Source organism: Haliotis rufescens, unplaced genomic scaffold, assembly GCF_023055435.1.
Source record: "Haliotis rufescens isolate VD_foot unplaced genomic scaffold, xgHalRufe1.0.p SCAF_15, whole genome shotgun sequence".
NCBI classification, from domain to species: Eukaryota; Metazoa; Mollusca; class Gastropoda; order Lepetellida; family Haliotidae; genus Haliotis; species Haliotis rufescens.
In genome coordinates, this window is record NW_025963835.1 from 20,117,877 (window position 1) to 20,189,965 (window position 72,089).

At 41.3% G+C, this 72,089-nt stretch overlaps 3 protein-coding genes across 3 annotated transcripts in view; 1 reads left to right on the plus strand and 2 right to left on the minus strand.

Annotated features, from left to right (window-relative positions):
• Positions 1–5,340, minus strand: part of LOC124135163 (sulfotransferase 1B1-like) — an 8,696-nt gene extending 3,356 nt beyond the window's left edge. The window contains exons 1-5 of the mRNA XM_046500384.2: positions 5,122–5,340; positions 2,478–2,638; positions 1,273–1,602; positions 221–327; positions 1–113 (exon numbers count right to left, since the gene is read on the minus strand). The exon at positions 1–113 is cut by the window's left edge and continues 50 nt beyond it. Of these exons, the coding sequence (XP_046356340.2) occupies positions 1–113; positions 221–327; positions 1,273–1,602; positions 2,478–2,638; positions 5,122–5,174 (764 nt within the window). The 5' untranslated portion in view covers positions 5,175–5,340. The remainder of the gene's footprint in view (positions 114–220; positions 328–1,272; positions 1,603–2,477; positions 2,639–5,121) is intronic.
• Positions 5,341–19,414: 14,074 nt separating this feature from the next.
• LOC124135255 (sulfotransferase 1C4-like) lies at positions 19,415–27,408 on the minus strand. Its single transcript, XM_046500523.2, has 6 exons — positions 27,374–27,408; positions 25,683–25,855; positions 24,497–24,826; positions 22,696–22,802; positions 21,317–21,464; positions 19,415–20,509 (listed from the first exon to the last, which is right to left on the minus strand). The coding sequence occupies exons 2-6, from the start codon at positions 25,840–25,842 to the stop codon at positions 20,388–20,390; spliced, it is 867 nt and encodes a 288-aa protein (XP_046356479.2). The 5' UTR covers positions 25,843–25,855; positions 27,374–27,408; the 3' UTR covers positions 19,415–20,387.
• Positions 27,409–27,561: 153 nt separating this feature from the next.
• LOC124135238 (uncharacterized protein 5-like) lies at positions 27,562–60,744 on the plus strand. Its single transcript, XM_048395845.1, has 3 exons — positions 27,562–27,595; positions 49,972–50,160; positions 60,284–60,744. The coding sequence occupies exons 1-3, from the start codon at positions 27,562–27,564 to the stop codon at positions 60,742–60,744; spliced, it is 684 nt and encodes a 227-aa protein (XP_048251802.1).
• The last annotated feature ends 11,345 nt before the right edge of the window (positions 60,745–72,089 follow it).

The window sequence follows — 72,089 nt, forward strand, 5'->3', positions numbered from 1 at the left end:
TTGTCCTCCTTCATATTCTCAAAAGAACATTTGTCCGCCACGGCGTTGTACAGTGAGTCATCTCCAGATACTCCCAGAAACCCTGCCAACTTCCGTATCTCTTCCACGGGGTTCTGGAGACAATATCAAGTCCATGCATAAGTTATTCATCAAATTGTTCATATCCCTCCCCATCCCACCCCATTTCTATTTCAGTAAACGTTACCTGCAAAGCACTGACCTGCTTCATGTCTTCATAGTACATTATGTGTATTGGATGTCTATCTCGCTGGGCCTCGATGTCCTTCTCCCACTGGAGGATAGAATCGAACCAGGATCCGTAGTCCGCTGCAAGAGGATGACATACTCCTATATATGACTTGAAATCTTTTATACATCAAAAAGCAGTTGCTGGCTTAAAATATTTTGTCATCCGAATTTCAAATGGTCGAGCCTTTAGCTGGGATCCTTAGTCCGCTACAACATCTCGTTTCCATTTGTATATATTGTTGATTTATAATACACCTTGAACACGGAAATGGCAGATAAAATATGACAATCGTCACTAGCTTGAGTCGCCATCCCAATTTGAATCAATCACATTACAAGCTGATCTTTTCCTCCGATGCGATGCCTCTCTCCATCAAGATAGGAGGGGGCGGTCGGGTAGCCTGGTGGTTAAAGTCATGGGTACAATGTGTGAAGCCTATGCTTGTCACCAGACTCGGTGGGTTGATCACAGGTTACCGATTGCGTGACATATTTCCTGACCTATTGCATGGATATATGCAAATGATGTAATTCACTGGATATTTGGTTCAGATCAGATTACTTACAGGGATATTGCTGACAGCGTCGTTAAACAGCAAACGATTATTTTATGGGGGTTAATTTGTTGAAGCCAAGTTTTCCAAATCCATAGGTTCAATCTCGTTTTGAAAACTGACTTAAGATTATCTCGGGAACCCATTCATAATCTATTTACATTTGGTGGTGACAGTCTACACTAGGTTCACCTGACGTGAGAGAGGGTTTATCAGAGAAATAGGTAGATGTCCAATCAGAGAAACTGATCTGACTTCAAGGAGATTGCAATATCAAGTGTGAATGATATGATCAGGCTCGGTGACATGGTTGATGGCGACAGTGGGATGCTTGGTTACAATAACAATCATTGGATTGTCTGGTCCAAACTCGATTATTTACAGGCCGTCCTCACATAGCTGCATATTATTGGAGTGCGGCGTTAAATAACAAAGAAAGAAAGAAAGAAAAAAATGACAAATGTCTTACTTTTCCCAGACAGAAAGAAAGGGAGATAATCGTTTAACGATCCATTGTAATTCTTGTACAGATTCTCGAAAGATTTATGATGGTTATAGAAGGACACGGCAACATCCTTAGGATTTCTAAGGACATAGATCATCCGACACTTCTTCTCCCTGGCTTGTAACGGAAGTTGGTTGTACCGGACATGCGTGTTGAGGACACGAGGGGATGCTGGGAAGGCATCTATGACTTCCTGTGGCTGCAGCTCCACCATGACTTTGCTCTTCCAATGAGGGATGGTCTCCGCCTTACCCTGGAGCAGCATGGACGTGATCTCCCAGGTCCAATGTGTACCTGGGGACATCAGGCATCTAATTCGAGTATTGTACTGGTATTTGGTAGTACCGTATAACATGGCAATAACTCGCTCAGTGGGACAATATTCCCTTGACGGATGTAGACTGGTGTTATCAATCAAAGCTAAATCGTCATCAAGTATGAAATCCCATCTGCACCCCACCCCCCATAAAAAAGACGCCATGAGACCAACATATAGAATATTTTTTGGGTAGAAAGACCTCTAGCAGCTGGTCAAGTATGTAGTTTCATTAAAAGTCTACAATTGATATTATTTCTGCCATGACATTGAAGGATGATGTATTTTGGGCAGAGAGATGGAGTGGCGAACTGGATTACAGAACAACAAATCTAAAGTAGGTAGCCTGTGTTAGACGATTCCTTTGAGACGATTATGATAGCGATGAAAATGGCTTGAATGGTAGTATTTGAAAGCTCACATGGACGGGTAACCCTTTAGTGTATAACCTGTACGTTGTTGCAGTGGGTCAAAGGAGGCATTAAAGGGGTCTTCAGGGGGTTCCAACAACTGCAAGACACGCTGATGTTGACATGATCCCTTGGTTATCATGTACTTCAACAGCATGAGGAGGAGGTCATATGCACCCTGGCCGCTAGATACGTTCATGTAAGGCTTGCCTGGGTCGTTGACTAAAGGTGTAGCCACAGGGGATGGACGTCACAAGGTCTTGTTTTAGAAAATACATCACTTATCAAATGGAGGTGTAGAAGTGCGTTGTAAATCCAACAGCGCACATTGTCAGACGTTTCTAACGGGACAAATTCTAGCCCCCAGTAGCGTTATGTAGATAAACTTTTATCAGACGATGAACGGATGAGGGGCTATGCTACGCAGATGCCAGTGAAGCTACCTGATTTTGGATACGCCAGTAGTAAGATATCGTCATCCTTGGCCTTCAGCTGCGACATGCCCTTGACTATTTCTGAGTCAACGATAGGATACCGAAAACCATCGACCTCCAGGAAGCTGATGGCGTTACCTCCCATGTCGTAGTCCTCGACAATAGACATGCTGCGCAAAAGAGAATGAAATTTATATAATGTCGTTCTATTATTAGGCTCTATTACACCTTAAATACAGAGGGAGACGGCAGAGCGAGAGCGACAACTTTGTGGCAGACAGAGAGAATTAATTTATTATGCGTTAAATACGGTAAGAGTTTGCCTGCCGCAGCCAGGAACATTGCACGTGAATGTGGTGTCATAAAGTCGCGTGAGGAAGGTGACGTGTAGTGTTCACTGACTGTGTTGAACCATTCGAGGTCTTCGCATTACACAGGCGAGCAGATTTTACATCTTGCAAAATATTGGCTCAAGAATTTGAGGTTACAAAGTATTGGAGTGTTTAGCCGTTGGGCAAAGTTGAGCGGTTGGGCAAAGTTGAGCCGTTGGGCAAAATTTAGCCGTAGGGCAGATCCTTGTATTTGAGTGATACGATGTGTTTGGTGTGATGTGGGAACATTTCTGAATAACAACTGCAAAACTTGTTACAACATGTTTGCTTTGGTCACAATTTTAGTTGGGAATTGTATATTTCAGGTAGCTGAAAACGGAGGCGGTGTTGACAGATTCGTGGATTCGACTTGAAAGACGATGAAAGTTTGATGAGTGTATTTATTTGTGATTGTTAATAAACCTGCTCGCTTGTCAGCTGCGGTAGGCATAACCCTTGAGATGCGTATGTTGTACATGGTAAATATTTTACAATTACAATTACAAAGAACATACCTATTATATACAGTAAAACTAAATTGCGACTAATCGCCGCGCGATTTATGAGAGATGGTAAAAACACTGCTCTGAGATATTGAAACAGATTTTGGCTACAGAAGAAATCGTGCCATCATTTGATAAAAGTAGGGCAAGTTGTTAAAACACATTAAAACCGGGCCATATTTCCGTCAAAAATCTTAACCTTGAAACAGCAAATCAAGGACAGCTTAACAACAAATGAGCCTCATCTTCTACACAATTAACACAATTAAAACACTTTATGTGATCTGCTGGAATATTCTCATAGCGTCCAGTCTATTCTTATTGGGGCTACACAACATCTAAATTTAGCAAGCACGCTCCACTGCTTGCGTTACAAATGGACTTTGACATATTTTTCGCATTCGACGTTGAACCCGTGAAGATCCGGGGTAGAATAGGTTTTCCGTACCCCATATAGATGACCCGTAGTCCAAAATTGAATAGATCATTGTGTCAAATAGTTTGCAAAATACATACCTCCAAGAGATGTAAATTTGGAAAGAACGACTAGAGGGGTGGAATAGTTTATTTCAAGGGGAAAGGTAACCGACCAATGGTAAATAAGAATGAGAGCGGGCCTCAAGTTTGTGAGTCTAGTGCGCGCCCGCTCTCGTCTTGTTGTTACTACCTTTCGAACCAGAAGCTGATCTCGCAAACCGTTCTAATTACCGTTAATTAACATCTTAAAGTACCTTAGGCACATGGACTGAACGAATGCATTATGTGTCCTGACTGTGACTACCAAATGTATTAATTGTACATACATAATTGTATCGAGGTTACATATTTTTTGCAGCCACAGCTACCAAACCAGATATTTTTTATTTTTTAATGAATTTAAAATAAGAAACTCACATTGCAATAATGTAATGTTTATGGCAAGCGTTTTCCCTTTAAAGCTTACATAATGTTCAGTTTTATTTTCCGATAAAACCCCATGAACATTTCACCTTGAACATGACAACACAGCAAGTAATAGTCGGGTCGCGATGACACAAAACAAACCAAGCGCTGAGTCACCAGTGTTTAGTCGGAGGTCACGATGACATACAGCAAGTTTTGCTACGTTGTGAACTCCGTGTGGATCAGCTCTAATAGGTTTGAATAGGTTAGACTATGGTGGCAACAGGCGACACATGGATCGGCTGGCAGGTTTAGTGACTTGGTTGAAAGCGTCACACATGCGTTTTGCGCAGTAAATCCCACATGTATGCAAGTTCTTTCAACTTCTAAATGCCTCTATACGACTACATATAGAATAACTGAAGCTGGCTTGTGTGAGGTGTGGCCATGCGTGACTGAGCATCACAGGTCAAGTATTATACACACACTTGCACGCTCAAACATCCACGCTCAAACATCCACACTGACACCACGCAAATAAACGCATTTGTACGTCAATACGATGTGTCTATCAAACTGAATATTTATTCAATATCAGATGAGAAAGACTGATACATTATTAAAGTAATTGTTGGCCCTGTTTTAGGGGTAGACAGTTCAGCAAGTTAACAAAAGTTCTGTTAACACATTTAAAGCAGTAAACTGATGACAGCTCTCTGGCTATCCTCAATTCTAATTTGCAGAGGTTTCGTGGTTTTGGCAATATAAAAAGTACATTCAAAGGTCACTCTGACACCATCGTGTCAAAAGTAGTAACTAGAAGCTCGCCCTACACCCACCCGAACATTTGATCCTGGAAATTGGTTTGTGTTGTAGTTATTTGCCCAGCTTCCTTACCTCGATGGGAATGTAGAGTGCGCTGTTACTTGATTGAAGACTTGATTAACCATCCGCACTCAGCAATATTCAAACTCTTTGACGACTACTGCAAATATTCGAATCTAGGTCAGACAATATCCACATACACAAGTTACAAAGGCCGACTTGCATGTTGACTTGCTTCAAGTCGTGCTGGCGTGATCATGGAATGTCACTTGTTGCGATCCGCAGAAAATAGTTCCCCTGTGGAATACTAAGAATGGACATTGTCGCGTTGTCGCATACTCGCCCTTCCCAAAAACGCAAAAAGTGTCGAAATTAACCAATTGTCGGGCATTTTAACGCCTTTTTTACACATATTTGATGGGGTGACAACGCGACATACATGTAATTTGACCTTGAAAAATTGAAAGAGTGAATGTTCAGGTCTGATTTGTTTATGTGTGGCGGGGGGGGGGAGGGGGAAGGGGTTGGTGTGTCGGGAAAGATGCGTGTTATTTAGGCCTTTTACTGGAAGTAGAGACTGATGTGGGAGGAAAGCTCAGATATTTACCACTTCGGTGAAACCCACGAGCATTGGTATGGTGCTAACAAACCTAGATACAGGATCGGGGCGAACCGGAACCATGGGTTTCTGCACAGCGAATCGCGGCGGCTTAGACGACTGGGTCAACGGGGATCTGACCATGTGCTTGTTTTGGTGTGGCAACACGGATGTTCACACCATTACTTGTTTTGGTGTGGCAACACGGATGTTCACACCATTACTTGTTTTGGTGTGGCAACTCGGATGTTCACACCATTACTTGTTTTGGTGTGGCAACACGGATGTTCACACCAGTACGTGTTTTGGTGTGGCAACTCGGATGTTCACACCATTACTTGTTTTGGTGTGGCAACACGGATGTTCACACCAGTACGTGTTTTGGTGTGGTAACTCGGATGTTCACACCATTACTTGTTTTGGTGTGGCAACTCAGATGTTCACACCATTACTTGTTTTGGTGTGGCAACTCGGATGTTCACACCAGTGCTTGTTTTGGTGTGGCAACTCGGATGTTCACACCATTACTTGTTTTGGTGTGGCAACTCGGATGTTCACACCATTACTTGTTTTGGTGTGGCAACTCGGATGTTCACACCAGTGCTTGTTTTGGTGTGGCAACTCGGATGTTCACACCAGTACGTGTTTTGGTGTGGCAACTCGGATGTTCACACCATTACTTGTTTTGGTGTGGCAACTCGGATGTTCACACCAGTACGTGTTTTGGTGTGGCAACTCGGATGTTCACACCATTACTTGTTTTGGTGTGGCAACTCGGATGTTCACACCATTACTTGTTTTGGTGTGGCAACTCGGATGTTCACACCAGTGCTTGTTTTGGTGTGGCAACTCGGATGTTCACACCATTACTTGTTTTGGTGTGGCAACTCGGATGTTCACACCATTACTTGTTTTGGTGTGGCAACTCGGATGTTCACACCAGTGCTTGTTTTGGTGTGGCAACTCGGATGTTCACACCAGTACGTGTTTTGGTGTGGCAACTCGGATGTTCACACCATTACTTGTTTTGGTGTGGCAACTCGGATGTTCACACCATTACTTGTTTTGGTGTGGCAACTCGGATGTTCACACCAGTACGTGTTTTGGTGTGGCAACACGGATGTTCACACCAGTACGTGTTTTGGTGTGGTAACTCGGATGTTCACACCATTACTTGTTTTGGTGTGGCAACTCGGATGTTCACACCATTACTTGTTTTGGTGTGGCAACTCGGATGTTCACACCAGTGCTTGTTTTGGTGTGGCAACTCGGATGTTCGCACCATTACTTGTTTTGGTGTGGCAACTCGGATGTTCACACCATTACTTGTTTTGGTGTGGCAACTCGGATGTTCACACCAGTGCTTGTTTTGGTGTGGCAACTCGGATGTTCACACCAGTACGTGTTTTGGTGTGGCAACTCGGATGTTCACACCATTACTTGTTTTGGTGTGGCAACTCGGATGTTCACACCAGTGCTTGTTTTGGTGTGGCAACTCGGATGTTCACACCATTACTTGTTTTGGTGTGGCAACTCGGATGTTCACACCATTACTTGTTTTGGTGTGGCAACTCGGATCTTCACACCATTACTTGTTTTGGTGTGGCAACTCGGATGTTCACACCATTACTTGTTTTGGTGTGGCAACTCGGATGTTCACACCAGTGCTTGTTTTGGTGTGGCAACTCGGATGTTCACACCATTACTTGTTTTGGTGTGGCAACTCGGATCTTCACACCATTACTTGTTTTGGTGTGGCAACTCGGATCTTCACACCAGTGCTTGTTTTGGTGTGGCAACTCGGATGTTCACACCAGTACGTGTTTTGGTGTGGCAACTCGGATGTTCACACCATTACTTGTTTTGGTGTGGCAACTCGGATGTTCACACCATTACTTGTTTTGGTGTGGCAACTCGGATGTTCACACCAGTACGTGTTTTGGTGTGGCAACACGGATGTTCACACCAGTACGTGTTTTGGTGTGGTAACTCGGATGTTCACACCATTACTTGTTTTGGTGTGGCAACTCGGATGTTCACACCATTACTTGTTTTGGTGTGGCAACTCGGATGTTCACACCAGTGCTTGTTTTGGTGTGGCAACTCGGATGTTCACACCATTACTTGTTTTGGTGTGGCAACTCGGATGTTCACACCATTACTTGTTTTGGTGTGGCAACTCGGATGTTCACACCAGTGCTTGTTTTGGTGTGGCAACTCGGATGTTCACACCAGTACGTGTTTTGGTGTGGCAACTCGGATGTTCACACCATTACTTGTTTTGGTGTGGCAACTCGGATGTTCACACCAGTGCTTGTTTTGGTGTGGCAACTTGGATGTTCACACCAGTGCTTTGTTTGGTGTGGCAACTCGGATGTTCACACCAGTGCTTGTTTTGGTGTGGCAACTCGGATGTTCACACCAGTACGTGTTTTGGTGTGGCAACTCGGATTTTCACGCCATTACTTGTTTTGGTGTGGCAACTCGGATGTTCACACCAGTACGTGTTTTGGTGTGGCAACTCGGATGTTCACACCATTTACTTGTTTTGGTGTGGCAACTGGGATGTTCACACCAGTGCTTGTTTTGGTGTGGCAACTGGGATGTTCACACCAGTGCTTGGTTTGGTGTGGCAACTGGGATGTTCACACCAGTGCTTGTTTTGGTGTGGCAACTCGGATGTTCACACCAGTGCTTGTTTTGGTGTGGCAACACGGATGTTCACACCAGTGCTTGTTTTGGTGTTGCAAAACGGATCTTCACACCAGTGCTTGGTTTGATGTGGCAACTCGGATGTTCACACCAGTGCTTGTTTTGGTGTGGCAACTCGGATGTTCACACCAGTGCTTGTTTTGGTGTGGCAACTCGGATGTTCACACCAGTGCTTGTTTTGATGTGGCAACTCGGATGTTCACACCAGTGCTTGTTTTGGTGTGGCAACTCGGATGTTCACACCATTACTTGATTTGGTGTGGCAACTCGGATGTTCACAACAGAGCTTGTTTTGGTGTGGCAACTCGGATGTTCACACCAGTGCTTGTTTTGATGTGGCAACTCGGATGTGCACACCAGTACTAGTTTTGGTGTGGCAACTCGGATGTTCACACCAGTGCGTGTTTGGTGTGGCAACACGGATGTTCACACCAGTGCTTAGTTTGATGAGGCAACTCGGATGTTTACACAAGTGCTTGTTTTGGTGTGGCAACTCGGATGTTCACACCATTACTTGTTTTGGTGTGGCAACTCGGATGTTCACACCATTACTTGTTTTGGTGTGGCAACTCGGATGTTCACACCATTACTTGTTTTGGTGTGGCAACTCGGATGTTCACACCATTACTTGTTTTGGTGTGGCAACTCGGATGTTCACACCATTACTTGTTTTGGTGTGGCAACTCGGATGTTCACACCATTACTTGTTTTGGTGTGGCAACTCGGATGTTCACACCATTACTTGTTTTGGTGTGGCAACTCGGATGTTCACACCAGTGCTTGTTTTGGTGTGGCAACTCGGATGTTCACACCATTACTTGTTTTGGTGTGGCAACTCGGATGTTCACACCATTACTTGTTTTGGTGTGGCAACTCGGATGTTCACACCAGTACGTGTTTTGGTGTGGCAACTCGGATGTTCACACCATTACTTGTTTTGGTGTGGCAACTCGGATGTTCACACCAGTGCTTGTTTTGGTGTGGCAACTCGGATGTTCACACCATTACTTGTTTTGGTGTGGCAACTCGGATCTTCACACCATTACTTGTTTTGGTGTGGCAACTCGGATGTTCACACCAGTGCTTGTTTTGGTGTGGCAACTCGGATGTTCACACCAGTACGTGTTTTGGTGTGGCAACTCGGATGTTCACACCATTACTTGTTTTGGTGTGGCAACTCGGATCTTCACACCATTACTTGTTTTGGTGTGGCAACTCGGATGTTCACACCAGTACGTGTTTTGGTGTGGCAACACGGATGTTCACACCAGTACGTGTTTTGGTGTGGTAACTCGGATGTTCACACCATTACTTGTTTTGGTGTGGCAACTCGGATGTTCTCACCATTACTTGTTTTGGTGTGGCAACTCGGATGTTCACACCAGTGCTTGTTTTGGTGTGGCAACTCGGATGTTCACACCATTACTTGTTTTGGTGTGGCAACTCGGATGTTCACACCATTACTTGTTTTGGTGTGGCAACTCGGATGTTCACACCAGTGCTTGTTTTGGTGTGGCAACTCGGATGTTCACACCAGTACGTGTTTTGGTGTGGCAACTCGGATGTTCACACCATTACTTGTTTTGGTGTGGCAACTCGGATGTTCACACCATTACTTGTTTTGGTGTGGCAACTCGGATGTTCACACCATTACTTGTTTTGGTGTGGCAAATCGGATGTTCACACCATTACTTGTTTTGCTGTGGCAACTCGGATCTTCACACCATTACTTGTTTTGGTGTGGCAACTCGGATGTTCACACCATTACTTGTTTTGGTGTGGCAACTCGGATGTTCACACCAGTGCTTGTTTTGGTGTGGCAACTCGGATGTTTACACCATTACTTGTTTTGGTGTGGCTACTCGGATGTTCACACCATTACTTGTTTTGGTGTGGCAACTTGGATGTTCACACAAGTGCTTGTTTTGGTGTGGCAACTCGGATGTTCACACCAGTACGTGTTTTGGTGTGGCAACTCGGATGTTCACACCATTACTTGTTTTGGTGTGGCAACTCGGATGTTCACACCATTACTTGTTTTGGTGTGGCAACTCGGATGTTCACACCAGTACTTGTTTTGGTGTGGCAACACGGATGTTCACACCAGTACGTGTTTTGGTGTGGCAACTCGGATGTTCACACCATTACTTGTTTTGGTGTGGCAACTCGGATGTTCACACCATTACTTGTTTTGGTGTGGCAACTCGGATGTTCACACCAGTGCTTGTTTTGGTGTGGCAACTCGGATGTTCACACCATTACTTGTTTTGGTGTGGCAACTCGGATGTTCACACCAGTGCTTGTTTTGGTGTGGCAACTCGGATGTTCACACCAGTACTTGTTTTGGTGTGGCAACTCGGATGTTCACACCATTACTTGTTTTGGTGTGGCAACTCGGATGTTCACACCAGTGCTTGTTTTGGTGTGGCAACTTGGATGTTCACACCAGTGCTTGGTTTGGTGTGGCAACTCGGATGTTCACACCAGTGCTTGTTTTGGTGTGGCAACTCGGATGTTCACACCAGTGCTTGTTTTGGTGTGGCAACTCGGATGTTCACACCAGTACGTGTTTTGGTGTGGCAACTCGGATTTTCACGCCATTACTTGTTTTGGTGTGGCAACTCGGATGTTCACACCAGTGCTTGTTTTGGTGTGGCAACTCGGATGTTCACACCAGTACGTGTTTTGGTGTGGCAACTCGGATGTTCACACCATTTACTTGTTTTGGTGTGGCAACTGGGATGTTCACACCAGCCTGTTTTGGTGTGGCAACTGGGATGTTCACACCAGTGCTTGTTTTGGTGTGGCAACTGGGATGTTCACACCAGTGCTTGTTTTGGTGTGGCAACTCGGATGTTCACACCAGTGCTTGTTTTGGTGTGGCAACACGGATGTTCACACCAGTGCTTGTTTTGGTGTTGCAAAACGGATCTTCACACCAGTGCTTGGTTTGATGTGGCAACTCGGATGTTCACACCAGTGCTTGTTTTGGTGTGGCAACTCGGATGTTCACACCAGTGCTTGTTTTGGTGTGGCAACTCGGATGTTCACACCAGTGCTTGTTTTGATGTGGCAACTCGGATGTTCACACCAGTGCTTGTTTTGGTGTGGCAACTCGGATGTTCACACCATTACTTGATTTGGTGTGGCAACTCGGATGTTCACAACAGAGCTTGTTTTGGTGTGGCAACTCGGATGTTCACACCAGTGCTTGTTTTGATGTGGCAACTCGGATGTGCACACCAGTACTAGTTTTGGTGTGGCAACTCGGATGTTCACACCAGTGCGTGTTTGGTGTGGCAACACGGATGTTCACACCAGTGCTTAGTTTGATGAGGCAACTCGGATGTTTACACAAGTGCTTGTTTTGGTGTGGCAACTCGGATGTTCACACCAGTGCTTGTTTTGGTGTGGCAACTCGGATGTTCACACCAGTGCGTGTTTGGTGTGGCAACACGGATGTTCACACCAGTGCTTGGTTTGATGAGGCAACTCGGATGTTCACACCAGTGCTTGTTTGGTGTGGCAACTCGGATGTTCACACCAGTGCTTGGTTTGGTGTGGCAACTCGGATGTTCACACCAGTGCTTGTTTTGGTGTGGCAACTCGGATGTTCACACCATTACTTGTTTTGGTGTGGCAACTCGGATGTTCACACCAGTGCTTGTTTTGGTGTGGCAACTCGGATGTTCACACCAGTACGTGTTTTGGTGTGGCAACACGGATGTTCACACCAGTACGTGTTTTGGTGTGGTAACTCGGATGTTCACACCATTACTTGTTTTGGTGTGGCAACTCGGATGTTCACACCATTACTTGTTTTGGTGTGGCAACTCGGATGTTCACACCAGTGCTCGTTTTGGTGTGGCAACTCGGATGTTCACACCATTACTTGTTTTGGTGTGGCAACTCGGATGTTCACACCATTACTTGTTTTGGTGTGGCAACTCGGATGTTCACACCAGTGCTTGTTTTGGTGTGGCAACTCGGATGTTCACACCAGTACGTGTTTTGGTGTGGTAACTCGGATGTTCACACCATTACTTCTTTTGGTGTGGCAACTCGGATGTTCACACCATTACTTGTTTTGGTGTGGCAACTCGGATGTTCACACCAGTGCTTGTTTTGGTGTGGCAACTCGGATGTTCGCACCATTACTTGTTTTGGTGTGGCAACTCGGATGTTCACACCATTACTTGTTTTGGTGTGGCAACTCGGATGTTCACACCAGTGCTTGTTTTGGTGTGGCAACTCGGATGTTCACACCAGTACGTGTTTTGGTGTGGCAACACGGATGTTCACACCAGTACGTGTTTTGGTGTGGTAACTCGGATGTTCACACCATTACTTGTTTTGGTGTGGCAACTCGGATGTTCACACCATTACTTGTTTTGGTGTGGCAACTCGGATGTTCACACCAGTGCTTGTTTTGGTGTGGCAACTCGGATGTTCACACCATTACTTGTTTTGGTGTGGCAACTCGGATGTTCACACCATTACTTGTTTTGGTGTGGCAACTCGGATGTTCACACCAGTGCTTGTTTTGGTGTGGCAACTCGGATGTGCACACCAGTACTAGTTTTGGTGTGGCAACTCGGATGTTCACACCAGTGCGTGTTTGGTGTGGCAACACGGATGTTCACACCAGTGCTTAGTTTGATGAGGCAACTCGGATGTTTACACAAGTGCTTGTTTTGGTGTGGCAACTCGGATGTTCACACCAGTGCTTGTTTTGGTGTGGCAACTCGGATGTTCACACCAGTGCGTGTTTGGTGTGGCAACACGGATGTTCACACCAGTGCTTGGTTTGATGAGGCAACTCGGATGTTCACACCAGTGCTTGTTTGGTGTGGCAACTCGGATGTTCACACCAGTGCTTGGTTTGGTGTGGCAACTCGGATGTTCACACCAGTGCTTGTTTTGGTGTGGCAACTCGGATGTTCACACCATTACTTGTTTTGGTGTGGCAACTCTGATGTTCACACCAGTGCTTGTTTTGGTGTGGCAACTCGGATGTTCACACCAGTACGTGTTTTGGTGTGGCAACACGGATGTTCACACCAGTACGTGTTTTGGTGTGGTAACTCGGATGTTCACACCATTACTTGTTTTGGTGTGGCAACTCGGATGTTCACACCATTACTTGTTTTGGTGTGGCAACTCGGATGTTCACACCAGTGCTTGTTTTGGTGTGGCAACTCGGATGTTCACACCATTACTTGTTTTGGTGTGGCAACTCGGATGTTCACACCATTACTTGTTTTGGTGTGGCAACTCGGATGTTCACACCAGTGCTTGTTTTGGTGTGGCAACTCGGATGTTCACACCAGTACGTGTTTTGGTGTGGCAACTCGGATGTTCACACCATTACTTGGTTTGGTGTGGCAACTCGGATGTTCACACCAGTGCTTGTTTTGGTGTGGCAACTTGGATGTTCACACCAGTGCTTGGTTTGGTGTGGCAACTCGGATGTTCACACCAGTGCTTGTTTTGGTGTGGCAACTCGGATCTTCACACCAGTGCTTGTTTTGGTGTGGCAACTCGGATGTTCACACCAGTACGTGTTTTGGTGTTGCAACTCGGATGTTCACACCAGTGCTTGTTTTGGTGTGGCAACTCGGATGTTCACACCAGTACGTGTTTTGGTGTGGCAACTCGGATGTTCACACCATTACTTGTTTTGGTGTGGCAACTCGGATGTTCACACCAGTGCTTGTTTTGGTGTGGCAACTCGGATGTTTACACAAGTGCTTGTTTTGGTGTGGCAACTCGGATGTTCACACCAGTGCGTGTTTGGTGTGGCAACACGGATGTTCACACCAGTGCTTGGTTTGATGAGGCAACTCGGATGTTCACACCAGTGCTTGTTTGGTGTGGCAACTCGGATGTTCACACCAGTGCTTGGTTTGGTGTGGCAACTCGGATGTTCACACCAGTGCTTGTTTTGGTGTGGCAACTCGGATGTTCACACCAGTACGTGTTTTGGTGTGGCAACTCGGATGTTCACACCATTACTTGTTTTGGTGTGGCAACTCGGATGTTCACACCATTACTTGTTTTGGTGTGGCAACTCGGATGTTCACACCAGTACGTGTTTTGGTGTGGCAACACGGATGTTCACACCAGTACGTGTTTTGGTGTGGTAACTCGGATCTTCACACCATTACTTGTTTTGGTGTGGCAACTCGGATGTTCACACCATTACTTGTTTTGGTGTGGCAACTCGGATGTTCACACCAGTGCTTGTTTTGGTGTGGCAACTCGGATGTTCACACCAGTGCGTGTTTGGTGTGGCAACACGGATGTTCACACCAGTGCTTAGTTTGATGAGGCAACTCGGATGTTTACACAAGTGCTTGTTTTGGTGTGGCAACTCGGATGTTCACACCAGTGCTTGTTTTGGTGTGGCAACTCGGATGTTCACACCAGTGCGTGTTTGGTGTGGCAACACGGATGTTCACACCAGTGCTTGGTTTGATGAGGCAACTCGGATGTTCACACCAGTGCTTGTTTGGTGTGGCAACTCGGATGTTCACACCAGTGCTTGGTTTGGTGTGGCAACTCGGATGTTCACACCAGTGCTTGTTTTGGTGTGGCAACTCGGATGTTCACACCATTACTTGTTTTGGTGTGGCAACTCGGATGTTCAAACCAGTGCTTGTTTTGGTGTGGCAACTCGGATGTTCACACCAGTACGTGTTTTGGTGTGGCAACACGGATGTTCACACCAGTACGTGTTTTGGTGTGGTAACTCGGATGTTCACACCATTACTTGTTTTGGTGTGGCAACTCGGATGTTCACACCATTACTTGTTTTGGTGTGGCAACTCGGATGTTCACACCAGTGCTTGTTTTGGTGTGGCAACTCGGATGTTCACACCATTACTTGTTTTGGTGTGGCAACTCGGATGTTCACACCATTACTTGTTTTGGTGTGGCAACTCGGATGTTCACACCAGTGCTTGTTTTGGTGTGGCAACTCGGATGTTCACACCAGTACGTGTTTTGGTGTGGCAACTCGGATGTTCACACCATTACTTGGTTTGGTGTGGCAACTCGGATGTTCACACCAGTGCTTGTTTTGGTGTGGCAACTTGGATGTTCACACCAGTGCTTGGTTTGGTGTGGCAACTCGGATGTTCACACCAGTGCTTGTTTTGGTGTGGCAACTCGGATGTTCACACCAGTGCTTGTTTTGGTGTGGCAACTCGGATGTTCACACCAGTACGTGTTTTGGTGTTGCAACTCGGATGTTCACACCAGTGCTTGTTTTGGTGTGGCAACTCGGATGTTCACACCAGTACGTGTTTTGGTGTGGCAACTCGGATGTTCACACCATTACTTGTTTTGGTGTGGCAACTCGGATGTTCACACCAGTGCTTGTTTTGGTGTGGCAACTCGGATGTTTACACAAGTGCTTGTTTTGGTGTGGCAACTCGGATGTTCACACCAGTGCGTGTTTGGTGTGGCAACACGGATGTTCACACCAGTGCTTGGTTTGATGAGGCAACTCGGATGTTCACACCAGTGCTTGTTTGGTGTGGCAACTCGGATGTTCACACCAGTGCTTGGTTTGGTGTGGCAACTCGGATGTTCACACCAGTGCTTGTTTTGGTGTGGCAACTCGGATGTTCACACCAGTACGTGTTTTGGTGTGGCAACTCGGATGTTCACACCATTACTTGTTTTGGTGTGGCAACTCGGATGTTCACACCAGTGCTTGTTTTGGTGTGGCAACTCGGATGTTCACACCAGTGCGTGTTTGGTGTGGCAACACGGATGTTCACACCAGTGCTTGGTTTGATGAGGCAACTCGGATGTTCACACCAGTGCTTGTTTGGTGTGGCAACTCGGATGTTCACACCAGTGCTTGGTTTGGTGTGGCAACTCGGATGTTCACACCAGTGCTTGTTTTGGTGTGGCAACTCGGATGTTCACACCATTACTTGTTTTGGTGTGGCAACTCGGATGTTCACACCATTACTTGTTTTGGTGTGGCAACTCGGATGTTCACACCATTACTTGTTTTGGTGTGGCAACTCGGATGTTCACACCAGTGCTTGTTTTGGTGTGGCAACTCGGATGTTCACACCATTACTTGTTTTGGTGTGGCAACTCGGATGTTCACACCATTACTTGTTTTGGTGTGGCAACTCGGATGTTCACACCAGTGCTTGTTTTGGTGTGGCAACTCGGATGTTCACACCAGTACGTGTTTTGGTGTGGCAACTCGGATGTTCACACCATTACTTGGTTTGGTGTGGCAACTCGGATGTTCACACCAGTGCTTGTTTTGGTGTGGCAACTTGGATGTTCACACCAGTGCTTGGTTTGGTGTGGCAACTCGGATGTTCACACCAGTGCTTGTTTTGGTGTGGCAACTCGGATGTTCACACCAGTGCTTGTTTTGGTATGGCAACTCGGATGTTCACACCAGTACGTGTTTTGGTGTTGCAACTCGGATGTTCACACCAGTGCTTGTTTTGGTGTGGCAACTCGGATGTTCACACCAGTACGTGTTTTGGTGTGGCAACTCGGATGTTCACACCATTACTTGTTTTGGTGTGGCAACTCGGATGTTCACACCAGTGCTTGTTTTGGTGTGGCAACTCGGATGTTTACACAAGTGCTTGTTTTGGTGTGGCAACTCGGATGTTCACACCAGTGCGTGTTTGGTGTGGCAACACGGATGTTCACACCAGTGCTTGGTTTGATGAGGCAACTCGGATGTTCACACCAGTGCTTGTTTGGTGTGGCAACTCGGATGTTCACACCAGTGCTTGTTTTGGTGTGGCAACTCGGATGTTCACACCAGTACGTGTTTTGGTGTGGCAACTCGGATGTTCACACCATTACTTGTTTTGGTGTGGCAACTCGGATGTTCACACCATTACTTGTTTTGGTGTGGCAACTCGGATGTTCACACCAGTACGTGTTTTGGTGTGGCAACACGGATGTTCACACCAGTACGTGTTTTGGTGTGGTAACTCGGATCTTCACACCATTACTTGTTTTGGTGTGGCAACTCGGATGTTCACACCATTACTTGTTTTGGTGTGGCAACTCGGATGTTCACACCAGTGCTTGTTTTGGTGTGGCAACTCGGATGTTCACACCATTACTTGTTTTGGTGTGGCAACTCGGATGTTCACACCATTACTTGTTTTGGTGTGGCAACTCGGATGTTCACACCAGTGCTTGTTTTGGTGTGGCAACTCGGATGTTCACACCAGTACGTGTTTTGGTGTGGCAACTCGGATGTTCACACCATTACTTGTTTTGGTGTGGCAACTCGGATGTTCACACCAGTGCTTGTTTTGGTGTGGCAACTTGGATGTTCACACCAGTGCTTGGTTTGGTGTGGCAACTCGGATGTTCACACCAGTGCTTGTTTTGGTGTGGCAACTCGGATGTTCACACCAGTACGTGTTTTGGTGTGGCAACTCGGATGTTCACACCAGTACGTGGTTTGGTGTTGCAACTCGGATTTTCACACCATTACTTGTTTTGGTGTGGCAACTCGGATGTTCACACCAGTGCTTGTTTTGGTGTGGCAACTCGGATGTTCACACCAGTACGTGTTTTGGTGTGGCAACTCGGATGTTCACACCATTACTTGTTTTGGTGTGGCAACTCGGATGTTCACACCAGTGCTTGTTTTGGTGTGGCAACACGGATGTTCACACCAGTACGTGTTTTGGTGTGGCAACTCGGATGTTCACACCATTACTTGTTTTGGTGTGGCAACTCGGATGTTCACACCAGTGCTTGTTTTGGTGTGGCAACTCGGATGTTCACACCAGTACGTGTTTTGGTGTGGCAACTCGGATGTTCACACCATTACTTGTTTTGGTGTGGCAACTCGGATGTTCACACCAGTGCTTGTTTTGGTGTGGCAACTCGGATGTTCACACCACTGCTTGGTTTGGTGTGGCAACTCGGATGTGCACACAAATGCTTGGTTTGATGTGAGAACTATGATGTTCGCACCATTACTTGGTTTGGTGTGGCAACTTGGATGTTCACACCAGTGCTTGGTTTGATGTGGCAACTTGGATGTTCACACCAGTGCTTGGTTTGGTGTGGCAACTCGGATGTTCACACCAGTGCTTGTTTTGGTGTGGCAACTCGGATGTTCACACCAGTGCTTGGTTTGGTGTGGCAACTCGGATGTTTACACAAGTGCTTGTTTTCATGTGGCAACGCGGATGTTCACACCAGTGCTTGGTTTGGTGTGGCAACTCGGATGTTCACACCAGTGCTTGGTTTGGTGTGGCAACTCGGATGTTCACACCAGTGCTTGTTTTGGTGTGGCAACTCGGATGTTCACACCAGTACGTGTTTTGGTGTGACAACTCGGATGTTCACACTAGTACTTGTTTTGGTGAGACAAATCGGATGTTCACACTAGTACTTGTTTTGGTGTGGCAACTCGGATGTTCACACCAGTACTTGTTTTGGTGTGGCAACTCGGATGTTCACACTAGTACTTGTTTTGGTGTGGCAACTCGGATGTTCACACTAGTACTTGTTTTGGTGGGACAACTCGGATGTTCACACTAGTACTTGTTTTGGTGGGACAACTCGGATGTTCACACTAGTACTTGTTTTGGTGTGGCAACTCGGATGTTCACACTAGTACTTGTTTTGGTGGGACAACTCGGATGTTCACACTAGTACTTGTTTTGGTGTGGCAACTCGGATGTTCACACTAGTACTTGTTTTGGTGGGACAACTCGGATGTTCACACTAGTACTTGTTTTGGTCGGACAACTCGGATGTGCACACCGGTGCTTGGTTTGGTGTGGCAACTCCAACTCGGTAATGTACTCAAATGTCACGCTGTACAACACTGACAACAAAATGTGAAATGTTATCAAAGGCGGATTTCACGAACACCTCTTTTGGTTATGCTGTCGTCCACTTTAACGAAGTTGTCTGCTTTGTTGGGTGCCATGTGTTTGTGTACAAGCTTTTATGAAACATCTAATCTTTATTTGTCAGTTTGAAATTGCATTTGATAAATTAATGAACAACAAACTTCAATGTTTTCTTAGTTGATAGAATCTTTGTTGAAAATATCGAACACAGGAGAGTGTAGCAAGTACAACATATGCATGTACCATGTAAAATGTATGAATGGACACCGGTGAGAATAAAACTAGTCCCGCTTTCTAATGGAACATTGTCTATTTAAAGCTGTCCAATCAACATCAAGAATCACAAAATGACATGTGCAAATACCGAAAAGTTATTACTCTGGGTCATCTAACCCGTATAGGGGCAAGGATGGCATAGTCGTCTGAGATGCTGCAATTGGCTGTGGACTTTCCTCTCACATCAAGACACGCCATGATATAACGAAATACTGTTCAAAGCAGCGTTAAACCCAATTTACTTACTCACTCATTCTGTGCAATACTCCATTAACGTCGTTTGTGTCCTGGGCATGTGTGCTATCATATCAACATTATCCCCAGTTCAGCACTGTCGTATAATAAGCTTGTTATGAATCAGCAAATAATCTGTCGTTTCCGTTATTCAGCCTACACTCTGACCTGGGCGTTCCCCCTTCCTTCATTATGGCAGTGACAGCTCAACCGCCACATGAAGGCAGAGAATAACACACAAACATGTTATCCTGTTATGTTTGCTTAAACACAAACACAAAACAATATGCTTCAAGATCTTTAAATGTAATTATCACATTAAGAATGAAACTGGTATGTAAGAAAATCACAATGTATATATTGTAAATATACTCTACCTGCAACTGCACACTATAACTTACGTTTTCAGCAGAATCACACATTTCAACTGCTTGTTCGGTGTGATTTTACCGTAATGCCGATTCCTGAGTATTGTCTATGGAGCCGTACATGGCTACAGTTTAGCAGCTTAATCTGCTTAAGGGTCCCGTGTGTTGCTTTGGCTATGTGCATGCAGTCCAATTGCATCGTAGTTCTTGGTTACTATACTTGGTTACTTTACCAGAGATCAAACTCACACACCCTGGTGTCACCCCTGTTTACGGTAGAGTGAACCTGATGTTGTCCTTGAACTTGCTGTCCTTCATGTTCTCATGGAACAGCTTGTCAAAAATTTCGTTCTGATCTGGTGTCAACCAGTTCTGCCAGTCACCCACCTCCCCTGGAAAATAACGAGGCAAATAATGAGTGTAGTGTTCGCAGTCAACATGCTGTTAATTTAATTCAGTAGTTGCACAATGATACAGGTGACACATATCGCCTGGAACATAACGAGGTACATGATCAACATAGAGTGTTCACAGCTGACGCTTCTGTGCCAGAACATGTACACCACCATCAGGGCATCCTGGTGGGCATTCCAGATTATAAATGACCCCTGGTATGAAATGAATGTCGTAAGACTTGACTAAAAAGGTTTGTTTGGTCAAACTTGATGACTCGGTTGATAGTGTGTCATTATACCCTGATGGACACGGTCGTGCACGATATATCAACAGCTGTTTTTTTTCTTTCGATTATTTACAGGCCGCAATCATTATTTTTCTTAGGAACAAACACGTATGAAGATATTGTTGAATTAAAAGACTACTCACTTGATTTGTGTGTGTGTGTGTGTGTGTGTGTGTGTGTGTGTGTGTGTGTGTGTGTGTGTGTGTGTGTGTGTGTGTGTGTGTGTGTGTGTGTGTGTGTGTGTGTGTGTGTGCGTGTGTTTTCTGAACATGAAGTCCAATTGATAACAATTAAAGAGTCCCATGTTTACCGGTTTACGCTCACCCTAAGAGATGTTATCATCATTATTTGATAGTGAATTATAAACACATGCCCATGATTAAGTCATTAATGAACAATGAACTTTGCTTTTAGCAGACATTTCTCACGATTATAGAAATGCCGCTTTTACAATTTTGACATGACTGTAGCGTCTTTGTTTTGATTTGTATGTATACCAGTGGTGTCTTTTGCTTGCCTTTCCGATACACGAACTTAGGTTCATGTGGTTCCTTCTCTTTCTTCATATCCTCGAAAGAGCATTTGTCCGCCACGGCGTTGTATAGTGAGTCATCTCCAGGTACTCCCAGAAACCCTGCCAACTTCCGTATTTCTTCCACGGGGCTCTGGAGACAATATCATGTCAAGTTACAAAAGTTTATATATACATACTTTATAACTCAAAGTGGATTTAACTCTTGAGAAAAATAACAGCTATACAGGTTATACAGCTATATTACCACACTGAATACCATGACAAGTCGCGTGAACTGGGACGAGACGTCCACAGTAACAGGAACAACTATGGGTGTTCATGACTACCAGAAGAAAGCAGCCAACAGCTTTAAAAGCTGACGTGGAGAACGTTGAAAATGTCTTAGCAATGGCCGCAACACGTGTCTCAGGATGACAGTCACCCACGTTGTGCTTGACATTCGCAGTACCGTTTACAACAAAGGCATCACTTTACGAGACCCCACGCCATTACACTGCTGCAAGAAAAAAACCAGTTACGTACTTCCTCTTAGATATAAAACGTCAAATCATCAGTCTCAGTTTCTGCTGAAACAGATTCCTTTGGCCGTAAAAGATAAAATAATGATGAAATCCATATGAATACGTCATGGAAATTTCAACGTTATCCCAAGTTCAGCACTGTCGTACATGTACATTAAGTATGTTATGAATCAGCAAATAATCTGTCGTTTTTGTTATTCAGCCTACACACTAAGCTGGGTATTTCCACGATTAAGGTTCGGCGACATCGCAATCCTGCAGCTCTCAGTCGTCGAATCAGTGTAATTCGGGGGCTTGACGTCTACTGGTGTTTTCAGCCCGTGTCGGTGCTTGTCTGTGTGTCTGTGTGTCTGAAGAGATCGTTGATGTTTTGACATAGCATAGGACGATCTTGTCTGGGTGTTTTACAGGAGGTTGGCCTGATCTTGGACGATGGAGGACAGTACCACTTTGCTGATGACTTGTCTGTGGTGGACTCAGTCGAATTGGAAGAAGTTGTCTGCTGCAGTTTGGGTGGGAACGACCTGGAGCATACCCGAAGCTTGGCCTATCTCCTTCAACGTCAACCAAGGCAAGGTTCTGAACTGTGCTTTGCTTTTATGCGTTGGTTGTCTGTTGGTTTCGCACTAAATTCTTTTACGTACATATTTCTGTGTTACCATATCGTTTCATTTTAGGAATGGACAAGTAACGGTACTACTTTATTGCTTCTACTGTGAGTTGATAAATTAGTTTGGGGTAGCGGATTATTTGTTGTACCCAACTTTGTTGGGTGTAGAGTTAATTGTACTCACACAATTCTTTCTGTAGGGTATTCCAAGTAGCTGTGAACGTACTGACCTGCTTCATGTCTTCATATGACATAATGTGTATTGGATGTCTGTCTCGCTGGATCTTGATGTCCTCCTCCCACTGGAGAACAGAGTCGAACCAGGAACCGTAGTCCGCTGCAAGAGGATGAAGTGTATTTATATAAGACATAACTTTTATGAATGTATACATCATCAACAGATTACTGGCTAAACACGTGTTACCGCGCATCAGTATCATAAACGATGTCCGATGCAATTCCCTTTTTTGACAAAACATTCCCGTGATTTCTCGGGTGAACAATGTATTTACCTTTGCATGTGTTCGTGACAGGTGCCACAATTGTGGCAGGATACACCCACCTTTTCGCGAAAAAACCCTGTTGTCACAGTTCAAAGTAATCATAAACACATGCTCATGATATAGTCGGACAGTGAAGATGTCTTGTAGTTACAGGAAAGGTATTGTCGCTTCCACTGACATATTTTTGTGTTTAACCACCTCTAAAGTTTTCACAGATGAGAGCAGGCGCGCAGTAGGGTGAAGAACGGGTCGTTATTGCTGAATACATATTATTCAATATCCAAACTCAATGCGCTGACGATCTAGACCAAGTATTTGTCAATTTAAACGTAGGTCTTGTCGACTTTTAAGAGCAAATAGAACTCAAAAGCAACAAAATTAAAGTTTGTGTGGAAACGGATCTAAAAGGAAAGCACGTGTTGAAGAAAGCTTCCATCGCCATACAGTCAATATGTAAGTGAGTAATTTTTACCATCAACCTTTTCCAAGTCATTAATGCTACATAAAACACAGGTTCGAATCACTTATAAAAAAAGGCATTTTAAACGAATATGAATCTTTTGACATGCAGTCTCGGGCAAAATGGAACCGGATACTAGATTATAAATTTTGAACAAAAGACAACTTTCTACACAGGTTTACATCGAGATGGCTGTTCAATATTTCTTAGTACATTAGAATGATAGATGGACCTGATTTATTTGATTCAGAAAACATAAAAAGTTACAAAACAGGTTGCAAAAAATCCTTTCATAAGTGAAGCAGATGCCATATCTTAAAAGCAGTGATGCACCAATTCTTACAAAATGTACATGAATATTCACGTCAAATGTTTTTTTCGATTTTCAGAGTGAACGAAAATAGGACAACTAGTGACATTTTTACATCTCCCAAATGTACAAACATATATAATATGATATTGAGCATTGATTAAATTGAGGTTCCTGCAAAAGAAATACATACATCACTTAAACTCTCTTATCGCTGAGAGAACCACCGAAGGTCGTAGTCGGAAGGTTGTTAAAAGTGGTAGTTACAGTATATGTCTGCTTCAACCAAACTTCCCGAACTCCACGCATAACAGAGGGGCCAGCATGTGTGATTTGAATTTTTCGATGGTCTTCATGCTTTCTCTAACATTCCCCACAGCCCCCCACTTAATATGTGAACTATAGTGGAAGCGAATCCTATATGGCAAGATAGAAATAAACGTAACCGAGAGCTGCTTCCATTCCAGGCATCTACAGTTCACTTTACGTACGTAAGTGGCATTTCTATATTCGACCTTGGTTTTCGAAAAAGCAAAACAAAATCTTTCGGCCAGAGGGACATTTGCTGGCGGCGGGAGGTGAGAAACAAGTAAAGCCAGCTTGACAATCAATACCCATTTCATCTATATTCCCAAGCCCAAATTAAAATGTGATGCAGATTGAATCATAGGGATTTGTAACGCTCAAAAGAGCAGCTACAGGTATATGGTACACTGGGTTTTTTTACGTTACAAGCCTCTGTGGATAAAATGACTTACTTTTCCCAGCCAGGAAGAAAGGGAGATAATCGTTAAACGATCCACTGTACCCTCCGTAAACTTTCTTGAAAGACCTATGGTGGTGATAGTAGGACAAGGCAACATCCTTAGGGTTTCTCAGGAGATAGATAAGCCGACACTTCTTCTCTCTGGCTTGTAACGGAAGTTGGTTGTACCGGACATGCGTGTTGAGGACACGAGGGGATGCTGGGAAGGCGTCAATGACTTCCTGTGTCCGGAATTCCACCATGAGCTCACTCTTGCTGTGAGGGATGGCATTCGCACTTCCCTGGAGCAACATGGATGTCACTTCCCAGAGCCAGTGGGTACCTGAGATCATTTGAAATGTAATGTATGAGTATTGTTATTGCTTTTTTTGTACTACAATAAAACACAGCTTAAACTCCCTGGTACAAAATGTTTTCTTTCATTTATCTGTTGGTTTGATGTTTTGTGTCCTTTTCTACAAAAATTAAATATAATATTAAACATAAGTATTCCTCTAGTGATGCTTAAGTGATGCCGTTTCAATCAGAAGTGGTTATTTGTGATTTGATACCTCTGAATGACATCAGAATCGAGTATTATTCAAATTGATGGTAGCATTGTTACTATTCAAACTTCAAACACAATTATTCTTATTACTCGCCCGTAAAGAGATCACGCGTTTAATAACAATAAGCTGGTATAACACAGTGCTTAATACCAAATTGCGTGCAAATATACTGCTGGAAGAAGTATCACAAACAAATATTGAACACTCTCAACATCCCTTGGCTCATTCAAAGACATTGCGTGCAGAGATAATAGATCACAGAGAGGTCGCTAGGCTGACGTCACATGTCATTGTTTCGCCGATGTGTTCAGCAAAAACATTTACAAATTACGTCATTGAGTATTGTGACGTGATTGTAAACTTTGTGGTACGGCCAACGCTCCACAAGCCGATCTAAGCACGACAGTCGTAAAGTCTATGTCAAAGTATGGGAGTTACGATACCTTAGCCCTACGGAAGATTTGTGGAAATATATTTATCGATCCTCAGCATAATAATAATAATAATAATAATATATATATATATATATATATATATATATATATATGTGTGTGTGTGTGTGTGTGTGTGTGTGTGTGTGTGTGTGTGTGTGTGTGTGTGGCTAAAAGTCACTATAACCTGTAAAGCTACCTGATTTGGGATATGCAAGAAGAAAGATATCGTCGTCTTTCACCTTCATCTGTGGCAAACCCTTGATTGTTTCTGGGTCAACCAGAGGATACCGAAAGCCATCGACCTCCAAGAAGCTGATAGAGTTACCTCCCATGTCATGGTCCTCGACAACAGACATGCTGTTTAAGCGGCTGATGGAAAAATATAGATGAATGAAAGACATTCGCATTTGCAAGATGCATACAAAATGTGACCATCATGGAGTATGTGTGCCTGTTTTTGTTGGTTTCAAAATATCCACAAATAAACCATATGCCATCGAAAGTATATCCTTCTAAATGTAGCTCTGCCGGAAATGCCGAATGTGTCTTATAGCTACCAACTTCGAGTGAGTAAGTTTGATTTAACGCCGCTTTTAACAGTATTCCAGTTATATCGCGGCGTGTCAGCTTAATGTGGGAGGAAAGCCCGAAGTGATGCAGGTCTCAGACGTTACCATTTCGGTGAAACCCACGAGCACGGGTATGGTGCTGACAAACCTAGAAACATAATTTGGGCCAAGCGGGATTCGAACCCACAATCATAGATTTCTGGCGTGCCCAATGGACGCAACTCTGCACAGCAAATCGCGGCGCCTTAGACGTCTGGGCCACCAGTGCCCCCTACATACTTCGAAATAGGCTTTTACGACAATCATGTTAAAGAGGGTTACCAGCTGTGCCCCAGAATTCCAACATGGCAAAGGATTATGAAACTATTGGTACGGAAATATATGTCAACTATTGTTTTTTTTGTTCGCATTGCCACAGAAAACACACATTTCAACAAGAACGCAAATTACATCTTTGTCTAATATTTTGTTAGTAAACATTTAAAAACCTTTCAGCACATAACAACCCACACTGTCCAAAGCGATGATTCCCAATCCATAATCATAAAAGAGTCCATTGTTGAGTTTTCGACTGTATAATACGCATGTGTTTATGAATCACAAATAGTGACGATACCAGGTGTTCGCGAAAAGTTGATCGCATCCTGCCCTACCACATTCGTCACCACTCGCCCCTTTCCGTAACCTGCAAGAAGACTCGTCCCCCTATCGATGAATGTGATGTGCGAAAATACGACAAACCAATCAGAAAGCGCGTATGATTTCAAGTACTTCGTCAAAGAATCCCTCAGAAATAATTTTTGATTTTACATATGTCTTGCATATAAAAATATACCCAAGACACAGTTAAATGTGTTCAGTCATACTGTATAATTCCGCACGTCCCGGTGTGCTTTAAATTGCATCTGAAATATATATAATATATGGGGAAATATATGTGAACCATTACGCAACGAATTGACAATTGTTTTAGGTACATTGTATGCCCGTTTGCGCTAAGACGGAACCCGGTCGCAAAAATGGCCACGAGAGGGGCACGAGTCGCTATTCGGCTTGTCCCGGAATAACACGAGTTGGTCACGAATGGCCCTACCAGTGGCACCAGTCATGATCCAATCTGATATGTCGTAAATACATTGTTTTGCACCTGTGACGAAGTCACAGTGATATGATAGTTTTGGTTTGAGCAAATAGCTTTCAACAGCGCATGCAAAGGTCACGTCATGTCAAATATCAAGCTCAAGTTCGAATTCACCAGAAAACGACAGTTGTTCCTGAATAGAGATTTGTAGTGAAGCAGTTTGCATAGCTGTCTTACCTTGATGGGAGTGACGTTTCAACTGTCTGATCTGTTTGTGGACGGGGTTTTATCTATGCGACCATCCACTGACCCGTGAAATTACGACCCTTATCGAAACCGTGTTTCAGCATGTTATTGGAGGGCTGGGACGGGCAGGAGGGGTTGGGGTGTCGTTCGTTTTGACAGAGGTGAGATTATCGAAAACGATGCGTATCATAGGGGAGTTTGACGGCCAGGAAAGTGGGTATGTTGGGCGAGATGTTGGGGGTGTTTGGGGCGGTTCTTTGGGGCGTAATTGTTCTCTGTGTGAACAAAGACGTAGGTTTGGAGAGGTAAAAGGACAATGGGTAGCCGTTGGGCAAATGTTTCACCCATCAAGCCGAAGGTTCAGATTTTATTCCCGACATGATTTCCCCAGATATTCCTGTAATATATTGCTGACGCGGCGTAACCAATATTCACCCACTCAATTTAAGTGGAAGAGTGAGTGAGGGAGTGAGTACGGTTTTACGCCGCTTTTAGCAATATTCAAGCAAAATCAAGCCTGTTGACACCAGAAATGGGTTTCACACATTGTACCCATGTCGGGAATCGAACCCGGGTCTTCGGCGTGACGAGCGAACGTTTGAACCACTAGGCTCCCCGACCGCCCTGAAGTGGAAGAACATGTTGTTAGTTGGTTTGTTTGTTTGTTGTTTTACGCCGCACACGGCAATATTCCAGCTATATGATGGCGGTCTGTAAATAATCGAGACAAGACAATCCGGTGACTCATATCGTGAACATCGATCCACGCAATTGATCCAACCAACCAAGTCAGCGAGCCTGACCACCCCATCCCGTTAGTCGCCTTTTACGGCAAGCATGGGTTGCTGAAGACCTGCTCTACCCCGGATCTTCACGGGTCGGAAGAACATGTGAGTGGGCGGATAGGTGTGTACTGCAGATCTTGAGGAAATAGAGTTAGTTGTTTATGGGTTTGAGGGGCGTGGGAGGTACAATCATACATTTTGCTCCAGTTCACTCTTTGGGAGACAAGGGAAAATGGGATTAGTTGTATCATCTTGGTTCCAGTCTGCGATGCAAGAATATCAAGAATATGCTTATGTAACAAACAATGTTGTTTTAAGTGCTTAAATATCTGTGTTACGGGCCAAGTCCCAATAGATGTTGAGGTAAGGTCAGTTTCAACAGGGCTATGATCAAACAGATTCATCTGATCACTTCCAAGATGTGAAGATACAGCACAAAGTGAGGGCGGTGAGACGTTCTGGCACATGGGCAGTCTTTCCGATAAAAGCAACCAAACACTTTTCATGATCATAAAAAGTGTCACACACTAGCCAACATACTGTGGCGACAGTCGTAAAAGACCATTATAAAAGGGTTACTCGATATCAAAACAAAATGTCTGTTCAAACTAAAAACAGATATAAAAATCGACCGTCATATTATGAGAGTATCTTGTGGTGGGATTTCATAAATGCAGTGAGGTCATTTTATTTCACGAATACAACGCTTCCCGGATAATTATAAAGGCAAGGGGATATCCTCATTTGAGCACTTTTAGCGATGGTGAATGTGAAATGGTTATGATTAAATTGGATTTTTCACTGTTAGTAAAGGCCAAAGGCAGTTAAGATGTCACACTTTATCCGAGATTGTCGGTCGTGTACACGTATTAACCCATACTACCTTATAATATCGCCAGTCTCTGTCAGGAATCTAGTTCAGCACGAGTTCGTTCCGCTTTGGAAATGAGACATTTCTGTGCAGAGCTTGTGACGTTTATGTCGATACAATATGCGGCCTCAGGATGACGCGTGTTCCTGAATTAGAGTGTCAGTGCACTACATGAAAATCTGGATTTGTTTCTGTTTGGAATACATCAGAACTATACGTAGTCTGTAAATGAAGTCACTTCTTTCTATTTATTATTCCCCTCACGAAGTGGAAGGGGATATAGAAATGTGTGCTGTCCGTCCGTTCTTCCTTTAGGCGTCCGTTCGTCGGCTACATTTCGTTTACCGAGTACAACTAGAATACCATTCAATATTTTATTACGGAACTTAGCATATATATCAAACACATGCTGAACTGGTTCTTTTTCATGTTTGGGTATTTTTGAAACATATCTTGTGTGTTTCCATGGCGACAAACTGGAATAAGACTCAAATACGCATATCATCGGTTTCCATAGCATTACTCGGAAACCGTTTTATATCATATTATGAAACTATTCACATGTATCACCAAAACTGGCTATTGTAATATCAAGGTGGAACAATATATATCGAATCTACTTCGATGTTACAACTGTCAGAAGTTTGGCCATGGTGCCCAATCTTGCAGAAATCGCATGACAAGCTTCCGATGTGCTGAAGCTGCACATGAAGGTTCAGATTGTCTGACACCTCCAAAATGTGTTAATTGCTTTTGAGAGCATACGTCTTCATCAAAACCATGTCCAATCTGTCAGCATGAATATGAAATAAAAAAATTCAAAATTCAAAAGAGTATTACTATCATGAAGCCAAACCTTTATTAAATGCAACCTCCCCTCCAAAAGCTAGTATGTCATACTCTGCAATTGTTTCTCGCCAAATTACCAAATCAGTTAAGTCTGTAGCATGTCAGACTGACATCACCTGGGCAAACAAAGATAAGAACACAGCTATCAAATCAACTTCAACTGTAGATGACGCTATTGCATCAACTGAATCTCCGACTGATCACCCAACAAGAATTTCATCTCCCATCCCAAGTGAAAAAGAAGACTACTCAAAATGGTCAGATCGAGTGCCCAAGGGTTTGCGTGATACTGTGCAGGTTTTTAATAAATTCCAGATACTGTAAGACATAAATGTCTCCCCGATCCCTGAGCTCGCAACAGAAGCAAGTCACCTCAGGTGGGGAAAAGTAGATCTCCAGTGCTTCCACCGCCAATTACATGAACAATGATAACTCCCTAATTCAGTGGACTTGCAGAGGTCTAAGGACCAATTTTAAAGAAATTCAATTATTGGTACAGGAATTTGAGCCATCAGCAACTTGTCTTCAAGAGACATATATTAAGCAAACAAATACATTTGACTTCCGTTAGTCCATATCATTCATTTTACCCTCCGGGTGTTAAAGGCACTGGAGGATCTTTCATCCTGGGGCTACAGGTTGTGATTCACAGTCCTGTGTCTCCATCTCAAAGCTATTGCAATACGTCTAACTTTGCACATTGCATTTACTCTGTGCTAACTCTATATTCTTCCCTGCTCTAATCTGAACCGTTCTGAACTACAATCTTTATATGACAGACAACAGACAGACAAATTTATTCGCCTCTTCAGGCCACCGGCCCATAATACAATAGAAATATACTGTATATATATTTGCATGCTGAGTAGATCTAATAATGATTTACCGTCCAACACTATGTTTCCGTTCGAATGTTCATGACTTGGAACAGAAATTTACCTAAACTTTTTTATAATTTGTTCGTTTTCAGCTGACATAAGTCTTATAAAATTCTCAAATAAGGGTTGGGGTAACGAGACGCTTGGGAAAAGAGTTTCTTCTTGCTCTAGAATACTGGTCACAAATCATAAGAACAAGGAATTCATCTTCAATATGGTTATGTCCCTTCGAAAAACCGAAAGAGCAGACACGTTCATTATATGGCATGTTGTTTTGACGCCCCATTTCAACAGCAAGTCTAAAATTATTACACCGAACAGTCTGCTTTGGTAAGAAGACATATCACAAGTAATATATGATTCCACATATAGTAATGACTTGAACTGTGAGTAGTATTGCATTTCGTTGATGATGTCATGGAAAAGTGCCACTATTGAGTGAGGCAGTCGTAAAATCTTCGTTTAAAATCTGTCATGAAATGTTGAAAATTACCAATGTCTTGGCTCAGCCAAACAAATCCAAATCCAAACTGGAATAAAATCATTCAAATATGTGGTGCCTATGCAATTTTACCATTATCATCAAGAGATTTTAGTAGATAATACTTGGATGGGTAGCCTGTGTTGTTCCATCTGAATTAGTCTGTACCAGTACTTGACTGCTCTTGACGTGTAGTTATCCTGTAGGGGGATCCTACCACAGTCTCCTAGAACCATGTTGTTATTGGTGAACTTATTTACTTTGAGGCAAGTGAAATTAACACTATGTGGATTCTCAAAAACACAATGGACTTGTTAGACTTTTTACAATCTCAGAAAGGAACCAGGTTCAATTCTGTCAAAACTTTGACAAACTACACAACCATGACAAACTTAAGGGAAATCTTCATTCCTTACCCCATTGGGTACAGTTACATATCTATCTTTAGGGCAATTTGTTTGAAATGAAATTATTTGCCATCTGAGTGAGTGAGTGAGTGAGTGAGTTGGGTTTCACGCCGCTTTTAACAGTATTCCAGTTTATATCACGGCGTCTCAGCTTAATCTGGGAGGATAACCCGAAGTGATGCAGGTCTCAGACGTTTACCACTTCGGTGAAACCCACGAGCACGGGTATGGTGATTTGCCATCTGAAGTTAAATGAGAAAGCAATGCGTGAAAAGCTGTAAAAATGTATGTAAAATTGGATGTAAGACATTTAGGCAAAAAGTCGGCATCCCCATGTGTGACAACTGTGCTACCCGTCTTGTTGATGAGTTTCTTTATGCATTTCTGCTTGGAGAGCCAATGTCAAAACAATGCAGTTTGGCCAAGATGTTTTACTTGATCTTTAGGAATATACATGGCCGGAGACCGTCAATTCTGAACCAATTCCCTCCCACTTATGCACCAACCTGAACTAGAAATAGAGGAGACCAGTGAGACTGCCTCATCTGTTTCATATTAGATCTAAGTACCACCATTCAAGTGACAAGTGAGTGAGTGAGTTAAACTTGTACGTCACATCGGCAGTATCTCAGCCATATAGTGACGGGAACAAATTGAAAGATAAATACCGGTCACAAAGGACAGTAAAACATCAGCGTGACATCACAGATTGGAATCTAATAGCTAACGCATTCTAATACTAAAACGTCTAATCAATATATATTCATCAACTTTACATTTTATACTATTAAAATACGAGCTATATACCACCAGTAGCTAAAGCCAGACCCACTTACTGGGGACCATTGAGAATTACAGTACTTTAGCTACCTGCATGAATCCCCAACAGGATTTAAGTCATAACTCTAGGCACTGGTAGTTGTAGACAAAACTAGCCATACATTAAGTCACAATCCAAATATGAAATGTATTAACATTCTTGTTCTCTGCAATGTACTTAGCTATTATGAGAATTTATGTATCACAATCAGGGGACAATGATTTTACTGTACTTCAACCCCATTTAATGACACAATCAGAATAATATACGTTATCAATTACATCAAAGTTAAAACACATTAATTTAAAAGCTATTGAACAGTCCTATTTCCTTTAAGAAATCTATAATGAAATGAGAATTTACTTTGATAAAAATATCCCTTAAATTTGAAACTTGATAAAAACTATCCCTTGTGAGAGAAAACTCTACACAGTCAAGTAAAACGTGCTTGACGGTGATTCTCTCATCACAAGAGATGCAAAATGGAGGATACTCGCCTTTCAATAAATACTCGTGAGTATAACGACTGTTGTCAATGCGACATCGTTGCAGAATGACTGCATCATGCCTCAACTGGCAACCCAAGTAAGTATAACCTATTGTTGATTTTATCTGGTGAAGTTTGTTTGCACCTAACTGGGTATTCCACCTTGTCTGCATTATCTGCCTGATTATCCCCCGCCGCGCGAAAGCGCGAAGCGGGGGATATAGTATTCACGACCGTCCGTACGTCCGTCCGTCCGTACGTCCGTCCGTACGTCCCACCTGTTTGTTGCCGCGATATCTCAAGAACTAAACACTGGATTGTCTTCATATTTGGAACTATGGTGTATATACAGACTCCGCAGACACCAGTCGGTTTTGGTGACCTTGATCCCATTTTCAAGGTCACAGCAGACAAATCTGCTTTTAGAGTTGGAAAACGGTGTTGCCGCGATATCTCAAGAACAAAACACTGGATTGTCTTCATATTTGGAACTATGGTGTATATACAGACTCCGCAGACACCAGTCGGTTTTGGTGACCTTGATCCCATTTTCAAGGTCACAGCAGACAAATCTGCTTTTAGAGTTGGAAAACGGTGTTGCCGCGATATCTCAAGAACTAAACACTGGATTGTCTTCATATTTGGAACTATGGTGTATATACAGACACCGCAGACACCAGTCGGTTTTGGTGACCTTGACCCCATTTTCAAGGTCACAGCAGGCAAATCTGCTTTTGGAGTTGGAAAACGGTGTTGCCGCGATATCTCAAGAACTAAACACTGGATTGTCTTCATATTTGGAACTATAGTGTATATACAGACTCCGCAGACACCAGTCGGTTTTGGTGACCTTGATCCCATTTTCAAGGTCACAGCAGGCAAATCTACTTTTAGAGTTGGAAAACGGTGTTGCCGCGATATCTCAAGAACTAAACCTCTCGATTGTCTTCATATTTGGAACTATGGTGTATATACAGACACCGCAGACACCAGTCGGTTTTGGTGACCTTGACCCCATTTTCAAGGTCACAGCAGGCAAATCTGCTTTTGGAGTTAGAAAACGGTGTTGCCGCGATATCTCAAGAACTAATCGCTGGATTGTCTTCATATTTGGAACTATAGTGTATATACAGACACCGCATACACCTGTCAGATTTGGTGACCTTGACCCCATTTTCAAGGTCACAGCAGGCAAATCTGTTTTTGGAGTTGGAAAACAGTGTTGCCACAATATCTCAAGAACTAATCGCTGGATTGTCTTCATATTTGGTACTATGGTGTATATGGCGGGGGATATTTCGTCACTCTGTGACAAATACTTGTATAATGTCTGATATAAGGTTTATAATCAGAGTACGGGATCAGAAGGTGGCTGACAGATTTATCCAGAGCTGCAATAGCTGCAACATCAGCTTTTGTGTTTCCGGTTATGCCGACATGACTCGGTAACCAACAACAAACCATGTCGTAATGGCCAGTAGAAACATCATTATACAACTCTAAAATGTCAAGAAGATATGGATAAGTGGAAGAAACATTTTTAGTGCCTGAAGGCATGACAGGGAATCTGAAAAGATGACATTTTCTTTGATGTTGAACATATGCCAAGGCAGTCAGAATAGTCTTTGCTTCAGCAGTAAAGATTGAGCTACAGCCTGGTATTCGGAAAAATATACTTTTTGATCCAACGACAGTGGTACTTGCTACTTTGTCACCGTCCTCTGTTTTATCTGTAAATATTGAGTGATGTGAGTCATATTTTGCTCTCATTTGTAGATATACATGTCGAAAAACCAATTCTTGTTGTTGATTGTTGTTTTTTGTTTAACGCCACACCCAGCAATATTCCAGCTGTATGACGGTGGTCTGTAAATAATCAGAACAGATAATCCAGTGACTGATATTATGAGCATCAGTCCACGCAATTGGGATCGATGACACGCATCAACCAAGTCAGCGATTCGGACCATCCGATTCCGTTTGGTCGACTCTTACGACAAGCATAGTCACCTTTTACGGCCAGCATTGCTGAAGACCTATTCTATCCCATATCTTCACGGGTCGATTTTTTAATTGAGTACGTGTAAATGCGCACATGGGGATGCCTACTTTTTGCCTAAATGTCTTATATCCAATTTTACATACATTTTTACAGCTTTTCACACATTGCTTTCCAATTTAACTTCAGATGGCAAATCACCATACCCGTGCTCGTGGGTTTCACCGAAGTGGTAACCGTCTGAGATCTGCATCACTTCGGGCTTTCTTCCCACATTAAGCTGACACGCCGTGATATAACTGGAATACTGTTAAAAGCGGCATTAAACCCAAATCACTCACTCACTCAGATGGCAAATGATTTAATTTCAAACAAATTGCCCTAAAGATAGATATGTAACTGTATCTATGGTCACCACGTCTTGTAACAAACGCTATGGGTAAGGAATGAATATTCCCCTTAAGTTTGTCATGTTGGATAGTTGTGTACACAGAAAAAAATCAAAGTTTTAACAGAATTGAACCTGGTTCTTTTCTGAGAGTGTAAAAAGTCTACGAAATCCTTTGAGTTTTTGAGAATCCACATAGTATTAATTTCACTTGCCTCAAATGCTTTCTGTGAAAATATAAAAAAGTCACTCCTTGATTGCATTACGGATTATGGTTAATCATTGAGACAGGGATTTGGTGGTACATTTGCCTTACCCAGCAATATATCTCTCTGTGTACGGATGTTTTTTTATCGAGCTTTTGAATCCAGTACAAAAGTGAGTGAGTGAGTTAAGATTTAACGTCACATCGGCAGTATTTCAGACATATCGTGACGAGAAGAACATTAATAATACACATATTTAGACAATATAAAAAGCTGTCAACGATTGACAGTACAATAACTAGAACATCACAGAGTCTATTTAAAACTAGTTGAGAATATATAAAAGTCATAAGTATTAGTGAACCAAACAATATAAAAATGGGCTAGAGATCGTCAGTAACTAAAGGGAGATCAGCATACTAGGGACCATGGGGACTTACAGTGCCTCTGCTTCCTGTGTGGACCCCAGCAGGATTTATATCATCCCTTCAGTCACTGGCGACAGTGTATCAATTAAGCCACAGATTAAAATGACGAATATTCTACGCTTAAAAACCTGGCATGCAGAAAAATACTTCGAATGATATGGGACTTACATTCCCTCTTAGGGGGACAATAATTTTACGCTACTTCAACCCCCCTCGAGGGTACAGCCACGAACAACCTAAGTTATGAATTTTGCACTACCAATTTTTAAAACAATACAGCAACTACATCAAAATGTATGTATAAGTTCTATTTCTTTTAAAGTATTAAATGAGAGTTAACTTTACTAAAAAGGTCCTTCATTGTTTTTACACTGAAATAGTTATCCCTTGTGATGGAAAATCAATACAGTCAAGCAGGACATGCTTTACTGTGATTCTTTCATCACAAGGGATACAAAACGGAGGATCCTCACCTTTTAATATATACTCATGTGTATATCTCGAGTGGCCAATACGACATCGTCGCATAATGACCTCTTCAAATCTGGACTGACAGCCCAAGTAGGTGTAACCAATATTTGGTTTAATTTCATGTAGTCTATTGATACCTACTTGGGTGTCCCACTTCTTTTGCATCAGATCATGGATGTAAGATCTAATAACTGGTTTATAATCAGTGTATGGGATAAGAAGTGGTGTCACAGATTTGTTGAGTGCTGCTTTTGCAGCAGCAGCAGCAGCCATTGTGTTACAAATGATACCAACATGGCTTGGTAACCAACAAAAGACGATGTCATATTGGCCAGTAGCAAGATAATTACATAATTCAAGAACTGGGATTAAAAGTGGATGTTTGCATGACATATTTTTAATCGCCCGAAGGCACGAAAGAGAATCTGAGAAAATAGTGAATTGTTTGTTTAGATTGGTTTTTGATATATTTTAGTGCGGTAAAAATGGCGTTTGCTTCTGCTGTAAAGATGGAACTGTTATCTGGTAAACGCGAAGATCCAGTGACAGTGGCACTAGCAACAGCACCACCATCCTTGGATCCATCAGTACATATAGATTTATGAGTGTCATAAGTGTTTCTTAATTGATTGTATTCTTGTTGGTAAATTAGTTGATAAGTGTTTGATTTCTTTAATTAGGTAAATGTGAGGTCTACCTCTGGCCTTACCATATGCCAAGAAGGTGATGAAAACAGTTGAGAGGGAGCAATATCGTGCAATTTAATATTAGAAACAAACATGGCAGACTGGATTCTTATTCCGACTGGTGGAACGAGAGATGATTTTTTATTGTAAATATCTTTGTAAAGAAGATTAAAGACACAATTAAAAGCTGTATTTGACGGATTAGAAAATAATTTAGTGACATATTGTAAAGATAATTTCAGACGGCGTTGTTTAAGAGAAGGTTCATCCGCTTCTACATACAGACTGTGAATTGGAGACGCCCTAAAGGCTCCAAGGCAAAGCCTCAGTCCTTGGTGATGGATAGTATCTAGTTTTTTTAGATTACTTTTACAGGCTCCACCATAGACGATGGAGCCGTAATCAAGTTTTGAACGGATCAGTGACCTGTTTAAGTGTAGGAGGGTTGTCTGATCCCCTCCCCACTTTGAATTAGATACAACTTTTAACAAATCGAGCGCCTTCAGGCATTTAGCTTTAAGTGATTTAATGTGTGGTAAGAATGTTCAATGGCTATCAAAGATGAGTCCCAAGAATTTCGCCTCCTTTACAACTTTGATAGGGGTGCCATTCAAAAATAATTCAGGGTCTTATGCAGCTTATATTTTCTGTCGAAGTGTATACAATAAGTTTTAGATTTAGAAAATTTAAACCCGCCTCTCTATTGTTTGCATATTTTTCCCACAACAAGATAGATTAAAATCATCCACAAAAAGGGATCCATCTACTGAATCACTTGAAACCTTGGACAGACTATTTATTTTAATACTAAATAAAGTGACAAACAAAATACTGCCTTGCGGGACACCCTGATCCTGAGTATAATGGTCAGTCAGGGTTGTACCCACTCGGACTTGAAATTGCCTGTCTGTTAAAAACTGAGATAAAAAATGAGGTAAACGACCTCTTAAGCCAAAATCATGTAAATCCATTTAAATGCCATGCTTCCAGGTAGTATCATATGCTTTCTCAAGATCAAAGAAAATTGATACTATGTGTTGTTAATTAACAATAGCATATTTAACGAAGGATTCTAACCATACTAATTGATCAATAGTACTTCTATTTTTCCGGAAACCACACTGAATATTTGTGAGAAGGTTATTGGTTTCCAGATACCAAACTAATCTATTATTCACCATTCGTTCCATGGTTTTGCAAATACAACTGGTTAACGATATAGGGCGATAATTTGAGGGATCTGTATGATCCCGGTCAGGTTTTGGCATTATGCCACGAAGGAGGAAAATTCCCTGAAGTCCATATTTGGTCAAAAATGTCTAAAAGTGTCTCAAGACATGATTTAGGCAAATGCTTTAATAACTGATAGTGGATATTATCATCACCTGCTGCAGTAGTATGAGCTTGCTCAAGAGCGGTATGTAGCTCGTGCAATGAAAATACTTCATTGTAATCTTCACCATTGTTTGAATCAAAATTAACATTTTTCTTTTCCTGTTTTTTCGGATATCTCTGAAATTCAGGTACATAATTTAATGATGAAGAATTTTTGCAATTTTATCAGTTATACATTTATCACCGTCTTTGAGATGGTGTGCAGACGATTTGGAACCTTTGCCTTTTATTCTTTTAACCATGTTCCATATCTTGGACATGGGTGTCCGTGAATTGAATTTGGAGGCATAGTTCCTCCAAGATTTTTCTTATAAGCTCGTCGAGCTTTAGCACTAGTAATTTTGACATTATTCAAATTATGAACAGTAGGGTGTTTGCGGAAATGCTTTTCCGCTTTCTTCCTAAACTTTCTTGCATGTTTGCAGTCGTTAGTAAACCATGGTTTACGAATATGAGTATTTGCAGAGGACTTAGGAATTGTTTGGTCAGCAATATCATTGAGTTGAGCCGAAAACAATTGTATGGGATCTGGTACATTTCTGAAATTGCCAGGCTTTAATTGTTCCGTACATAATATTTCATACAAAGACCAATTTGCCTTTGTAAAATTCCACCGCAATGAAGGTGGGTCATCATTCGGTTTTACAGCTTTTAGAACAGTAGGGAAGTGATCACTTCCACAAAGGTCGTCTTTTAATGACCATTCAAGTTCATTGTAAGTATCTAAATCTGTGAGGGATAGATCAAGTGCAGAATGAGTTCCTGTGGCAGGATGCAAATAAGTGCTTGAATCGTCATTAAATATACATAAGTTAATATCAGATGCAAAATCTTCAATGATTTTCCCCTTATTGTTTGTACTTGCACTTCCCCATAGAGGGTTATGCCCGTTTAAATCGCCCATGATGATGCAGGGCTTTGGAAGCTGATCATATAGCTTTTGAATATCAGACAGTTGAAGAGCAGCTGAAGGTGAAATGTACAAAGAGCACAAAGTAATTGTTAGGTGCAAAGTTAATCGTACTGCACAGGCTTGAAGATTAGTATGAAGGGAAACAGGGCTGTGGATCACTCCCTGCTTCACTAAAATCGTAGATCCTCCAGTAGCTTTATTTCTCGGTGGAGAAAATGAATGATATGACGTATACTGACGCAAATCAAAGTTGTTGGTCTGCTTAAGGTATGTCTCTTGGAGACATAGTGCAGATGTTCTAAAATCTCGTACCAACAATTGTATCTCATTAACATTCTTCCTGAGTCCTCTGCAATTCCACTGAATCAAATTTAGGGAGCCACTCATGGAGGCTCAACTGGGGATCTAGAACGTGTGGAATGGCCACAACCACTTACTGGGTGTGATGGAGTGACGTCCATATCAAGTGGTTCAAACGAATTGTTAACCGTAACAGGGGTTTCTAAAAAAGGAGGCACCTCCACATGCTGGAGTGCCCTGACTTGTTTCTTTTTCTTATTTGTCATGGGTACTGTCTAAATTTCATGTTCAGATGTTGGGTCAGATGGTGGTTCAGATGGATCTGGTGTTGGATTCTCTGTCTGAGAGGCTGATGAACTCGTCTGTCTATTTTGCGTCTCATCAAGTGTGACCTGTGGATCTGTCACCCAAGATATGTCTGTTTGACATGAAATAGAAGTTGTTGTAACCTTGGGAGCAGTTGGAACAGGAGCAGGAGAAGAAGAAACTGCAGCAGAGTACCTATAAGTATGAGGTGAAGATTGAGGAGGGACTTATTTCTTTGCTTCAAAAAAAGAGAAATTGTTTGTGTACTTAATTTTGAGGATTTGCGACTGATGTTCAAATTTTGGGCAGGATTTTGATGATGCCAAATGTGGTCCATAACAATTGGCACACTTGATTTCATTTCTGCACTCACGGCTCTCATGAGCACAACTGCAACGAATGCAGACAGTTTTGTGAGTGCAGGTCTTGGCATATATACCTCCACACCGATGTTACAATAGCCTGCTTTAATTGATTTGGGGAGAGTAGATAGTCTGAAAGTAAACAGGTAGGTGTTTGTTTTGATAATATTATAGTCTTGTTATCTAGTGAAACGTTTCACAGAGGTAACGCCTTGATTTGTCAATGCTGCTGTAATTTCTTCTTCCGTCATGTCAGACAGACACTTTGCTCGATCTCTAACAATTCCTCGACAGGAGTTCAGAGACTTGAAAATACTCAAACAACAACCTAGGTGTTAACGAACTGCTGGAGACCCAGCAGATTGACAGATTGTTGTCTCCGTGCACATTCCACAAGAAGCGAACCATTTCGGAGACGAGTTACGGTTTTTACTTCTCCACAGGTACTCTGGATGCCCTTGGAGACAGCAAAAGGATTTAGTTTTAGAGGGTCAACATCTGGAGAGACATCTTCATTAGACGACAAAGAGTCCACATGGCGACGTTTATTTGTTTTCAAAGAACCAGGAGTTTGGTTGTTAGACATGGTGTGTTTATAGTATTCGGCACCCCTGATCCCCACCCGCCATCGAGTGTCAAAAAGGACGATGCTGCAGCGGAAGCCAGTCTACAACACCAGGGCTACAGGGGGTGTGTGGGTGTGTGTGTGTGTGTGTGTGGGGGGGGGGGGGGGGGGGGGGGTTGTATACTCCAGCAAATACAACACGAATAGCTACATTTGTCTAGAAAAAAAGAAATGTCCAGCTGGTTCGGCCCGTGACAGAACATTGGAGACATATAGAATTCGGAGGTTGACATCACTAGATTGGCCCATGAGCCACCGCCTTCTGGCATAGGACTCGAGGCAATAGTTATATTGGCATAAGTTGGATTATCAGATTACATCATACAAATTGTTAAATATGATATATATCTAAAGTGGCACTTTTCCATGCGCAGGGCAGGGCGTGACCAGCCGATTGATAGAATCGGGCCAATTCTACCACCCGTCTAGGTGAAGTAAGGGTCGAAGTGGTGTGTTGGGCAAAAGGAACACCGGTTCCTGGCTCCATTGCCCCCAACCCCCAGAATCCCGTCCTCCACCGACACAGGGGAGCAACCCACGGCAAACAGGTTGCCCAATTCGGTCGCATTGTACGACCAGCAATGGGGTGCTGTGGAAACATTCGGGGGAAGAGCTATTAGCGTTACCCAGCACTCACCACGAGGAGGTTGCTCCAGTACAAAAGAAGAATGGACATGGTTTTACTGATGCATGGGTAAGGCAGATTTCCTCCTCAGTTAACATACTGGCTTATATGTAGCGTCATTTGATATATCTCTTATACTAACTTCTCTGATCTAACCATTAATGTGGTGGTGTGTACATATAATGATTATGTTATGTGCAGCATTGTCAGTGGGAACAACATTTTAAATAAAACATATTTTTAAAAAATAAAATAAACTGCAGACATTTCATGTAGGGCAGCCAGACTTGGGATAGTAGCTGGCTTGGATAGAATGGGTTTATTCTAACAATTAATTGTACAATCTACTCTACTTTCTTATGTATTTCAATGACAGAGTCTTGTTCTTACTTTTTACTGTATCAATGGTTCCTGAAGGAGAGGCAATCAATCTTCCAAATGAATGGTATCATTTGGCCTTCGCCCTTTCTTGTTACCATGGCTGCGTCGACGTCTTTGCAGATTGGGTTGCAGTCTCAACAGATCCAATATCGTTGGTAAGATAGACTGCCAACGTCTTTTATATCGTTACAAGCACATGGCATTGCTGTAGACAACAGCCACATCCAAAGATTTTCGCTGGAAATTCTAAAAGGTCGAGTGCATTTAAGGCTATTAGATTGATGATATGTTTTCACTAATATCCTAACTTTGATGCAAAGACTTTTAGAATAGAAATATTGGTAGACATAAATGATTTCTGTTCATGCCCAATGTATGCTGGCAGACTCGTATCGATAATTTCTGATGTGTCTCTTTATCATAAATGAACCCACAAATGGTACATTAATTGCTATATACAACGGTTGTTGATGTGATAGGTCTTCAAAATGTTTCCTGCAGTATGTGTTAGCTGCAATGAATATAAATAGTTAATCGTCAGCGACAGGCCATGAAATATCAATAGTGAATAGGCGAAATTGAATCTGTAACAGCACTCATCACAGAGATCTGCTGCATTCAGTTTCTCTGCGCGTGCAGTATGGCACCTATGATGTTGCTCGTGACAATGGCTTTTATCCCAGCCATTCGTTTACTTTGCATCAATGAAGCAGGCCTCACAACTGATGACCATTACTTGGAAAACAACCTGTATGGCGTCATTGAAGAAAGGGTTTTTGTCGAACGTGACTGTGCAGTGGAATGTCTGTCTCATTCCGATTGTTCGTCCTTCGGATTCGAACCTACCCTTTATTTGTGCCATCTGCACAAGAAAGACAGTAATTCAGCACCAATGGACCTTGTGGAAAAACCGGAGTGGAAACATAGTGATATTTCTCAGTGGCCAAAGGTACATGTTTATACTTTTATCTTTATACTTTATTGATTCATGTAGTTCTCTTTTAAGTATACAATAATGGGCCTCCGGGTAGCCTGGTGGTTAATAGCTTGTCAGACCGAAAACTTTAATCTGATTTCCCTCATACATGTTGGTACAATGTGAGAAGCATATTCTTGATGTATCCTATCATTATGTAGTTTGAACAGTGTTCAAAGTGGCGTACATACATTTCAGATGTCTTTTGTAATTGATGACCGGGGAAAAGAACATACATATGATTGAACAATTGACTATGCGGAATCACCTATGCCTATGCTGTCAGTTGTATCATAACTACGAACATTGAACAGCTTCCCTTACATTTGCTCATCAGGAACGAAGGCGCTATCCGTCGTCCGTTCGTCTGTTAAATTTTGACGTATTCTCCGAATTGGTTGACGTCTAGCACCGTAATATGAATCACATTTACTCACTGCCTTAAGATCAAAGTGTTGTGCCTTTCTTGACAATCGTGACAAACCTTGTTCTTAGACACGACTATCCCAAGGAATCTGAAGCAGTGAAATGATACATGTCAACGCAATGGGGTTATAATCTGTTTTTGTCAAAAATGTTTAACAATAGTATTGTCAAATTTTTAAGAAACTACACAATCCAGATAGCTGAACCTATACTTGAATGTGCATATTTGTCACAAGTGAAAACAAATATTCTTCAATTTTGGAACATGTATAGATAGCATCTTACTTTTAAAAAAGATATGAGAGCTAATATTTTGTTAGGACTCCCTCACTGCAGTTGGATTCAGATATACCAATCGCACTTATATCGATTGTTTTGAAAGCTTCAGTGAACAAGTCGCTTTGTACTATGTCAAGTGAATAATGTATTACATTGACGTCATGCTCTTTTCTATCCCGCATCTCAAGTCGCTTATTGACTGAAACATTGCCGATATATTAACTTGTGATATTTATGTAAAGGTTGGTTGGTTGGCTGGTTTGTGGTTTAACGCCATTCTCAGCACTATTCCAGCTATATGACGGCGGTATGTAAATAATCGAGTATGGAGCAGGCAATTCAGTGATTATCATGAGCATCGATCCATGCATTTGGGAACCCATGACATGCATCAACCAAGTCAGCGAGCCTGACCACCCCGATCCCGTTAGTCGCCTTTTACGACAAGCATAGTCACCTTTTACGGCAAGCATGGGTCGCTTAAGACACACGCCCAGTGGCTGAGTAGGTTAGATCCCTGACTTTGTGTGCTGGCTATTAGATGACTCTCTGGCAGTGTGGGTTCGAATTCCGGGCGGTACACAATATAAATAAGTACTAGAATCTGAGCTTTACTGAAAAAGTGTTATCCCAAATATAACATTTGTTACGTTATATATGTGAAGTGTGGAATATGATATTATGCGACTTCAGGGACAGCCACGAGAAAGCGATAACACGAGATGATAAAATGATAACACGAGACAAGAAACCGTCAACACGAGACAAGAAACTGTTAACATGAGACAAGAAACCGTTATCACGAGGCAAGAAACTGTCAACACGAGACAAGAAACCGTCAACACGAGACAAGAAACTGTTAACACGAGACAAGAAACCGTTAACACGAGACAAGAAACCGTTAACACGAGACAAAAAACCGTTAAAATGAGACAAGAAACGTTAACACGAGACAAGAAACCGTCAACACGAGACAAGAAACTGTTAACATGAGATAAGAAACCGTTAACACCAGACAAGCAACTGTTAACGTGAGACAAGAAACCATTAACACGAGGCAAGAAACTGTTAACACGAGACAAGAAACCGTCAACACGAGACAAGAAACCATTAACACGAGACAAGAAACCGTTAACACGAGACAAAAAACCGTTAACATGAGACAAGAAACCGTCAGCACGAGACAAGAAACCGTCAACACGAGACAAGAAACTGTTAACAAGAGACAAGAAACCGTTAACACGAGACAAGAAACCGTTAACATGAGACAAGAAACCGTTAACACGAGACGAGAAACTGTTAACACGAGACAAGAAACCGTCAACACGAGACAAGAAACCGTTAACACGAGACAAGAAACCATCAGCATGAGACAAGAAACTGTTAACATGAGACAAGAAACCGTCAACACGAGTCAAGAAACCGTTAACACGAGACAAGAAACCGTTCACACGAGACAAGAAACCGTCAACACGAGACAAGAAACCGTTAACACGAGACAAGAAACCGTCAGCATGAGACAAGAAACTGTTAACACGAGACAAGAAACCATCAACACGAGACAAGAAACCGTTAACACGAGACAAGAAACCGTTCACACGAGACAAGAAACTGTAAACACGAGACAAGAAACTGTTAACACGAGACAAGATATCGTGAACACAAGACAAGAAACCGTTAACACGAGACAAGAAACCGCTAACATGAGACAAGAAACCGTTAACACGAGACAAGATACCATGAACACGAGACATGAAAGAGTTAACACGAGACAAGAAACAATTAACATGAGACAAGAAACCGTTAACACAAGACAAGATACCATTAACACGAGACAAGAAACCATTAAAACGAGACAAGAAACTGTCAACACGAGACAAGAAACTGTTAACACGAGACAAGAAACTGTTAACACGAGACAAGAAACCATTAACACGAGACAAGAAACTGTTAACACGAGACAAGAAACCATCAGCATGAGACAAGAAACTGTTAACACGAGACAAGAAACCGTCAGCACAAGACAAGAAACTGTTAACAGACACAAGAAACCGTTAACATGAGACAAGAAACCGTTAACACGAGACGAGTAAGTGATATCACTTTCTCGCAATAAAATGTGTTACTTTGTGAATAAAACCACATAAATAAAACGACAGTAATGAATTGTTATAGCATACCTTCTTATCATTAAGGGGCGAGGCATGTTGTTTTCCTTTATTTTCTCCAGACAACCAATTTTAATATTAAGTGCATCACTTTGATTATCTATAACATACCATTGTATTGTGTGTGTGTGTGTGTGTGTGTGTGTGTGTGTGTGTGTGTGTGTGTGTGTGTGTGTGTGTGTGTGTGTGTGTGTGTGTGTGTGTGTGTGTGTGTTTGAGAAATGTGGTGTGTATAATTGTGTGAGTCTGTCTGTCGATTCATGTGGTGAATATATACATGACGTACCTAAGAATGCAGAAATAAAACAACCAGACAGTTATAATGGATAGGGAATTGATTCATAACAATTTATGTAAGTTCCTGCGAAATGAATTTCCAAAGACAGTTTGAGAAAAAAAAATTCTAAGGAATAATGTTTTTATGAATATTTTACAAAGCATCACATTACTTTTGTTCAAGGAATGAGGTTACGGATTAATGACGTCGTGTCCTCTCCATCCTTAAAGTTCAACTTGAAGCAATCACTGACAACTGATTGTTTAGTCATGCAGCTGTCTACCAATCACTTAATCACTTAATCACTCGGGAACGGTTTGATCTTGAAATATTGCTGATCCCATAGTTTTCTGTAACGTGTATATCTTGTTAAAAGTAACTGATGGGCCCATGTGCATATCTCACCTCTCCCCCTGGGAGACGATGTAGTGTGCATCGTGTGGCAAAAGTGGCAATGTGTATGGAGGGTAAGCACTTATGTGTGTGTGTGTGTGAAATGTGGTGTGTATAATTGTGTGGGTCTGTCTGTCCATGCATGTGGTAGATATTTAAATGATGTACCTAAGAACGCAGAAATGAAACAACCAGTTATAATGGATATTTTGTTAAAAGGAACTGATGGGCCCGTGTGCAGATCTCACCTGTCCCCCTGGAAGTCGATGTAGTGTACATCGTGTGACACAAGCGGCAATGTGTATGGAGGGTAAGCAGAGGTTGCTGGGGAGCTAAATTGTAATAATGCAGGGAATAGTAGTAACAACTGTGTAATGACTGCACTGCGGTGAATTCTAATTAAAAATGCCTCAAATTGTAATAACTTAAACTAAGCTGACATAAATTGTAATAAAATGGTATTCATTTGCTAGCGTACAAGGAAACATACAGGAAATTGTCCGACTATTGTAAAATAACTTTGAAAGCCTTTTCAAGCATTGAATCATTGAAGAAAAAGACTTTTGCACTGCCCCTGAATGCGGGGATGTATAAGGGTTAGTTTGTTTTTGATTGAAGGTAAACTCCGTTTTGGTTTCTTTAAAAAATATGGAGTTTTTAAAATGAAATGTTTTGTGATTTAGATAATTTATGCAATTTGTTTATTTTGGTTTTTTTAAAGGGCTAAAATTGTTTAAGGGAAATATATCTCCTTTCGATAAAGTTAACCAGTCTATATTTTGTAAGAATAAACTAATGCGCATTTAGAGATTATCTCCTTTAGCTATAGGCGTATAATGGAGCTTTATCACGCACTGACCTTGCAATACTGTACATCGTATCTTATTCAAGTTCTATTACTGAGAATGAGTGATTATCTCCCTTACCCAAATAGCCCTTTGCAATGCATCGTATGTTATTCAGACAGCGAGCAGGAAAGGTTTAGGGAGGAATTCCGGTCAAACAGATAACGCGCACTCAATCTTTCTCCATTCACACTGCTATTGCAACTTATTGTTCAACATGATTAAATACCAGGCTTCTACAAAGTATGAAGTTGTTCAATAAAAAACACATGTAAAACAACGGGTTTGACATGGGAAATTAGTAATTAATTGTCTTCATAATCACATGTATATATGGTGCTTACTGTGCATAGTTGAGCACAGTATTGTTTCAAGTAGTTCACTGTATGTAATGTATGATTCATACCGTTTCATGAGGGGGTTTACGGTTCTACATGGTTATTGTTTTGACGGGGGCGGTCGGGTAGCCTAGTGGTTAAAGCGTTAGCTCGTCACGCCGAAGACCCGGGTTCGATTCCTGACATGGGTACAATGTGTGAAGCCCATTTCTTGTGTCCCCCGCAGTGATATTGCTGGAATATTGCTAAAAGCGGCGTAAAAACATACTCACTTACTTACTATTGTTTTGACGGGTTATATAAAACTTCCGGCAGAGATTATATGTTTTTTACCTCAGAATACATAGACAATCAACAGATTGGTCTGTAGTTATTTATTTTCCTTAAAAATACGGTTGCATAATGTATTCACAATGTTTGGGTTGAACATAGTGACATTCTTCAAAACATACTTCAAATCTAAACCGGAAGCAAAAAAAGAAACCCAGTTAACCAAACGGAACCGTATACAAGAGTAATGAGTGAGTGAGTGAGTGAGTGAGTTGAATTGGATTTAACGTCGACTTGAATAGTATTCAACTTATATCACGGCGTGTCAGCTTGATGTTGGAGTAAAACCCGAAGTGATGCAGGTGAAAGCCCCCAGCACGGGTATAGTGCTGATCACATAATCGGGGCGAACCGGGATTCGAACACACTGTCATATGATTCTGGCGTGCCCAAGGAACACAACTCTGCATAACAAACTGCAGCACCTTAGGCCTGACCCCGTACACAACAATAATAAATTATCATAGAACAAAGATGTTTTAGATGAGATATGTATTGCGTAACATTCCATGAAGAAACAGTGGCAACATTACACTACAAAACTACAAAATATTTGCACAATAAGTGCAAAACACACAGGTTCATTCAACATACAAAGGAGGTACATTATAACAATTGTATTTAAAAACACGTGTATAAAAATGATATGGAAACAATATGAGAATTGAGCAAAACTATGGTATTGTTATACATCCAAGGAATTTGTGTATTATTGTAGATATGATAACATATCTTGGAAATTGTTTCTGGATACCTATTGGTAAAATGTATTAAGAATTTATCCTTTTAACAGAAGTTGTGAGAAATGTGACCTACGCTTTTGCAATATGTACATGTAGATAATTCTCAATATTTATGACTTGATCAACCTGTATGTTCTTAACTTGCTATTGGAGAAATGGGAATCCTTAAATGAATGCGTGAACATATTAACATTTAGACTGAAGTTTATTTACAGTGGATTAATTACATTATTTAAGTTTATTATTTCAAAAGTTTGTTTCATTTAACCCAGGCAACATTTTGTCAAGAAAGATTTATATTTGCTTGCAGGGCATGTTTAACAATGACATTTGTTGTATTATCTATATATGACTTGTATATGTACAAGTTTTGCCTGACAGACACAGTTATGTTTTATCTGACCATTTAAAGACACTGTTTCTTTTTTTGTGCTCTCTAAATATACCTGCATTGGCAACAACTAATTTGAACTTTACACTAATCCTCTCCTCCCATTGCTTACACTTCCTTCCTCGACATATGACATTATATGGCGGGGAACAATTGATGTACTGCAGCAATCTCTACTTGTTACAAGTTGCCGCAGTGTTTATTACAATTCACCGCAGTATCATATTTTACGGCAGTGTTATTACAAATCAATGCATGTGTTTAAAGGATACTGTTACAGCTTATTCATGTTGAAAAAATTGTTCCACTGCCCTTTCAGTGATAACAGGAACTACACAAACAAGGGATATTAACAATATAACAGAAATGAATATCTGTTCATGAATACATTCATCGAGATTCTTCTCTGGGGCAATTATAATACGTATTGCCCCTTCTGCCGTGACCGCACACTCACACACACACACGCACGCACGCACGCACGCACGCACGCACGCACGCGCGCGCGCACACACACACATGCGAATTATTAATTTATGGCGCTTGACAGTAATTCAGTCATAGCAAGGCGTGAAATTTTGATGTGTGTCTCGAACCCGAAACGTGGTCCAAGACGTATAACACACTGAAACCCGCGTGTACGGGCATGATCCTTCTTTTAATTGATCATAATTCAGTACCGTACACCCGTCATAGTTTTTACATTATATTATATTATGCATTGATAGACTGTCAGATATGTTTATGTTCTTCTTTCCAGTTGGTGTCTATGTATGTTCTGAAGCAGATGTTCCAAACGCAACCTGCACTTACGAATCCAAGCTGATAGGAGGAACCCGCTCTTGTACCTGCCACAGCGACTACCTGGATGTGCCTCGAGACGTCCTCAGTGTCAACAACACCTGCATGAAGAACGGCATTTGGTCGAGACCCTCGATTCACTGCTCTGGTAAATACTTGACTTACTTTCGTTCACACATCGATGCTATAGGATACCACGTGTACTTCGTGAGTAAAGTTTGATGGAGAATGCTGGGACCCCAACTCACCCCATACCCCTGAAAGCCCAATAATCATGAAGTCTATGTGTCACGGTTAATATATTGATGGCCCGCACTCTCCTTATTACTCTGATTAAGTATTTTATTTCACTGGCATGAATGATTGGTTTAAGACATAGAAGTTTAATATTTTCTTTTTCGGATGATATATCGTGATAGTGTAGAACATACGACGACAGCAAAATGTAATTATATTTTCTTTATAGTGATAAAATGTATTTATTCTAGAATAAAACTATAAAAGAAGTATTTTAAATAATTTAACATACAGATTTCTAAACGAGTCTATAAACCGTTTTTATTACTAGTGTATTTCAAAACGTATCTGACGTTTTAAGATACGTTTTCAAATACACAAATTGAAAAAAATCAGTATCTAACGGGGACGTGCAGTAATTTATACATGACTAACTTGAATTTTGAATATTATCTAAATTCAAACGTCGAAAAAAGGCGAAGTTGGTATGAGAGTGACGTATGAATAGATCATTCATAGCTTATAATTTGACGAGAGACTGTTCCTCCCAAGATACAACCTTGCAAAACGATTATGAATCCAAGCTGATAGGAGGACTTCGGTCTTGTACCTGCCAAAGCAACTATCTGGATGTGCCTCGAGACGTCCTCAGTGTCAACAACACCTGCATGCAGAACGGCAGTTGGTCGACAACTGCTGTGGTAAATACTTGACTTACTTTCGTTCACACATCGATGCTATAGGATACCATGTGTGTTACATGTGTAAAGTTTGACAGAGAATGCTGGAACCCCAACTCACCCCATACACCTGAATGGCAAGACAATTCCAACTACAAAATGAACCCAACTATTTTCCCCGTTCTCTTCATATGCTTCAGGAGTAGCTGTTTCTATTCAGGACCGCCTTCGTGGTCTAGAGGTAGAGCGTCAGCCCGGAGAGCGGAAGGTCCGGGGTTCGATCCCCGGCCGCGTCATACCAAAAGACGTTAAAAGATGGTACTTGTTGTTACCCTGTCTGGCGCTCGGTATTAAGGGGCTAAAACAAGGACTGGTCGGTTCGGAGTCAGTACACTGTGTCTGAGTCGGGTATTCATGTTAAACTGCGACATGGTATCTCAGTGGGATAGCACTATAAATCGACATAAGACCGGACTAGTACAAGCAACCACACACACACGTGCATGCACGTCGCTTTATAAGTGCAATAATCTTGGACGCGACGTTAAACCCAATTTCACCTCACCTCACCTCATGTTTCTATTCAGGGACATTTATACTTGAGTAAATTAATCCATTGCAGAACAGCTCGTTTAGGTATCTTCTCTAAAGTTCAATTGCTTAAATAATAAATAATTCATATAACAAATATATCATGTAACAAAATACTTGAAAAGGTTTGTTCATGTTATAAATATTTCACTCAATATGTCTATATGTTTATGTTCTTCTCCACAGTTGGTGTCTATGTATGTTCTGAGGCAGATGTTCCAAACGCAATCTGCACTTGCTAAGCTATTTGGAAAATAATAGAGAACAGTTTCAGTCATTGAATAGATAAGGATTACTATATATAAATTGTAATAATTTTCATTTACATTTATCAGGGGTCCTTACAATCCACCGTAGTGCAGTTATTATTTTTTTTCTTAATGTTTATTACACATCACCGCAGTAATACATTTTACCACAGGGGGGCACGGGTGGCCCAGTCGTCTAAGGCGCCGCGATTCGCTGTGCAGGGTTGCGTCCCTTAGACACGCCAGAAACCTATGATTGTGGGTTCGAATCCCGGTTCGCCCCAATTATGTTTCTAGGTTTGTCAGCACCATACCCGTGCTCGTGGGTTTCACCGAAGTGGTAAACGTCTGAGACCTGCATCACTTCGGGCTTTCCTCCCACATTAAGCTGACACGCCGTGATATAACTGGAATAATGTTAAAAGCGGCGTTAAACACAACTCACTCACTCACTCATTTTAACACAGTGTTATTTCTCTTCCCTGGAGTTTACATTTTACGGCGTTATTACATAAAACAAGACTGATTCACTGATGTAGTCACAACTGGTCCAGCTGTCACCAAGCTGATCTGGGTCAAGAGAAAGTCATCTAGCAATAAAGTAGCCCTTAAAGTTATTGTGTCAAAGGTACACCATGGAGTGATCTTGCTTCCGTCCTGTCTTTCACTCATGATTCTCGGGAACATATCGGGTTCCACTACACTGGTGTCTGATCTTAGCTAGTGCAGCTGCTCCAGCCTCCTGAATACATTCCAGATATATACTAACGGACAAAAGTAACTGCGCTCCAATTAAGTGATGTAAAAGGTTATGTTATTGAACATAATAACATAATATTTGTTTTAATAATGTATAATCATAACATTTCATATGAACAATACCGTAACAAAACCCATACCAGGTAACAGGAGACAGACGTCCTGAGAGACAGGTGTGTAACAATTCAATTGCGTTCATACATGCGACGAAGCGGCGGCGCATTGAAGACACTGGTTGATTGAAAACAGCCTGGGGGATGTTGCTCCAGTTATCAAACTGAGCTAGAGTTACCGAATGGTTTTGGTCCTCTCGTCGGTGTCGCTCCATCCCTTCCCACACATGGTCTTTGGGGAGAGGTCTGAAGAAACAGCCGGCTAGGGCAGTACAACAATAATAGCTGCTTCAAAAAGTCTGTTACATCACGTGCAACCTGTGGTGTGGGCATTGTCCTGCCTCAACGTGACGTTACGTCTCTTTGTTTGCCCAAAGGGAACGATGTCGTCCCGGTAGCGTACGCCATTCATATTGCAATTGAGAATGTTCTCCTATGAAATGGGATGCCACCCAATACCATTTCACTTCAACCCCGAACACCAACGACTTTGAGTAATGCAGGCGACGTTAAAACGTTCTCCTGGACGCCTGTACATGTAGACCATTGCACAACCATCTGAGCTGTACAAATGAATCTTGGAGTCATCTGTGAACCTTAGATGCTGTCTCTACCAAGCTGTGCCAGCCTGACGCTGACGTGGAAGCAAAATTGGCCGTATGGGTAGTTTGGTATTAATTCCGTAGTGTTGACCTGTAGATAACGTCTCAAAAGAGATGGCATTGTGTTTCGATTTCAATTTCGCTTTGCGCCACTTGCGAAAGTGTTTTCATGAGCACCTGACAGCTGCACAATCATTGTATGCTGTTCACATTCGCAAGCCACGTGTATGAGTATCATGCTCTCAACAAAAAAAGCAAACATCGAAATGCGCCCTGCATAACATGGACGTGCCAACTGTGAATCAGGATCACAAAGTCGAGGAGATGTCATCATGAATATGTATTGAAAGATGAATTATTCATTTTCAGATAGATATAGTTTTATTGAGCTTTATATATATTTTTAATTTGAAGTTCTCACGACAAACACTGAGGGACTACTTCCACATTCCTGGGGAAAACCCTGGGAATTCCCTAACATGAAAACATTCATAAGCGTTCTTTCTGATCATTTAGAACCTTTATTCTTAGTCACGGCGTTTCAGTTTACATTGAGAAATGTCAGAGAGAGCGTGACTGCATGATTGTTCACGAATATCCTCGCTGCGGTCTATCCTAATGAACAAACGAAGAAATGTAAATCTAAACTATCGTAGTATCGACTCAATCCTTGCCTCTCCAGCAATCTATGAATTTACCTTAGTGCCTGTTTGACGCATCTTTATTAACCTTTCAATGATAGGCCAGTTGATCAATGATGACTAACACACGTAACCGCCACCAGTTCATTAACAACTTCGGAAATCTCTCCCGTCACGTTTAGGTCTTGTACTTGATGTATTACGACGCTCTGTCATTGTGACTGACTTACTGAGGTAGTTCATTACAGACCTTTCTCATCTTATTAGGATATGATTTGAACACATGTGGTGCGTAAGATGTTTCTGAAGAGCAAGTTGTGCATCCATACGCCGATGCCACCTCTCTTTTTGAGGAACTATTATACTCCGCGATACAGCTGGTTGTTGTATGGCTGTCAGTGTAAACATGAAGTCACACGTACTAAATAAAATTGTGTTTAGATCTTGGCCTACATTCTTACTTAAGGTGAGAAATTGTGATAAAAAAATTATTAGATTTGACTTTCACTTTGTGTGAGTTCATTGAAATAAGAACCTTCATAGAGTGAGAGCCAAACATTGTATGAACGTCGTCGCAACGTCGGAGCTTGCGACGACGTTCATACAATATTTGGCCCTCAGACTATGAAGGTTCTTACTCCAATGAGTGAGTGAGTGAGTTTGGTTTTACGCCACTTTTAGCAATATTCCAGCAATATCACTGCGGGGGACACCAGAAATGGGCTTCACACATTGTACCCATGTCGAGAATCGAACCCGGGTCTTCGTCGTGGCGAGAGAACGCTTGAACCACTAGGCAACCCGAGCGTCCCTCATATTCCAATGAACTTAAACAAAGTGAAGGCCAATTCTTAAATAAACACAGTTACCTTTACTAGTATATATTCGTATAAATTGTGATTTCTCGCACGGTGAGTGACATGAAAAGGCAACATACATTTCTCTTGAACATGTGCTTTACGAACTCCAAAATGCTACAAATTGTTACCACATTATTTCTGAAAGTGTTTAACCAGTAAACACGTTTGGATAACTATGTAATTAAAAGTCAACATAAAACAATCAACACACTGGACCCTATCTAAATTCCCAAAATGAATATTATTATGATAGTGCTGGTATAAAGAAATATGACCCAGGTAACTTTTACAAGAGCTTTAATGAATCCAATATTGGTTTTCTTACCCCTGAAGATGAACTTGACATGTATTTAGGGTCAAAAATACTTTATCTGAGGAGTTAAGGTAAAACCGTACATTTGCATGCTACGATACTTTGGAACTCGTAATATTCAATTAAAATGATCAATCACTAACATCACAAGGTTAATTCATCCTGAAGAGCTGAGCTTTAGTACTTACAGTAGTGATCATAAAACCAGCATAAGCCTTCACTAGCACAAGCAGACACCCAACACTGTAAACGTATACGGGGTCGACCAGTCTCTGTTTTGTCCTCTTAATGTCGTGATCCCGTCCAGATAACAAAAAGTTCCATCTTTAAATGTCCTTTTGGAATGTCCAACCACCAACCTTCCGATCTCCGGGAAGACACTCCACTAGACCAAGGAAGTGGTCCCTATGACATGATTCAAAGCTTATTCAGCAACTTTTAATATCATTTTCTTTAACATTTCTATCTAGAGTAAATACCTCCAAAACAACTAAAACAACTGACGTCACATGAATGAAATTTGCTTGCTTGTCTATGAGATACTTGTCAAGACTGAGTTCCAAACTTGTTTCTGATGACATGAGTGAGTGAGTGAGGTGAGATAAACACCTCTTTTAACATTATTACAGTTATATCACGGCCTGTCAGCTTAATGAGGGAGGAAAGCCCAAAGTGATGCAGGCCTGGGACGTTTACCACTTCGGTGAAACACACGAGCACGGCCATGGTGCTGACAACCTAGACGCATAATCGGGGCGAACCGGGATTCGAACCCACAAGCGCAGGTTTCTGGCGTGCCCAAGGGACGGAACTCTGCACAGCGAACCACCCACCCGAACCACCCACAAAACACATAGACATAATGAGTATAACTAGACAATACTAATGCAGTTATCATTGTATCAAAATCAAATAATGATGCAAGCATAGTAATGTGAATGGTGAAAACTTCAATATGGCTGCCAAGTTTGCCTACAAGTTAATATTTATCAAGATTTCGTGTGTTTTAGTGTGGACATTTATGCTTGCTATCATGCTGAATCTAATTATCGTAAGCAATGCTTCACATTGATCACAAACATTTCCTATCATGAGATAACATTGAAGAAATGTATGGCAATGGACCAATACATTTTTAATGTTTGTGATACAGCATCTTGTCTCTCCAGGCCCTTAAACAAAAGATTGGATTCAATGAAAATTTCAGTCGTTTAAAAGGATTTTCTATGTTTTGTTAAAACCAAGGTGTCAGATATTACTGCAATAGTTTTTTTCCTCGAACATGAGGTCTTTTTTGCCCCTCCACTACTGCATGTTTGTCATGTGTGTTTTATATATGTGTCTTTGGCTGATATGGCCGAGTACCGAGTACTTTAACAACTGAATTGGTATACAGGTATAGAATAACCCACGAGGTACGAGTGATTACGGAAAATATGTCACGAGTGAAATTATTGTTTTAAGTTCCGAGCTCTAGCGAAACTGGTGTATCTAAGATTCTTGGAGGATTTGACAAACGCGCTTGTGGAGTGGACATACAAGATGACAGGATTTTGTTGATATTTTGATGTTGTGATTCATTAATTGTCGAATAACTATTGTTGGACCGGAGTGAGTGAGTGTGTGAGTTAAGATTCAACGTCACATCGGCAGTATTTCAGCCATATCGTGACGAGAATTACATTAATAATACGTAGATTTAGACTTATTAAAAACCTGTCAACGAAGGACAGTACAATAACTAGAATATCGCATATTCGATTGAAAACTAGTTGAGAATATATAAAAGTCATAATTATCAGTGAACAACACAATATAAAAATTGGCTAGAAATCGTCAGTCACTGAAGGGAGATCACCATACCCTTCGAGGATACAGTCACTAACAATCTCAGTTGCTAATTTGATCTACCAATCATAAAACATTTATATTTTACAAGACACAATCAAAATTTTGCAAACAACTCTATTTCCTTAAAAAAAACAATGATTAAACGAGAAGTGATACTACTATAAAGATCCTTGATAGAAGACAATTTGAAATATTTATCCCTTGTGGTGGCAAAATCAATACAGTCAAGTAGGATATGCTTGACTGTGATTCTCTCATCACAAGGGATAAAAAATGGAGGATCCTCACCTTTCAAGAGATATTCATGAGTATACCTGCTATGTCCAACACGACATCGTTGTGTAATGACCTCTTCAAATCAGGACTGACATCCCAAGTAGGCGTAACCAATAGTTGGTTTTATTTCATGTAATTTATTGATACCTACTTGGGTGTCCCACTTCTTTTGCATCAGATCACGAATATAGGATCTAATCAGTGGCTTGTAATCAGTGTATGGGATCAAAAGTGTTGTCACAGATTTGTTGAGTGCTGCTTTTGCAGCAGCATCGGCCATTGTATTACCAGTGATTCCAACATGGCTTTGTAACCAACAGAAGACGGTGTCGTATTGGCCAGTAGCAAATTCATTAAACAATTCAACAATTAAACAATTTCCATTAAAAGTTAATAGCTTGAATGCAAGAAAGAGAGTCTGAAAAAATAATGAACTGTTTATGTTGAGTTTGGAGTTGAGTTATGTATTTTAGAGCCGTTAAAATAGCATTTGCTTCTTCTGTGAAAATAGAACAATTATCTGGTAATCTGGTTGAGATAGTTCTGGATCAGCAACAGCGTCACCATCCTTGGATCCATCTGTAAATATAGATTTATGAGTATCATACGTGCTTCGTTATTCATTATATTGCTGTCGATAAATTAATTGATTTGTGTCGGATTTCTTTGGAATAAGAGATGACTTTTTATTGTAGGGATTTTTGTACAGAGGATTAAAAACACAGTCATATGCTGGATTGGATTCAATAGAACGTAATTTAGAGATATACCGTAAAGATAATTTAATGCGTCGGTGTTTAAGGGATAGCTCATCAGCCTCCACATACAAACTGTGAATAGGTGAAGTTCGGAAGGCTCCAAGACAAAGCCTCAGGCCATGGTGATAATAGTGTCTAATAGTTTTAAATTTGTCTTACAAGCCCCACCATAGATGATGGAGCTGTAATCAAGTTTATAGCGTATAAGAGCTCTGTATAGTTGGAGGAGGGTTTTCTGATTCTCTCTCTACTTGGAATTAGAGACAACTCTTAACAAATCTAGGGCTTTCAGACATTTATTCTTTAAGTATTTGATATGTGGTAAAAAGGTTAAATGATGATCGAAAATTATACCCAAACATTTCGCTTCTTTTACCACTTTAATGGGGGTGTTATTTAAAATTATTTTTGGGTCTTTGTGATGAGGTTTATATCTTCTGCAAAAATGAATACAGTTAGTTTTAGAATTGGAAAATTTAAAGCCATTTTTTAGGCACCATTTTTGGATTTTATTTAAATACAATTGCATTTGCCTCTCAATCGTGTGCATGTTCTTACCACGGTAAGAAACATTAAAGTCATCCACTAAAACGATCCATCAATTGAATCGTTTAAAACCTTTGCTAAACTGTTGATTTTAATGCTAAACAATGTGACAGACAAAATACTTCCTTGTGTGACACCCTGATCCTGACTAAAATGATCAGACAGGGTTGAACCCACGCGGACTCGAAATTGCCTGTCAGTTAAAAACTTGGATATAAATTGAGGCAAACGGCCTCGCAAACCGAAATCATGTAAATCTTTTAAAATGCCATACTTCCATGTAGTGTCATATACTGTTTCTAGATCGAAAAAGATAGACACTGCATGTTGTTTGTTTATAATGGCAGTGCATGAATTCTTTGAGCATGATTCTTCTTCGTCTGGTAGATGCTCCATTGATCGAAGATAGTACAGACCGTACCTGACATAGTTCCAATGACTGGACGCAAAGAAATAGGGAATACTCTCTGCAACTGCCCATAGATTGAGCCCTTAGAAACACCACCATCGGGAGGATTGGCTTGATCAAGTTCTCAATCCAAAGTTTTGCTCTGGCATGCCTTATCATCGGTTGTTACAATAATTTACCTCAAAAGCTCTTCAACCACCATGCGCAAGGCTTTCACGTTTTGCGGAAATTTCTTACCTGTGAGCATGTTTGGGACACCACCAAAGGTTGTTTGCATGATTTCAGTCAATCCTGTGTTACTCATAACAGTTCCCACAGCTCCGACGAACTTCATTAGGAAGTGCATTCCACCTAATCGCGGCACAACGTTTTAACAAAGCAACCTGTAATCTCGTCAGAAGTAGCTATAACTGCTGCTGCCACAATCACCAGGAAAAAAAGACAGAATTGAACAATCACCAGTGTTACGATGAAATACGATTTCGACCATATATATTGCAAATATGACACCCATGTTATTTGTACACTTTTAATTATATCATTATTGGTTTCCTTGGTCATGACAACATAGTATTAGACACCAAAAGTGAAGATATTATCTCAAACAGAATTAATCGAAAATCGGTGGTGGCCATCTTGTTTTTCGCCTCTAAACAAAATTCCCCAATGATGCCAGTCTGGCACCCGGCTGATTCTGGTTCAGGATAGCTCAGAGATGATGAATCAACCAAAAAACTTCACAATGACGCCAAAACATGTTTTTTCACAATTCCGCTGGACTTATTTGTGCATTATCTCAAACAGGAACGGGACCACAATCTCTCTCTTTGCCACATGTAAACTGTTTACACTGCTTAGTTCGCGCAGAATGATTAGCGTTTTCAGTTAACTGGCGGCTGCATAATAATGTGGTACATCTGTACCGTATACTCTTGTCACTAATTACGAATGTAAGTCTACATACTATTCAACTGCTGATGTTAATTTTGAGGAGAAGAACTTTTCGTAAAAATGGAATGGCATGTTGTCGTCTATATGTTTTTATTCTAAACCAAGGACCAATGAATCATATGTTATACAATCGCAGCCTTCGAGAATTGTGCCAACGTCTGTCTACGCTTAAGTTAGACATGAGACCAGTCAATGCAACATGGTAACAAGGACGACTGTGATTCTTAAAAAGGAGATCGTGGGGCTAGGGCTGATAAGAGGAACAGGACAGTTCATTGGACAAGGTTAATCTTTAAGTAGAAAAAATTCCTTTTTCCTAAATAGACGTCAAAAACGTATAGACGTTCTAAAAAACGTCAACGCATGCGAGAAAACGCAGCAGCAATATGAACAACGTATACTTTATCAGCTGTTATCTTTTGTGTTCCTTTTCCAGGCGACTACGTGAAAGTCTACAGTCCAGTTCTCAGAACCTACACCTTCCAACAGATACCAGCGAGTAGTTTTAGGAAGGTAACCGGTGGTTCTTCTACCTTGGTCTTTCTAGTAAAGACCTGCCATGACGCCAACATTGCCCTACACACTCATCCTAACAAAACCAACACTGATGCCTATGAGATCGTTGTCGGAGGATACGCAAACTCTAAATCCTTTATTCGTCGTTGTAGGGGGTGTGCACAAATGGCGCCTTGTTACGAATCATTTATACTTTCCTGCAATGAGTATAGACCATTTTGGCTCAGTTGGAAGAAAGACGTCATCTCTATAGGCAAGGGGCAGACTGTTGGACACCAGACGTTTATGGAATTGGTACCAAGTAGTCCCATTGTGATTAATCACGTTAGTGTCAGCGCCTACATTGGGAACCATGCTTTGTGGCTATTCCGAGAGCAGTAGTCTACTTGAGGTACTAGATTCTGAGAACAATGGTAAATCGTGCTTTTAACCCCGACAGAGTATAGAAGACAGAAACATTGTCTGAAACTTTCGCTCACTTTGAGTGAAAATGCACCTTCCAGTGAAGATCGACAATGATCACAAGCTCATATTATTGATGCCATTTATCTAACATTTGACGATTGTCCTGCACATGTACAATTTTATGAAAAGAAGGAAAATAAATCGATTATAACTCTACGATATTAAATGATTTATCAGTACATTTGACGGAGTGCGTGAACCTACTGCTATTTCATAATTATTCAAGTTTTCTGACTTTCTCAAATTTCCAAGAATATAGGAGTAGTGAGAGCGTATACCTTGCAAACGACCTTGAATCACCTTTGGTCAATTGGTGTTATATTTGGATGCGTTAGGATATTGGGATATATTTAGTTTGGAGAAGAGATGAAGAAGTTCCTGCAGTCGTATCTGACGACTGGGCACATACTAAGAAATGCTGTGTACGCACAGGGAAATTAAGATTTGTCACTTGAAATGAACCAGCTCTGTATTACATAATGTAATACTATATTCTATGAAATAATATATACATTGCTTTTAATCGGAAATGACACAATATCTCAGACACTGTATGTGTTGTACACCTTCATTTGATGTAAGTTTCTACCAACATTTTTCTCAGGCTTGATTTGAGTATGCACAAGGTACTTTTCCACAAGGTACGTTTCATACTTTGTCTTTGAGGAATTGGTTGGTTTGTTGTTTAACGCCGCACTCAGCAATATTCCAGCTATATGACGGCGGTCTGTAAATAATGGGGTCTGGACCAGACAATATAGGGAGTGATATCATGAGCTTCGATCCACGCAATTTGTATCGATGACATGCATCAATCTTGTCAGTGAGCCTGACCACCCGATCCCGTTAGTCGCCTTTTACGACAAGCATAGTCGCCTTTTACGGCAAGCATAGTCGCCTTTTACGGCAAGCATGGGTTGCTGAAGACCTATTCTACCCCGGATCTTCACTGGTCCACTAACTTGTTGAAGAAGTTATGCACGTATACATTCAGACGATAACTGAACGCACTAAACGCTTAATAATTGCATGCACAGAAAAAAAGTCAGCCAATACATTACAGACTACTTGCACACATGCATATTACACAACTGTCTGATGTGTAAGAACAGATCGAGAAGTTACTAGTTATCATAAAAGTGTGCTAACTAACGACTGAACCACGGTTGGCAGCTACATGGACACAATATCAGCTGTATTATATTCACAACACTACAAACTACACTACAAATAATCATTGTACAGACAATCAATTTACAGGGTACAGATTAACTACAGAAATAACTAGACACGCACGGTTGGAAGCACAATCAATACAAGACGGTGCACGTGGCATGAACATTCAAGACTTAAGGATGCCAGGAGTGATCTCCCCTGTACTGACACATCAACAATGTGGCCATTTCGACAGACTGTATTCCATGTTGATCCTGTGATAAGTTGACACCTATCAGTTCTCCTCCATGAGGAATCGCCTTGGAGGGAATGCCAACATACATCATGTCCCACATGGGTCTATAAAAAGCAACATATGTAACAGTGGTGTACACTGTTTTATCAGCAGCTTTAATAACTAACAGTTCGTTGGTGGCTCCAGCAGGAAACACAGCTTTAGGCCATCAGAATGTCCAATTCTGTTCTGAGTGAGTAGGAGGTCAGTGAGGACAGTGTTATTATGTCACACCGGGAGACAGCTGCTGCCGGTGGTTGGGGCATGTGGCAACACATACACTCAGTCCACTGCGTTGGTTCCCGGCTGAAGACTGGGTCTGACTTATCACCAGGATCACTCTATTTTCCAATATCAATGTTTGAAATAGAACCCCACGAATGCATCTGACCACCCGAGGTCAGGTCTGATCTAACAGATCCGACATCCCGAGCCAGCAGAAGGGACGGTTTGGGTGGTGATTACATGTTCCTGAAGTCAAGGACGGGGAATCTTCCAGGTTACTCACATCTTATCTCCTGGTCAGAGATCCTCCCGCCAATAACTAACACTGAAACAATATATTAAGCATGATTTATCATCCAAAACTGGCTCCCACAGGAGATATCGCTTGGATGAGATCAAGCGATATCTACACTGTAGATATCGCTGCAATGAAATTACATCACAATGCTTTGCAGACCATTGTGACGTCACCGGTTACCATAACGTCACAATCAAATGACATCACTAATGGCTCTGCTTCTGAAGCTTTTAGCAGTACTTTTTACACTGAAATCACTGCTAATTACTGTCGACAAATTGAAAAAGTTGGAAGATTGATGTTGGATGATAAATAAAATCTCACCCTCGTGTCTTTTGATATCAAATATATCAACACTCGTTGATAAAAGTGGAAAAATCCTCGGCAAGCCTCGGAATTTTTCCACTTTTATCAACTTGTGTTGATATATTTGATATCAAAAGACACTCGGGTGAGATTCTCCATATTCTACCCATGTTGGGGTTTGATTGTGAAGATAACATCCAATATCTGTCAGAGTAAGATTCTTCATGGTGTACATGGTGGACATGTCAGTTTGAAATTTTTGGGACCAGTAAAAATCACCTAACAATAAACAATTTATTCACGAACAGGATAGATTGGTCAGGCTCGCTGACTTGGTCCCATTTGACTAGATCGATGCCCATGATGTAAATCACTGGAACGTCTGGTCCGGACTCGAATACTTACAGACTGCCGTCATATAGCTTGACTATTGCTGAGAATGGCCTAAAACAACGAACAAACAAATGATAGATATTTGTAATTTCCGCTTGGTAAACACGCTAGGGATGAAAACTCTCGTCAATGCGTCCCATAAAACATGCTAAACCAGTAACGCATAAGTAAGTGCAAAACTGATCATGAAGGCATGAGAAACATTCAAACATCAAATTTGAAAATTTGTGTAAACCATGGACAGTACACATGCAGAAAATCAAAGACAAGGCCAGATGACACACAGCCCATTTACCATTTTGGAGGATACACGAGCTGAACTGACAAGTTCTATATTGGAAGTGCTACAAGACCAAACGAAGGAATTTCTGAACATTTTACCATAACTTGAGTAAATACTTGAATCTGATTGGTTAATTAAAATGAATCAGAGGTATATATCCACATTTAATGTACTTCGTTCTCGTTTGACCACCAACCTGGCGGACACTCAACAAACAACGATGGATTACGGCGATTTTGCTGTCGGAAATTACACAGAGGAGAAGAAGAGAAAAAATATTTTATTTGTTTGTCAAACATCATATGTTACATTATCATGATCATTTTAAAATACAATAAATTGAATATGATGCCCAGCCAACAAGGCTACGACACACATTAAAACAAAACTATTACAATAACAGTCTATTAAAATCATATTGACTACATCACACATGAGTGCACTGACGCGCACATAAATCTAACGGATTCTCCGTTTGAAGCACAATCGCAGTGATATTGCAAGATGCGGCTGTATAATGTCACGCTGAGCAAGGAATGCTAACTTCTGTTGTTTTATCATAATTTACTAAAACAGGGATTTATTGAAGTGACATCACTGAATAAATCCAATCTTATAACTGATAAAATTCAATAAGGAAATGCATTTCATTTTCTATTACTAAAGTAGTAGTATTATCAGCACAATGTTTACATATTCTATCATGTAGTGGAATGGGAGGCTTGGAGTACCGACCAGTCTCAACAGGGAGTGATCCAGCTCTGAACATAGCTAAGATACTTCCGTCTTCTCGCCGCTTCACGCGCTTTACATAAGAGCTAAGATTACAATTATACTTAAAGGTTCTTTAGGTTCTTAATTTATTTCCATTTTCTGATGATGATGAAGATGATATTCATATGTCAGAAATTCTTTTGGAAACCTGGGGCGGCCGCCCTCAGCAGTATTCCAGCTATATGACGGCGGTCTGTGAATAATCGAGTCTGGACCAGACAATCCAGTGATTAATATCATGAGCATCGACCCATGCAATTGGGAAACGATGACATTCATCAACCAAGTCAGCGGGCCTGACCACCCGTTCCCGTTAGTCACCTTTTAACGACAAGCATAGTCGCCTTTTACGGCAAGAATGGGTTGCTGAAGACCTGATCTTCACGGGTCCAAAATTAAATGACATTTTCTGTGTAATAGAGACAATGTGAAGTTTTGCAAAATCTATTTGACGACTATGATATCTTATGTCCCTTGAAACGATTTCTATGTTATTAAAAACAGTATGTCCCAAATTCTTTGGGGTGGCGGGGAAGTCTAGTGGTTAAAGCGATCACTCGTCACGCCAAATACACGGGTTCGATTCCCCACATGGGTTCAACGCCTGGTGTCCCCCGTCGTGATATTGCTTGAATATTGCTAAAGCTGGCATAAAACCATACTCACTCACCCAACTCTTCGGAGAGTTTGCGGCCAGTCTGATGAGTTGTCCCCCTTACACATTTTCCATGTAAACACAACGTGAACAAACGTTCACATCAACACTGAGGGTTTTCCATGCAAACAGAGAAACGAGTGGAATTGATATGCTTGAACGACAACTTATTTACATTCTTCAGGAATATGGCGATTCATGCAAATTTTGTTATGTGGAGAGTTCAATGCAAGGACTGGAAATCAGGAAGATTATATAATAATTGATTATGTTAATTATTTACCTATTGACAAGGGCTATAAACCCGATAACTTCTTATGCCCTCGATAGTCTTCAGATAAACAAATATGGCTTAAATTTATCAGATCTGTGTAAGATACAAAACGAACTGGGTTTCCTATGTCAGATATTTATTATTTTCATGTGATTATTCCTTTGTGTGGATTTCCCAAGTTCTTATACTCTTCCATCTTTCTTCCATCCCAGCCAAAATGGTCTGTTATCCTAGTAGGATACTATGGACGATTCTATATAAGAATCCTTCAATCCACACTTTCTGTAACGACGAATACAGAATTTAGAGTTTTTGTGTCCTCTGACAACGATCTCATACACACCAGTGTCGCTTGTGTCATGACGAGTGTGTAGGGCAATAATGGCATTCTTGCAGGTCTTTAATCGTGCTGCCGAAACTAACAGTGGAAACAGCTTACATAGTGCAGACCCAATAGGGAGGTTGTGTGTTCCTTCCATTGGTTTGTTTGAGATACAGCACAAACCTAGCGTCATTAGCTATGTGCAACTTGAGAGGCAGAAAAAGTTCAAAATATATTGGAATTGTTCAAGTAATGTACAAGCATGATATTTTGAGTAATTACCCAAAGTGGCTATGTTTATATGGACTGGAAGCTTTTCTTCGGTGTTTAGTGTTGCTGTTCGTGTATCCTCCGTTTATCCTCCGTTTAGGAGTCATGAACGGTGGCATGTCCTCAAAGAAATCTGCCAATAAGTTCAATTAAATATGTAATTCATTTGACACCCAAAGATTCAGCAAGAAATATATTGTTACCTAAATAGACCAAGCTAGGTCTATTTACGTAACAATATATTTCTTGCTGAATCTTTAGGAAAGCAGACGATCTTTTAGCCTAGTTTGACTGAATATTTTTTTCTGCCTGTGAAGCAATGTTTAAATAATCATCTAATTTTGCGCAAGTAATCCATCATTAAATCCATCTTCGAAAACAGATGTGTTATGTCGCAGTAATCCATCATTATTTGTTTGGTGGGCAAACGAGAAAAAGTGCATTACCGTGAAATATGTATACCTGCGCAGCCGACAGACAGAGAGACAGATATACATTATATTTGGTATTTATGGCGACATGACCCATTGTACATTTGGCACATTCAGTTTATTTGTTCAGTCACGTGATGTACAAGATATACAAAATCTATCCTACAGAATATGTGTTTCAACAATATGGCTAATGAACGTATAACAGCAGAGTTGATGGATTTAATAAGACTGACGATAAACTTCTTGTTTTCATGCATATTGTCAAATTTCGGAATGTGCATTTCTCTAAGATGTTCATATTTATCACATACCAATAATACATGAAATTCAACCTCATTCTCTCCTAATTCGCAGTTTTTACAGATACCCAGTTCAACAACTCTGAAGTCTGAATTTTTTACATTGAAATTGTTTAATGACACTCTGAATTTACATAATGTCAAGCGATTTATCATCTAACATGCTTCTCTGGTTCTTTAGCAGACTTGATATCATTGTTATGGCTGCAGAATCGCGAAGAAGATATACTTTCATGCCAGTTTTGACTGTAAGTACATGTCCTGAAACCTTTGTTTAAAAGAGTATAAGAACTTGGGAAATCCAAGCAAAGGAATAACCACAATTTCAAATTTTAAGGCGCTATTACTATATGTCCAAGTTATCTCCATTTAAAAAAAATAGTTACATTTGTTTATGATCAATTGATGAAAACACTCTCAATTCCCATCTGTTGCAAAAAGAATGTAATACATTCAATAGTTTCTGTACATCATTATCAGAGTATGAAAACATTATAATATCACCAGCAAATAGAAGTAACATTAAATCTATAATATCTGGTTTGAAAAACACACAATGGCATTCGTTATATATTTCCGTGACGAGTTCATTACATGGTAGTTTTAAATCTACATCTGTGATAACCTAGTTATTTTACTGTCTTTCGTCGACAGGTTTTATAGTCTAATTTTGTGTATCATTAATATAAACTTGATTTCCTCACGATATGGCCGATACAGCAGCGATGTGACTTTAAACATTAACACACTTACTCACTCTATAATGACCAACAACAACCAAAAACTGGACTTATACACACCTGGACATATACACCCCTGGCTCACACCACTAGATTTAAAGAAGCACCGTGTGTTGTGTTTTAATAGAAGCCTATAACGCAAATAATTTCTTTTTTTATGACTAGAAACAATTTTCCATGGCATCTTTTGATAAGAAGAAAACATTGTTTTTCTCTATTTACAAAATCGAAAGCATTTTTTAAATCTGCGAAGGCAAAATAAAACTGACCCTAGGTTTATATGAATGTTTGGAACATAAAACTAGCAATGTAAACATATTGTTATCCGTTGGATAGGGTGAGTGAGTATGGTTTTCCGCCGCTTTTAGCAATATTCCAGCAATATAGCGGTGGGGGACACCAGATATGGGCTTCAAACATTGTACCCATGTGGGGAATCGAACACGGATCTTTGGCGACACGAGCGATCGCTTTAACCACTAGACTACTCCACCACCCCCAAGAATTAGGACCATGTTTAATAATATTGATATTCCTCCTGAAAATCTTCCTAGAGATTTATAACGTTTTGAATTGCAACTAAAGATGTCATAGTCGTTAAATACATTTTGCAAAATATCATGCACATTGTTTCTATTACACAGAAAATGTCATTTTTGTTTCAGAAGATAAATCCTAAATACTCATTTTTTTATATTAAGCCGTTAATAATCCTTGAGCATACGGTGATAATCAATCTGTTGGAATCAACTTTGCTAAACACACCACAACATTTATTTGCTGGTTCCACAATCTGTTGTGCAGACATCTGGTTGTCAGATCCATCACAATGTGTGAAATCTGTATTAGAATTCAGGTTTTAGTACCTATACTTAACAGTTTGTCCAGAATCATGTCATCATCAGCGCTAGACTTAGTGTCCATGGAACCATTGCCCTATCTCTATCCATGTGACGTCTTTCAGCCTGGCGAATATCAGAGATTTCATGGTCTTATATAAACACTGTTTCATCGATAACCAGCTTGTCATAGCTCATATAGGAGACTTTTTTGTTACTCCTCTCTGCCATCATGACGGGAATTAATGTCGATCTAATCTGTCGCATTCGCTCATTATCACTAAATCAGTCTTCAAAAACAGATGGGTAATTTCCGACAGCATAATCGCCGTAATTCATCGTTGGTTGTTTTGTGTCCGCTATGTTGGTGGGCAAACGGGAAAAATGCATTACATGGCAATATGTATGTAATTAAGGATTGACCTTCACTTTGTGTGAGTTCATTGGAGTATGAACCTTCATAGAGTGAGGGCCAGACTGTATGAACGTCGGAGCTTGCAACGACGTTCATACAATGTTTGGCCCTCACTCTATGAGTCAATTCTTATAATTTTTTTATCACAATTTCTTACCTCAAAGGATGTAGGCCAAGATCTAAACACAATTTTATTTAGTGCGTGTGACTTCATGTTTACACTGACAGCCATACAACAACCAGCTATATCGCGGAGTAAAATAGTTCCTCAAAAAGAGAGGTGACATGGGCGTATGGATGCACAACTTGCTCTTCAGAAACATCTTAAGCAGCACGTGTGTTAAAATAATATCCTCATTAGATGAGAAAGGTCTGTAAAGAACTACCTCAGTAAGTCAGTCACAATGACAGCGCGTCGTAATACATTTACATCAAGTACAAGACGTCAAAATGGCCGACACGATAAACGTGACGGGAGAGATTTCCGAAGTTGTTAATGAACGTGTGGCGGTTACATGTGTAAGTCATCATTGATCAACTGGCCGATCATTGAAAGGTGAATAAAGATGCGTCAAACAGACACTAAGGTAAATTCACAGATTGCTGGAGACGGTCAATATCAGCCTAGGCACGGATTGAGTCGACACTACGATAGTTTAAATGTGCGTTTCATCGTTTGTTCATAAGGATAGACCGCAGCGAGGATGTTCGTGAACAATCATGCAGTCACGCTCTCTGACATTTCTCAGTGGATACTGAAACGCTGAGACCAAGAATAAAGGTTCTTAATGACCAGAAAGAACGCTTATGTGTGATTTCGTGCTAGGGAATTCCCAGGGGTTTCCCCAGGAATGTGGAAGTAGTCCGTCAGTGTTTACGTCATTTCAAGAACACGGTCTCGTGAAAACGTATGAACGTCAAACTGTGTCGTTCATACACTTATGAACGTCAATTTCGCGGTCATGTGACCGCTGTCTCGTCCAATGGAAAAGCCCTATATCGTGTAAACTTCAAATTAAAAAATTATATATGTATAATTGTAAAGCAGAGACATGTATTATGTGAGTTTATACCTTTGATTGACTATAATTAACTAATCAGAATCGAGTATTTACTCAAGTCAAGGTAAACTGGACAGTATTTCCTACGTTCGGTCTTGTAGCACTTCCGATATGGAGCTTTTCAGTTCAGCTCGTGTGTCCTCCAAAATGGTCAATGCGTTGTGTGTCATCTGGTCTTATCTTTGATTTTCTGCATGTGTTCTGTCTGTTTGGTTACACAATAGTTCAAATTTGATGTCTGAAGTTACATGTACCTGTGCCTTCAGTATCAGTTTTAAATCTACTTGTACTCGGCATTTTTATGGAATGGATTGTCATCCCTAGCGTGTTTACAAACCGATAGTTCCAAACATCAATTGTTTTATGCCACACTCAGTAATAGACAGCAATCTGTAACTATTCCTGTCCGGACCAGACGTTCCAGTGATTGACATCATGGGCATCGATCTACTCATTGAGCCTCGCAACCCTGTCCTTTTAGTGGATGAACTGTTTTTTTCTTATTCGGCCTCCTCGGGTCCCAAAAAATAAAACTGAAATATACACCATGGGTGTAATTGGAGAAATGAAGAATCTTACTCTGACACAGATATTTGATGTAATCAAACCACAACATGGGTAGAATATCATGCTTGATATCTTGTTTCAGTGTTAGTGATGGGCGGGAGGATGTCTGACCAGATTAGATGTGAGTACCCTGGAAGATTCCCCGTCCTTGACTTCCGGATGCAGGTTCAGTTTGTCGGATCTGTTAGATCAGAACTGACATCAGGTGATCAGATGCATTCATGGGGTTCTATTTCAAACATTGATTATGGAAAATAGAGTGATCCTGGTGATAAGTCAGACCCAGTCTTCAGCCGGGAACCAAGGCAGTGGACTGAGTGTATGTGTTGCTACATGCCCCATCCACAGGCAGCAGCTGTGTCTCCCGGTGTGCCATAATAACACTGTCCTCACTGACCTCCTACTCTGTTAGTTATTAAAGCTGCTGATAACACAGTATTTACCACTGTTACATATGTCGCTTTTGATAGACCCATGTGGGGCATAATGTGTGTTGGTATTCCCTCCATGGCGATTCGTCATGGAGGAGAACTGATAGGTGTCAACTTTATCACAGGATCAACGACAGTCTGTCGAAAAAGCCACGTTGAAAATGTTGTGCAATCGTCTTGTATTGATTGTGCTACCGATCGTGCTTGTGTAGTTACTTCTGTGGTTACTCTGTCGATCGATCGTCTATGCTCGATTAGTTAACATGAATATTTATGAAAGAAGATGTGTGAATTGACTATTTGTAGTGTAGGTTCTACTAAATATAATACAGCTGATATTGTGTCCATGTTGTGGCAACCCATGCTTTAGTCTTTAATGAACCCACTTTTATGATACCTAGTGACCTGTCGATCTGTTCTCACACCTGTAACAGTTGTGTTGTATACATGTGTGTAAGTCGTCTTCATGTATTGGCTGACCTTTTTCTGTGAATGCAGTTATTGCGAAAAACGTTCATCATCGTCTGAATGTGCACATAAGTGATTTGTATGTATGTTTTACTGTGTCTTCTTTTTCTGGATTTTCATATGCCTTTCCTCAAAGACAAAATATGACACGTTGTACCTTGTGCACACCCAAATCAAATCAATTAAGGATTGAAGTATTTGTTGTCGTTCATCAGCTGATGAAGACAGTGCCTCATGAGAGCAAATTCCGTGATGCGCGAAACGAACTATATTAACGCGGTTGTCGTGACGTCGTGATGTCGTCCGTCCCAAACATTCCATTTGGAGTGACATCCCTTGATTTTACAAACTGCTGAAAATGGCGGCTACGGCAATGTTATCCGCTTGAAATAAAGGTTGCGCCCACTAAAGTTGGCATTGGAAAGACATCCAGAACCGGCTGATGCTGAAAATGGATTGATAATAACTTTCTGTGAAATTTGGGTGTGTGGTTGAGTCATACTACGGCTGTTGATGACGGGGACTACCGCTTAGAGCAGCGCGGTGGGATTTCCCCGAAGCAATACACGACGGTGTGGAGCTCAGTGATTTCTTTTGGTAAGTCGGGCATTCTCTGTTCAGCTTCGAATGGACGCCTCATTTCGGTGACCCGACATAAACATGATCTGTCCAGCTTCAAAGCCTGCATCATTCATAGCCTGAATCGTTGTCTCTCTCAGTTTTCCCTATTGATTTTTAATGTTATTTTTTAGACATT

Excerpts from the sequence above, each read along its gene's own strand:
- LOC124135255 (XM_046500523.2), bottom strand. The coding sequence starts at position 25,842 with ATGTCTGTTGTCGAGGACCATGACATGGGAGGTAACTCTATCAGCTTC. Across the intron at positions 24,827-25,682 it reads TCTTGCATATCCCAAATCAG|GTACCCACTGGCTCTGGGAA; the intron begins GTAGCTTTACAG and ends AAATGATCTCAG. Across the intron at positions 22,803-24,496 it reads TTTCTTCCTGGCTGGGAAAA|CGGACTACGGTTCCTGGTTC; the intron begins GTAAGTCATTTT and ends ATCCTCTTGCAG.
- LOC124135238 (XM_048395845.1), top strand. The coding sequence starts at position 27,562 with ATGCGTATCATAGGGGAGTTTGACGGCCAGGAAA. Across the intron at positions 27,596-49,971 it reads GGAGTTTGACGGCCAGGAAA|TTGGTGTCTATGTATGTTCT; the intron begins GTGGGTATGTTG and ends TCTTCTTTCCAG. Across the intron at positions 50,161-60,283 it reads ACCCTCGATTCACTGCTCTG|GCGACTACGTGAAAGTCTAC; the intron begins GTAAATACTTGA and ends TTCCTTTTCCAG.